General features: G+C 34.7%; 6 protein-coding genes across 11 annotated transcripts; 4 read left to right on the plus strand and 2 right to left on the minus strand.

Annotated features, from left to right (window-relative positions):
* Positions 1-4197: 4197 nt before the first annotated feature.
* Positions 4198-9145, minus strand: LOC122316575 (WD repeat-containing protein GTS1). Its single transcript, XM_043133201.1, has 9 exons — positions 8974-9145; positions 8437-8644; positions 8191-8286; positions 7842-7916; positions 7239-7349; positions 6306-6397; positions 5783-5867; positions 4791-5181; positions 4198-4495 (listed from the first exon to the last, which is right to left on the minus strand). Exons 1-8 carry the CDS (start codon positions 9105-9107, stop codon positions 4816-4818), a joined length of 1167 nt encoding a protein of 388 aa, XP_042989135.1. The 5' UTR covers positions 9108-9145; the 3' UTR covers positions 4198-4495; positions 4791-4815.
* A 9609-nt stretch (positions 9146-18754) lies between these two features.
* LOC122314889 (ABC transporter C family member 14-like) lies at positions 18755-28737 on the plus strand. Of its 5 annotated transcripts, none has more exons than XM_043130524.1 (13): positions 18755-18913; positions 19418-19650; positions 19938-22116; positions 22476-22796; positions 23149-23235; positions 23363-23992; positions 24096-24260; positions 24633-24927; positions 25484-25698; positions 26410-26715; positions 27039-27102; positions 27191-27430; positions 28354-28737. In XM_043130524.1, exons 3-13 carry the CDS (start codon positions 20014-20016, stop codon positions 28452-28454), a joined length of 4527 nt encoding a protein of 1508 aa, XP_042986458.1. In that variant the 5' UTR covers positions 18755-18913; positions 19418-19650; positions 19938-20013; the 3' UTR covers positions 28455-28737. The 5 variants fall into 5 exon arrangements, with proteins under 5 accessions (XP_042986458.1, XP_042986461.1, XP_042986460.1 ...); XM_043130527.1 differs by having other exon boundaries at positions 19418-19628; XM_043130526.1 differs by having other exon boundaries at positions 18769-18913; positions 19412-19650.
* A 9112-nt stretch (positions 28738-37849) lies between these two features.
* On the plus strand, positions 37850-40883 carry LOC122316509 (nucleolar protein 16-like). The gene is made up of 3 exons (XM_043133088.1): positions 37850-38246; positions 39913-40034; positions 40216-40883. The coding sequence occupies exons 1-3, from the start codon at positions 37910-37912 to the stop codon at positions 40330-40332; spliced, it is 576 nt and encodes a 191-aa protein (XP_042989022.1). The 5' UTR covers positions 37850-37909; the 3' UTR covers positions 40333-40883.
* A 422-nt stretch (positions 40884-41305) lies between these two features.
* LOC122316508 (probable E3 ubiquitin-protein ligase BAH1-like 1) lies at positions 41306-44478 on the minus strand. 2 transcript variants are annotated; one of them, XM_043133086.1, is made up of 6 exons: positions 44059-44478; positions 43003-43247; positions 42647-42901; positions 42026-42163; positions 41708-41766; positions 41306-41602 (listed from the first exon to the last, which is right to left on the minus strand). In XM_043133086.1, exons 1-6 carry the CDS (start codon positions 44228-44230, stop codon positions 41497-41499), a joined length of 975 nt encoding a protein of 324 aa, XP_042989020.1. In that variant the 5' UTR covers positions 44231-44478; the 3' UTR covers positions 41306-41496. The 2 variants fall into 2 exon arrangements, with proteins under 2 accessions (XP_042989020.1, XP_042989021.1); XM_043133087.1 differs by lacking the exon at positions 44059-44478 and adding an exon at positions 43490-43981.
* Positions 44479-54623: 10145 nt separating this feature from the next.
* Positions 54624-56651, plus strand: LOC122317385 (universal stress protein PHOS34-like). The gene is made up of 4 exons (XM_043134453.1): positions 54624-54901; positions 55034-55128; positions 55927-56048; positions 56356-56651. The coding sequence occupies exons 1-4, from the start codon at positions 54721-54723 to the stop codon at positions 56441-56443; spliced, it is 486 nt and encodes a 161-aa protein (XP_042990387.1). The 5' UTR covers positions 54624-54720; the 3' UTR covers positions 56444-56651.
* Positions 56652-65233: 8582 nt separating this feature from the next.
* Positions 65234-67252, plus strand: LOC122317509 (universal stress protein PHOS34-like). Its single transcript, XM_043134634.1, has 4 exons — positions 65234-65520; positions 65653-65747; positions 66528-66649; positions 66957-67252. The coding sequence occupies exons 1-4, from the start codon at positions 65340-65342 to the stop codon at positions 67042-67044; spliced, it is 486 nt and encodes a 161-aa protein (XP_042990568.1). The 5' UTR covers positions 65234-65339; the 3' UTR covers positions 67045-67252.
* The last annotated feature ends 4837 nt before the right edge of the window (positions 67253-72089 follow it).

Raw genomic sequence — 72089 nt, forward strand, 5'->3', positions numbered from 1 at the left:
TGAGAAATATTAATAATGCCCATCTCCGGAGTTCCAATCTTAAAGCCCTCAATGAAGCCATTCGTAACCAAGGCCGTGATCATCCTGCTTAAAGCTTCCATGACTATAACAAACAACAAAGGTGACAACGGATCCCCTTGTCTCAACCCACGTGAACTATTAAAAAAGCCCACTGCTCCGCCATTTACCAACGCTGAAAACTTCGCCGTCGATATGCACCAATGGATCCATTTCCCCCATCTCTCCCCAAAACCGCATCTCCTTAGCAAATTGAGAAGAAATTCCCAATTGACATGATCATATGCCTTTTCCATGTCTAATTTACACAAGAACCCAGAATTTTCAGTCTTCAATCTACTATCAAGGCATTCATTTGCAATAAGCGCAGCATCTAGAATCTGTCTTCCTTTTACAAAAGCATTCTGCGGATTTGAAACAATCTTCCCCACCACCTCACTCAGTCTGTTCGCAAGAACTTTTGAGATTATCTTATATACCCCATTCACTAGACTAATAGGTCGATATTCCATGATTTCCAAAGCCCCTACCTTCTTCGGTATCAGTGCAAGGAAAGTAGTGTTTAGACTTTTTTCAAATTTTCCAACCATATAAAACTCTTGGAACACCTTCATCAGGTCCTCCTTTATTACTTCCCAACAATCCTGAAAGAATCCCATTGAGAACCCATCCGGTCCTGGAGCTTTGTCCCTATTCATTTTCTTCACTACCTCAAGAACCTCTAACTCCTGGAACTCCCTCTCCAATCTCAACACATCACTTTGCTCAAGAGTATCAAAAACCATCCCATTCAAAGGAGGCCGCCATCCCGCTTGCTCTGTAAGTAAGTTCTCATAAAAGTCAACTATATGATTGTGAATCGTCTGTTCATCTCTACACTCCACCCCTTCAATTTTCAACATCTCAATATTATTGTTTCTTCTATGTGAGTTTGCAATCCTGTGGAAAAACCTTGTGCTTCTATCTCCTTCCCGCAACCATAATGCCCTAGACTTTTGACGCCATGACACTTCTTCTAGAAGTATCAACCTCTCAACATCTGCAATCAGCTCAGCCTTCCGACCTAATTCTTCCTGTGAAAGTGGATGCATCCCTTGAAGCCTCTCGATCTCTTGAATTTCCAGCAACTTTATTTTTCTGTTTTCTCCTACATTTCCGAAAGACTCCGTGTTCCATACTCTTAAATCTCTTTTGAGTGCTTTCAACTTGCCAGCAAAAATGAAACTGGGCGTACCTTGGAACTGGTAGGAAGACCAACACTGTTTAACCCTCTCCACAAAACCTTCAGATTTAAGCCACATATTTTCGAATTTGAAAGGCCGCTGGCCACTACTTAACCCTCCGCAATCCAACAAAACGGGCCAATGGTCTGAACCTATCCGGGGCAGTCGCTTTTGCCATACATCCGAAAAATGGCTTTCCCATTCTGGGGAGATTAGGAAACGATCCAGTCGAGACCATGACTGATTGTTAGACCAAGTTGCGGTACCTCCGGCTAGTGGCAAATCTACCAAATTCAGATCAGAAATACATTCCGAGAACTCCTCCATGGCTGGCCTCATTCTTCTACTTCCATCCACTTCACTACAGAATCTTGCAACGTTAAAATCTCCTCCAATGCACCATGGAATATCCCACCAAGTATACACCCCGGCTAATTCTTCCCACAGTAACCTTCTATCCATGTCTACATTGGGGCCATAAACACCCGCAAAAGCCCATAAAAAGTCATCGGACACACCCTTAAACGAACAAGCTATCATGTATTGTCCAATAAACTCATCTATCTTTTCCACCACCCTCCTATCCCACAACACCAACACCCCACCCGACGCCCCGTTAGATGCCAAGTATGCCCAATCCACATGTACTCCACTCCATAAACTCCTCACAATCCTCCTATCGATCGTCTTCAATTTTGTCTCTTGCAAACATACTATATCCACTTTCCACTCCCGAAGCATATTCCTAATCCGTAGGCGCTTATTAATCTCATTAAACCCACGGACATTCCAAGAAACAATTTTAGGCTTCATTGGGGACCAGCCAGCCCCTTACCTTTCACTCTACCCCTTCTAGAGCTGCCTTCCATATTCATAGACCATGTCAATCTTCTCAGTTCCCGCTGTTTCTTCGATTGGCCTTTGTTTTTTTGATTATGCCCCTCCTCGATCGCTGTGAGCAATGCCATAAATTGCTCCTCGTATCCATCACATTCTATCCCCACAAATTTTTGGATCTCTTTCACCTTATGAAAGACCCATTCAGACACTTTCGATTGATCTGAAAAATAAAAATTCAAAGGAACAGGATCCTCCCTCCTACAGTTCTGGAAACCGTGTATATCATCTTCAAAAGAGATATTTTCCAACCCCAACTGACCACTGACATCAGGAAACAACAAATCCCCATCCACCGACAGCCTCAAATCCTCAGATCCATCTCCCTCTTCCTCGCCTGAATCCGATTCCCTCACGACTCTACCCTGATCTTCCATCAACACTAAACCCATCTCTTTCATGCATACCGTCGGGACCCCATCAGAATGCTCCATCGCCGTCATCGGCGTCATCTGTGAGCTCGCCTCCCTTCTCTCCACCGTCGGCGAGCTTTGCGGCATCATCTCTATTACACTCAGCCTCGGAGCTGCCGGAATCTCGTCGACGGTCTCCAGTACCACTGTCGGCGAGTTCTGTGGTGTCTCAACCTCTTTAGAGGATACGCCTATAACTGGGTCTTCCGAATTGGACCTGGGCTGAGGAGGCCCAGGCCCGACACGAGGCCCTCCACTCGTGGAAGCCTTAGTCCCGTACACAATAAGAGGGGGACTTACCATGGTATTTGGGCTACAGGCCCCCAGCTCCAGGCCCACCGTTCCAGACCTCCCCTTTTCATCCTCCATTTTCCTTCCTGTTTCCTGAATCAGCCCGACACATTTTCTGACTTCTTCCATGTCCTTCTGCAACTTCCTCAACTGGCCCTGTAGCTCCAACAGACGTTTGCTGGATACCCACATCTCCTATCCAACTACCCTGCCCGACTCTGCATTTTGAAGATGGCGTGGGGCTCGATCCCCCCCAGCTACATGGCTTGCACCTCCGGCCTGCACGTACACCGATCCCGACGTGAGGACCTCCTTAAAGGATCTGGGCATCTTGTTTGAGGACTTTACCACTTTATTGCTCTGCCCCCCTCCACCCTTTACATACCCATTTCCTCTGGTCTGAAGCAACTCTAGAGCCATATTCTTCACTCTCCTCCATCCCCATCCACCTTCACCTTCTGGAAAACAGAGCAAGCGGATTCTACCTTCTTTTCCATATTCGGCAATCGACAAATAGCGCCCACGCCTATTCCAGCATCGTTGAGCAACAAAACTACGATATCCTTCTCTTATTACCGAATACACATCCTTCTTTCCCCCCTTCAGGCAATCCTCCAATACCTTTACCAACCACAAAGATGTGTTTCTGCCCACCAAAAGTTCATACCTCTCCTTCCACCCGTGTTCTGAAAAACGTATATTATTTCCTTCCTTTGTGAGGCTAATCAGCTTAGACTCAACAACTACTTCCCTTGAAACAGCCATAACACACCGATCACACCGACGGAGAGTCCTCCTCCTTCCACAGATCTGGATTGCAGCCACAAATTGTGAATGCAAAAACCCAGATCTGGACTCTCTTTTTTTTTTTTTTTTTTTTTTTTTTTTTTTTTTTTTCACGCCGGCGACCTCCGTCGGCCCGTCAGTATGTCGCCGGAGACCTCTGGCACAGTCGCCGGTGTCCGTATAGTCACCGGGGATCCAGAAGCCGTGCGGTGGGACTCCAGGAGAGAGTTCTGTTGCGGTCGCCGGTGGAAGATGAGTCGCACTGTCGCACACTTAGTGCTGAGACGCCGATGACATCGCCGGTGGAAGATGGGTCGCCGATGAAGCCATTTCTCCTATTCACGGTGATCTGGCTACGACGACGCGAGAGAGAAGACGCCGTCCTCACCGTCGAGTGATGGGAAAACCCAGATCTTTCCAATTTTGCTATAAGTGAAGATGCTTTTTCTCGAGCTGTGATGATTCCGTGATTGGGGATTCAAAAACTTGTTCCTAATTGGGATTTTTTTAGGTTTGAGTTGGAGTTCGAAATCGAAGGTTCGTACTTAGCAAGATAATTGAGAACTAAATAAGAGGGAAGGGGATGAGAATACCTGAAAAACGATTCAACGCAGTAGACACAGCATAAGAAATTAATTACATAGTTGGCAAAAGATCTGAAGAAGTGGTTTCGACAAAAAATTGACAGCAAAACTCATGAAATGAGAAAGGAAAGTTTAAAAGAGAGAGAAGTGGATCTGATCAGGCTGAGCGGCAGGAAAAGGGGCTGCAGGGAGCTCCTCCCTCCACCATGGTGCTGAGGGGAGGAAAATGTAGTCTCGTAAGTTGTTACATCTTTTCCTGGTCTCCTTATATTGTACACAAAATCTGCAAAAGGAAAAATCGTCTGAATTGTCAAACTCAAAAAAAAAACAAAAAAACAAAAACAAAAAACCAAAGGGTCTATCGAAAGGTTTTACTTTCTTCATAAACGCATCTTGTTTTCCTATGCTCTGTATTCTGATTAGATAATGAATATATACTAATGGTTCATAAGTTGACACGGTAATGAATATAACATGGTTCTATTGACCTCACAAGAAAAAAGGAAAAGAACTAAAACAAAATGGATAGAATCTGTCTTAACAAACAGAAAGAAAGATACAGGACGATACAAACTTACAAAGTCCACTAAATAATGGCATTGCTTAGTAGGGATGGTGCCTGCTTTTCTTGCGAGTCCTCGGGGACCTCATTATCAGTGCACTTGAAATCCATGATCGGTTTATCTGAGGAGAATCATCAGGCAACCAGCAACATAACCGGCCATCTTCACCACCTGTCCATCCAAAAATGCCTTGGTTTTGGGCTAAGCCACCCTGCAAACTTGACATAGGCATCACACTTCTGACAACACCTGTATGCCCACCCCCAAGAACTGCTTCCGGGGATCCTATCGCTACCACTCCATTATAATTTACTGGAAAGTAGCCTAAAGTGCCGGCATTATTGCCACCAATCACCCATAACTGTTCAGCTTCTTCTGAGTAGTGACAATCAACAAAATACTCTACCTGCCAAAACAAAAGTGTACTAGGTATGTGGCTCGATGCAGCAAATTCTGGAAGGGAATTGGTATGGAATTAACACATGTCAAAAGTTTATTTCTTTGAGTCTACATGGATATCATGCAAATCTCAACTGTTAAAATTGCAACCAATTGCTGCATGGTAGCAACTAAAGAATTTTAACTTTTCTTGCCAATAATTACATGCCTAGAGGTGATTGCCCAACAAAAGTTCCAAGTGAGGTTACTAATTTACTTGGGTAGAACATAAGAATTTCAGTGATCATTTTGTCTAAAAGAGCCTTTAACTTGACTACAGCAAAAGCATGGTTGATATGCACAAAATAGGTGATTCGGTTGGTAATGCTGCAGAATCATGGTTCACATTTAACTGCTTGACTTTGTGATCTTTCTGGCCCTCTTGTATCTTTATTTACTACAAGTAATCAAACTAACTCATGGACTTGGCTGCTTCTTTCCAAGGGTAGCGTTATTGCTACATTTTTTAATAAGTAATGGGTAAGTTTCGCACATGTAAGTAAACATGAATCATAGTACTTCTACCGATTGATTAAAATGAGAAGATTCTATTAACATGAAACACTTACATGATCTAACGCCCAACTATTGGAGGCCAACAAACGAGCATCTTGAAAGCTTGCTTCATTTTTTGCACCTTTCCAGTCCCAAACACTACAATGAGCAGATATTCAGTAAGCTATCAGCATTTAACATATAATTGGACGGCCAATCAGAGTAAAAATAAGTTTCAAGCAAAAATAACACGAGATGAATTGAAGAGGTGGGCCAAGAAATATGATGCACAGCATAGATTGCAACTTCAGATGGATGTAGCATGTATAAAGAACGTCTTTTGTGAGTTTGCACGTGACTGTTTTTGTGTGTGTGTGTGTGTGTGTGAGAGAGAGAGAGAGAGAGAGAGAGAGAGAGAGAGAGAACGTCTTTCGAGTCACCCCATACGTAAGGTCACAGGGGTACACATGTCACATTACACCCAACAAAATATGACTCATGATTCCCACAAGAGAAGAAGGTAAAAGGGTAGCATTTTATCTAAAGATTATTCTAATGATGAAGTTGTCTATACCAGTAACGAGAAATTATTAATACCTTAAGGTCTCAATGTGGGTCAAGCACCAGAGCTTTTGCTGCCTCCCTCCAAGAAACCCCACTTTCCCAACTGAAGTTCCCACATTTATTACCTACATGGTTGTAAAACTTATCAAATAAGAACCACGCGTTGTGCCAGACTCTAGCTGAAGCGCTTAATGTGTCATATAATGTGATTACGTATGTCAAATACTAAGTTTTTGACACGTGCTCTTTTTTTTTTTTGTCAGTATTTTAGTACGAAATCTTGCAGTAAAAAAAATAAAAAATAAAAATAAAATAAAATCCTTTTTCCAAGTAAAAAAAACATATGCCCTTAAATACTGGAAAGCAATTAATTGACAAAGAACCACAAAAAGAAATGCCTATGAGAAGTAAGATGTGAACTGAAACTAAACAAGTTTTGACTAACAAAGCAATTTAATAGTTCAATACCATTGAGATGAATCCTAAATATAATAAAAATAGTTGTTCCCTTCTGTTCTTGATGACAAAAAGTCAAATTATAAATTAGAATATATATGGGTGCAAATTAGAATATATAAAAGACATTACCCAGAAACCCTTTTAACCTGAGGACCTAAAAATAAAAGCTTTCACAAGAATGCCTACACGGCACATGATACCATGTAGGCCTACAACGCATAAAGTTATATTGATTCTTCCAAGACAGTGTCCCATATTGGAAGGGAATATACAAGATCTCTATTCAAGTTGTTTATCAAATAAGATGATAACCTCAGTCATATTCTGAAAGTGAGAAATTACTGCTACCAAATTTCCTGATTACCAAAAGCCCACTTGCATTTTTCAGCAATTGTCACGTAAATGACCAATAATTTGTTTACAATTCCTAATAACTGACCATTGACCCATCACTCCTAATCAACTCACTTGGACATAAATTTCAACAAATTACAGGCTTGTGCTTACTGATTCCAGATGTTCATCATCATTGATATCTCCTTCAGTATCAAATATACATATCAAGCCGTCCACGGAGGCAGAAACAAGCTTGCTCCGATGGTCAGGAACAAAGTGAACCTACCAACAACCACAAAGGTACGGAAAAGTCAGAATAAACACGTGTTCCAAAAATGATCTATATAATCAAGCAATTAGATCCCTTCACCACCCTATCATGACAATAGATCACATAAGCACACCAGACAATTTTTTTCTGAAACTTTTCAAAGAAGTCAGTGGAAAAACCAGGTTGTGACATTTCCAAGACAAGTATTACAAAATAATTTTTTTTTGACAAGTACAGGTATCACAAATTAAGTACAATGCAAGCTTGGCCTACATAACATACCATTCCATATGGGCATCTAGGTCTCTTAATACATGCTCCATCCTAAATCAACTAATACACCTGACTGTAGAAGTTGCATTCTAACACATTTCAAGTACTTGATAAGGGCAAATTAAAAACTAATTTATATCACTATTTGCCTATGCATAAACTGGTAAATAAGTGAGCATGGCTCAATCTGTTATAAGGACACATTTCACAGGCATAGGCATCAGACAAACCTGTGTAACATCATCCACGTGAGAGTCCTCCAAACAAGCAACTTGTTTTTTGTTCCTCCAGTCCCAGAAGTGTATCTTCATAAAAATGATGCAAGAGAAGATAATCGTAAGAAACTAGTAATTTCTGCACTTCGCTAACCTTTTTGTCTAACAAACAAATGAAAAAGAAAAAAAAAAAGAAAGAAGAAAAGCATATTATCCTCTGGAAACATCATCTCTAGACATAGCTATCCTATATGTGTGGAAATAATAAATGCATAAAATTTCACAAAAACTAGAAATATCTAAATCAGAAAACTAACATTTCATAACACTCAATATCATTAATCTCCTGCTACAGACATCAAACCTGGGATTGACATCCTGCAGCAAGAAGGTTTTCATTTGATCCTCCAAACGAGAAGCTGAAGACCTCTTGCGAATTGCCAGCACTTATACATGAAACCTACATTATCAAGAATGAAACAAAATAAACAAAAAACAGAATCAGTCGTTCTAAAATGAATTTACTCACAAAACACACAAAAATATTAAGATACCACATAACCATATACATATAAATCTGAATGCAAAGAGAGAGAGACTAAGTGACTACCTCCTGGAATGACCTCGTATCCCAAGCTCTAATGGTTCCATCAGAAGAGCAAGAGTGCAATACATGTGGGGTCGATGCACCCGAGAATGAGATGTGATTTATAGTCGTAGAGTGAGCCCTACACTCTCCGTAGTACTGACCAGTTACTGGTGAGTACAGCTTCACCGCATTTGTAGACAATGACACAGCCATTGCCGTCCAATCCTCCCTTACATCCAAAACCAGACAAAAAAATCAACTCCCAAAATACAACTGAACACAATTCCTAAAATCCCAGATAAAATTTTTTTTTAATAAAAGTAATAAGTTATCTCATTGATAAAAATTACTCGTTTGTTTCCCGAGAAAGGTTTGGAAAAGCACACGACCGAAAATGCATGGTGAAGGCCCACTAACCTAATTTAAAGCTTTGAGTATGTCAATTAGGGGGTGATTTATAGGACTCAAATCCAATTTGTCCTCTCTTCCTAAGTTTTCGTCCAAAAAATTAGAAATTCGAAGGAAAATTATGTTAGTAGGGAGGTAAAAAAATCGTACTTGGGGACGATTTGGAAAACGTAGTCATCGCCGAAATTGGTCTGAAATGAATTTTTAAGTCCAAACCGCTTGTAAGAGTTTGGACTGGGATCTGAATGCGGCTGTTCTTCGACATCCATGTCCGCGGTCTCCATCGAAAGCAGAGAATTCGACCCTTTCGAGGAAGTGAAATGAAAGAAAGACCTCCTTGTAACGAGGGTTTTAGGGGTCCGGATCCCCTCAGGTGAAGACCAGTAGAGTGGTTTTCTAAGACCAATGAATCTTTGCCATGTCATATCTCACTTTTTGCTTCTTCTTTTTTTGATAAACTTTTTGCTTCTTTTTTAATTCCTCGTTTATATTCCTCTTTTTTGTATGATATACTATTATTATTAATTTTTTAAAATTTTTAAATAAAATATAAAAAACTATTCAATTTTTTAAAATTTTAAAATAAAAAATAATATTAAAAAAATCTATTCTAATAAGATTTTATTTAACTTTTAATTTATATCTCATCTAACCTCATTTGTGTAACCAAACGAGAACGATTTAATTTTTTTCGTTTAAGCTTCGAATTAATACTTACAAAATAATTTTTATAATTTGAATGTGTGCAAGTTTGATATGCTTTCTTTGAAAAAAATAAAATAAATGTACTTAAGAAAAACTTATAAAAAACTTATTTATCTGTATGTCAGTTATTGATATGCTGAAAATCATAATATATTTGAATTTCAAAAGAAAACTAACAAAATGGGTATTGCAAGTAAAATAGTAAATAAATTTTTATTTTAATTCAATAGTAAGTAAAATTATAAGTAGATGTAACACTATTCTTGAAAAAAATAGATAAATTTAGAACCCATAAAAAAAAATCCTATTTTCTAATTATATGCTCCACTTTTGAAAATGTATAAAACTTACACGTCTTATGACTGTATCGAATATTACTTTTAATATTCAAACCATTAAAATTACTGTTGTTGCCCATATGGAAAACCTTTTAAATTAAGAGGAGTGTCCATAGAATATTGTAGATTAACATGTTTTTTTATTCTATTTTATGAAAGGCGGCCTTGCAGGCATTTAATTATCCACCAAGCCACCTTCCGTTTTCATCACCGCATCCTTGATTTGAATGAAAATTTTTCCATTTTTAAGGGATAAAAACATTATTACTATCTTTGTCATGTGATCTTGATTAGATGATGTTGTGTTGGATGCAAACTTGCCTTTTCCTTCACTATATATGCACATCTAGGCCAACTGCATTGTTTCCACAGTACAGGATCTCAACTAGTTGAGCAATATCACAAACTTCTTCTTTTTTATGACGTGGATCTTCACCAAGGGCAAGGCCGTAAGAGTTTTATGAACCTGAAAATAACTTGACCAGTACTGCTTTGCATGGAAGGATCAACTGTCCTCAAAGTCATCACCCATGCCACCAAATTTCTGCAAAATACAACACTAAATCTTACACAAGTAAGAACTATAAGTCTATATGTTGACGTGATTTAATGTAATTTATTAGATTATAAATTTTTTTTTTATTGTAATATAAATATAACGTATCATATTAAGTCACATCAGTACGTAAATCTCTTTATATAAGAATTGTGTGTACTCCGAGTACTATTTCTATTTTATTTTTTGATAATGATATGTTGGTATGGTAATAATTATACAGGGCTATACATATTAATTTTTCTGATTTAATTGAAATGATAATATTAAGAGGACATGATAAATAGGATATTTTAAAATATATATATATATATATTTTATTTGTTGACTTCCTTTAACCTCATTTAACCCAGCATATTAAGAGGCAAAGTGTAAGCTTTAAACCCCCAGCATGGGCCAGCAAAACGAAAATCCCCAAACATGGGCTGGGCTTAAAATGGCCGTGACAATGGCCTATTCCCGTGGCAAAGTTACTATTCCAAATGGCAAAATCCAGTTGTTTTGGTGAGTGCTTAAAATAGGCAAAAGGATTTTCGAATCTCTTTCAAAACTTTACGTGAAAATGGACCATTTGGTTTTGGGAACTAATTAACAAAGTTCATCATCTCCTTTCTTGTATCAAACCCATGTTGATTGTGTGCTGCGCTTGATAATGTTGACGATGTATACCAATTGAGGTCTTGTTTATTTTCAGATATGAGATGAGATAAGTTGAATAAAATATTATTAGAATATATTATTTTTGTATTAAGATTTGAAAAAATTGAATTATTTATTTTATTTTGTATAAAGATTTGAAAAAATTATAATAATTAGAATGAGACGAGAGTTTTGTAAAAGTGAACAAGGAAAATGTTTTCATTACCCCCAATAGGATTATATCAACAACCAAAATGATAAAGATCCAACCATTACACAACTACTTATTAAAATATGAATTTCTTTTAATATCTCTTTGATTTCTATTTTGATTTTGATGTGTTTGAATTAAAAAAAAATATTTTATTACAAAGTTGTTAAATAATTGTGAATTAGTAGCATTCGTCTAGTGTTCACAACAATATTTCATAAAAGATGGTGCTAGCAGGCCGTCCACCACTTACCGATGGGTGTACCGCTACTACAAATTAGAGATTGTTTTTATTATCAATTTTTTAACATCCTTAATCATTAAAAATTTTTTTAAAAAATATACAACTTTATTAATAATCAATTTTTTAATCATTAAGTTAAAAAAATAAAATACATAAACATAAGCAATAAATTTGAGGGCTCGACTAGCATTTTCCTTTCATAAATGATTTCCGCCCCTGCCTGCTCTTTTTTCTTTTCTAAAAGCCAATAAGTTAATAATTTCTTATTTTGTTGAGTTTTTAAATTTCTCATAATAATTTCATACATTTGTATTTTTTAAAAAAACATAATTTTATAATTCTTCAATTTGTATGAAATATTTTTTAATGTTTCTTTTGAATTTTTATTTTTCTAATAATTTTCTTAAAAAATAATCATTTTAAGAAAATAATTTTATAATTCTTTATAGTTTGATTTTTTCCAAAATTTTAGATTATTTAATTTTTATTTTTAAAATTTCATAATATTTGTTGCTAACAGAGGAGGCTAACTGCATATCTATTTGATGCACGTCGACTTTATAATTGTTTATAGAAAAAATCTACACAACACCCCAACATCCTATCCTTTTTTTAATTTTTATTATTTTATCTTTTATCAAATATTTAATATATAAATAATAAATAAAATAATTAAATTAATTTAAAAAGAATAAATTCAAAAAAAAATATTAAAAATTTGAAAAAATGTGAAGTATTGGAGTGTTAGGAGGTTGTGTAGCAAAACCCTTGTTTATAACGCGTCATCACGTGCCAAATTTGAGACTGATTTGAAACGGCTCTGCCACGGCAGAGATATTGAAAACTTTTAAGAGCCGTTTTTCATATTTTTAAATATTTTTTTAAAAAATTATAATTTTAATAAAAAATATTTACTTAACCATTAAATAAAATAAAAAATTGTCGTAATGAAATGGTAGATTCATTGTCTGCTCCCAAGCATTTTTCAACTTTTAAATCCATATCTATCAATTTATAAAAAAGTAATATTAGATACAGTGAACTATGTAAGTATTATATAGTTATTTTAAAAAAAAGTAAAATTTATTATTAAAAAATTAATTTATAAATCCTATATTTATCTATTTTTTAACAATAATTATATGACATTTACACACTCTCAATAATTATAAATATCATTTTATTTTGTAAAAGGTCAAAATTATGGATTTAAGAGCATTCTCAATGGATTGGCTAAAAACTAAATCCATTGAGTATTTAGCTATTGGATAACAAAAATCAAGTGCAATGGATTAGATTTAGCTACAGTAATTTTTAAAATTATTTCCAAGTTTGAAAACTACTGTAGAGACGAATATTTTGAATACCGTACCGGATGTTGTACCGGTTAAGGTACTGGAACGAAATATTTCGATACCGGTACCGTTTCGTGTACTGTTTCGAAATAGTCGATATATAAATAAATTATATATATAAACATATATATAAATTAAATTTTAAAATAATAGTCTATATATGAATAAATTATACATGAATATATATGTATATATAAATTATAATTAGTCTGGTATGAATTTAGGTTAAAAAAATGAGATTATAGCTTAAAAAAATGAAAAAAATATCGAAATACTGGTCGATATAAGCCGAAATATGTACGGGCCGATAGGAAACAGGTACCATACCTGTACCGGCCTAATGACCGATACGATAAGGTACCAAAAACACTTATAGATACATCAAATTTATATTTTATTATTCTTTCTCTTTATTCTTTTTCTTATTCTCATTCTTCTATATACTCGATGATAGTTCTCTTGCTATAAAATTATTTTGCATGAACAAATTCATTTTGCTACGTCCGTTATTGAGATATACTGGATATTATTGAGATAAATTTATTTTGCATGAATAAATTCATTTAAATTCATTATGTTACTGTATATAAATGAATTTATTTTGCTACGAATAATCATTAATTTCTTTTTTTAAATATATAATATGATATGATAAAATTAAATAAATAAATTAATATTATTTTATTACTATGTAATGAGTAAATAGATAATACAATGTTAGGATTCGATGTGAATGGAATAATTCAAGTTAAATTTATTTTATATTATTTTATTGTTATATAATAAAAAAATAAATATTCTAATGTGAAGATTGGAATAGTTAAAGTTAAATTCATCACATTAGTTAAAAGTGTCTTTTAATTTTAACTATTTCATTAAGAGTGATTTAACTAGGTCTTATTTGTTTTTAGAAATGAGTTGAGATTAAAGTTAAAAGTTAAATAAAATATTATTAAAATATATTATTTTTGTATCAAAATTTAAAAAAGAGAAATCATTTATTTTATTTTATATAAAAATTATAATAATTAAATGAAATAAAATAAAATAAAAATAATAAAAATGAAATAGGCGCAAAAAGTAGGATGATTTATTTTTTTGTTTTTCTTTTTAAATGAAACCCACCTTTCATAGCGTCAGAATTTTAACTCTACATGCACGTGCTTGGGATTTTGATCTTCGACGTTCTAACCATAAAATATTTGGCAGTTTGTGACAGTTGACACTTGACAGCGGATAGCATGATAGCTCAGTGTGTGATTCCAACGCATGAGAACCATCGGGTGGAGGGTCTGGACTCTGAATTATTGGCCATCGGGTTTGGTGCCTGCCGTTGGTTTTGTTTTGCATGGGAATTGAACAACCAGTTTCCTTCCAACTTTGACCTCAACGCTTCAATCAGGAGCAATGTCATAATTTTGTCGCTATTTTTGGGTATTTATCTTTATCATCTGATGTCACCAATGACGAATTGAGTTTCAATCTAGTTTCTGTCACGTTCAATTCTATCTGGAATAATGAGATAAATGTTTTTAACCTATTCATCAATTTTTTAAATTCATAAACTTTTTAACATTTATTTTTAAAATCTCTTTTATAAATATTTTATTAGATTCGGATACAAGATACAATCATACCAGTTTAATCAAATAATCATTCAAATATATAGCATTAATGCAATTTTAAGGTGGATGTACAAAGCCATAGACTCGAGCGTAAACCACCATAATATGCCAGAATAAAATCAGCAACTCTTGGGGTGGGTGTCCTACCTTACACACAAAGTTAAATATGTTAGTCAATCAGTTAATTTAGAAAGATCATTCATTTATAGCATAAGTATAAATATGATCAATATGATTTTATTCTCTCAACATGGAAATTTTTATGTTTGTTATGTTTATATTATGATGAGTTTTTCACTGAGTATTATATTCATATTATTTTATTTCGTATTTTTAACTATTCAGGTAAGAATAATAAACACAAGCAAGTGAGCTAGACTTAAATGGAAAAATTGGATATATTTACAAACTTTAATTATTTATTTAATTAGATTTATTAAATTATGAAATCTCTTACATGACTATACGTACGTAATCACGTAACTTCTCTAACCCTAGAGAATGGAGTGTGACACCTATACATATTATTTTACTTGAAACTTTTTATTTACACAAGACATTCGTTCGTTCGTTCGTTCGCCAAGAGTGAAAAGCTATAAATAAGATTTTGTATATCATCTTCTTATATAGAAAGAAAAGAACATATTCCATTATAAGCAAAAGTATTCTAAATTCAAGTAAACCCAAACCTTATTAATTTAGAAGGAATGCCCAAGAAAATGACCTGGTAAGCCTTAATAAGACAATTGGGAATATAAATGATATCATATTGATAGCATTATTTTCTTTTGATTTCCCTTTTTTCATGAGATTGGTATATAATATGGGCTATTATAAGGAAAATAACAATGGTGGGCACATGGTAAGCGTACGTAGAGACAACGAGGGGACTTTAAAAAGGTGGGCAGTTGGTAAAAAGAATGGTGGCGACGTTGTTCACTGATAGTATATCTCCTTGATTTGGAGCCTCTGGACGCTAGATTTTGGTACAAAGAGCAAATCTGTGAACCTTATCAGTTTGGGGCCGGAAAGGTTCAGACTCCAGCACTTGTCACTGTTAATACGACATTGACACACTAATTGGTAAGTGAAATGATATTTATAATTTTAAAATATGTAAATTTTATATATATATATATATATATTTTTAAAATAAAATAAATAAATATAACATTTATATAAAAAATTAATTTTTCAAGATGAATCGATTTCTCTATTTTTTTTTTAAATAAATGTTCGAAACTTGTACATTTTATAACAATATCTAATATTAATTAATTGGCATAATAAAAATAGAATACATTCCTTGTATAATAGAATATAATAAATCTTATTTCTAGTAAATGAGTTAAAATATAATATAAATTTAGGCAGATAAAAATGGTGAAGAAGAATGAGATAGACTTTGAATGAGAGAGAATGAGAAAAAGTATATATTATATTTATTATGAAAATTAAATTAAGGTAATAATTAAATTAAATTATTGATTTTATATTATCTCCGGGCGACCGTTATATTCTCATATTCTGTAATGAATGAATTTGAATTAACCATTACAGTAATAAATAAACTTAAAAAATGAGATGCAATTCTAGTTTATTTTCAAATTTTATATATTTATTTTATTCTAATTCTATACTGTTTATACTATTTTACGCTGAGTATGCAATTTTAAACCTATCATAATATTAATTATATATTTATTAATATTACATGTGTCATTCTACAACTAGTCATGACATGACATATATTTTATCACTTTAATAATTTTTGTTATTGATTTAATAAAATTTTGATAAAAAAATAGACAATGATAAGCTTATCACTCATTTATCACATATTTACTACTCTCATTTATTTCTGAGATAAGTTAAGCTCATGAATTTTTTTATAGTATCAGAACCTGTCACATGATGAATGAGGCCCGCACTATTTATTCCGTGATAAGGACCAAGAAAAATACTAACATGAACGTAAGGGAGGATATTGAGGAATAAATCACATATTACCTATAGACAAAATCTTAGGCATATTCATAAGTAATGAATAAATCTTTCTTGTTGAACTGGTTTTATGAAATGAGTTAGGCCATAAATTTCTTCATAATTCTTAGTTTAAGTAGCATTTAAAATGCTTATCCTACCGAGAGAAGCGGCTGATTTTATTTTTAAAAAAAATTAGAAAATGTTTGGATAGTGAGTTGGGTTAAGATGAGATGAATTAAAATGAAAATTGAATATAATATTGTTAGAATATTATTTTTATTTTAGGATTTAAAAAAATTGAATTGTTTATTATATTTTATTTAAGAATTTGATAAAATTATAATAATTAAAAAAAATATATAAAATAAGATGAATTGAGATATTTTTTATATCTAAATAATGCCTTAATGGTTAAGAAAATGTTTTATTAATAAATTTGTAATTCTTATTTTTTCTCAAAAATCTTAAAATAGTTTAAAAAATGTTAAAAAAAAAATACATTTACACCATCATACAAGTTACAATAAATTACAATGCATGACCCTAACATTTTCATTTTAAAAACAAAAATTTTATGTGCAGTTTTTTTTATGCACTCTTTTATGCACTTCAGTGATATGATTAGTTGGATATTAAAAAAAATTAATTCAGTCAATTATATCAATAAAATATATAAAAAATATATAAAAATAACTGTCTATAACATTACACTTTTAAAAATAGAAAGTTATTGGTACATTTTACTCTTAGGAAAAGTATTTAGTAGGCAGAGGAATCACGACGGATTGAGAATTTGACTCAAAAGTATTTGAGAGGGTACTCTGACAGTTGGTCCGTGACGGAATGAAAAATGAGGACTGGTCTGGAGCTCTGAATATTACAGTTGTCGGGAAAGATTCCTTTGTTCGTAATCATTAATATTTTAAGGATCCTAGAGCAACCGTGAGAGCTGCCGCTAGGTTTATATATATATATTTTAATTTTTTTCACATTATTTTTTAATATTTTTAAATATAAAAAAATTTATAATAATATTAAATAAAATTTTCTTAATCATTTTAAAAACAAAATTGAAAACGGTAGCTGCCAGCTAGGTGATTCCTCCCCCTTTTGTTAATACACAGTTTTTCGCGTATTTCTTTAAAATATTAAATTTAAAATTGATATAAAAATTTATTTTATTAACAGTGAGAATCACCTTCTTTTTTAAAGAAATACACGAAAACTATACATTCTAAAACATATAACATAAATTCTATATTGAGCTAGAAGATATCTTTTTAAAGAGACGAAAGATATCATGGAAAGACTACGTGGATCCTCTTGTATTAAGAGTAATTATTTTATATTTTAAGAGTAATGATAACGATACTTTCATCTTATTATAAGATGATATATATATTAAAATTGATTTCTTTTTGAATTAGAGAAAAAGTTTAGAGGTATTTTTATAAAATTAATAATAGCATTTCATATAAATATTTTAATTTAAAATATAATTATATAAAAACTTATAAATAAATTGTACGTTTACTATTTTCATATATTTTTAATTATCAAATTAAGTATGAATAATGATACTATCCAATGAAATTGATAAATATTTTTAAAATAGAAATGATATTTACAATTGTAAAGCATGTAAGTACTGTGTGATTTTTTTTTAAAAATAAGTAAATATTAGATACATATAAAAAAAATTAATTTTTTAATAATAAAATTTATTATTTTTTAAAATAATTATACATTACTCAGGTATTATATGATTATACATCACATTAGTCGTATTGAAATATAAGAACGTTGAGTTTTTTATTTTTTTTAATGAAAACAACTTAAGCACATTTGTTGGCACTATATAAAGAGGGCCCACAGTTTTTACCATTTTATCACTAAATGCATGGCCGGAGTTCCTTCATGTGTAAAACGACAACTGTTTACTCCAAAGAAAACAATAACATTGAAAAAAAAAACAAAAGTGCAACAGTACAAATGACAAATTGTCTTCCCACAAAGCTAAGAACTGCAAGTGCCACGCGCTCTTGGATTTTCCCGCTTCTGTTTGGTTGACTGGACCGCTCAGCTGTTGCCACGTCGTTCCTAACTATCCCCTGACCCTTCCCAATTCCCACCCTGCCTTGTTATTGAACAGTATACGCACGCGCTACGGCGGGAATTGATCATCGAACCCTTCCAAATTGGTAACCAGACAAGTGTAAATTGCAATGAACGACTAGGAATCCGTTTTATCTGGGAAAAAAAAACCATTTCTCCACGACTCTTACGCAGAGCCAGCTGCGCTTTGTCCAGGACTTTTCGCCTCCTGCCTTGTCATATATATACACTCTGCCATAAAGAGAGACCACAGATATTGTTCTGCATCCCAAGGCATCTCTTGCCAAGATTTGGAGGAGCTACAGCTGATTCCCAGGTATTCATTTTTGGTCATTTCTGGTGCAGCAGTAGTCAGATGATACTGTCGTATATCATTTTGCTTGGATGAAACTCTGGGAATAGGAATACTTTGAAGCTTGAGATTGATAGCTCAGAGAAAACCTGCTTCTCTTTGAGTATTGAATCTTCACATACCGGAAGGGAGTCTGCTTCTCAGTTTATTGCCATTTTCAACCATTCTTTTAATTATATGATCATCGGGATTTTTGTTTTCATTCGTTATAGTATCTTTTGTTTGTCCTGATAACGTTTGTAGTGTTTGGTGAGAACGTGATATGATGGGTCTTATTAATTACCAGTGGATGACCGAAGAAACTATTTTGATTTGCGAAGATAACGTGTTTATGGCAACAGCTTTTATTCTACTATTTATGATGGTGCCATTTAGATCTTACTATATTTTACTACATTTGTTTCCTTTTTGTTTTCATTTTTTTGGAATCTTTGTTTCTTATAATTGGTATGTTTTGGCAAGGATCAGATTTGAGCACCCTTTTGTTCAGTGAAGTTCGTGATGGGAGGGATGCGCTTGTCACTCCTTCATTTCTCGGTTTTTGTTAGATGAAGTTCATTTGCCAAGAAATAGTGAAAAGAAAAGAACACCCATTTGGTCTGGAAAATTGTCTGCGACTTGGTTCCAGTAGACGTTAAGGAGTACCTCTGAACTCTCACAGACTCAGAGGGTAAACCGGGTGAGAAGTTCCCAGAGAGTTGGTATGTTTTAGAACGTTACCCTTGCTTCTATAGCTATGGTTTTTGGCCTCGTAGATTTCAAGTTTATAAGATTAAGCCAATGGAAAAAGATGAATTTAATAATTTTATTTATTTCTACCATGTCCGTTTCACACTTGTAATCTTACATTGCATCTTTGCCATCTGGTTTGTGAATTTGAATTTTGTTCGTTTTGGGGGGTGATTTTTGTTTTAGTTTCGAAAGATCATGTTACAAGGTTTTGTCAATGTTCTCTAAGATCCTGATCCGTTTTCTCTGTTCTTTTCAGGTAGTGAGAGGACGGAGATTGACGGAAATCCTGCGTGGAAGAGTGATTCTGTACTCCTGCACTTGAAGTTTGGAACATGTCTTCTGAGGCTTGGATCACTTCGATCTCATGCTCAAGCCCTGTGATGCAATCCTCTGAAGACGACTCTATTTCAATCACACTCGATTGGCTAAAATTCATTTTCCTTTCCCCATGTCCTCAAAGAACTCTATTATCTTCTGTTGACCTCGTCTTCTTGCTCACCCTCTTGGTATTTGCAGTTCAAAAGCTCTATTCAAAGTTCACCTCCAACAGCCAAACCAGCTCTGACCTCCTCAAGCCCCTCGTTAGAAACAACAGAGCTGCTCTAAGGACTACACTCTGGTTTAAGCTGTGTCTGATTGTTAGCGTTCTGTTAGCATTTTCTTACACAGTTATAAGCATTTTAACATTTAGTAGAAGCACCCAATTTCCTTGGAAACTAATTGATGGACTATTTTGGCTAGTCCAAGCCAAAACTCATGCAGTAATCACAATCTTAATCATCCATGAAAAAAGATTTCAATCTGTTACTCATCCTCTATCGCTTCGATTTTTTTGGGTTGCAAATTTCACTGTTGCTGCCTTGTTTATAGCCTCTGGGTTTATGCGTTTAGTCTTTGTAGGAGAGCCACAGGACATCGATTTGACATTGGATGATGTAGTTTCTATAGTTTCTTTTCCATTGTCCGTAGTTCTTCTTTTTGCTGCTATTATTGGATCTACTGGGGTGACAGTGACGAGAGAAAATGAAACAGTTATGGATGTAGAAACTAAATCCCATGAACCGCTTTTGAGCCAATCAAATGTGACTGGATTTGCCTCAGCTTCTATAGTTTCCAGGGCCTTTTGGCTTTGGATGAACCCCCTACTGAGTAAAGGCTACAAATCTCCTCTCAAGATTGAAGAAATCCCATCCCTTTCACCTGAACATAGAGCTGAAAGATTGGCAGTGGTCTTTGAATCAAATTGGCCTAAATCACATGAAAAATCAAATTACCCGGTCCGAACGACATTGCTTCGGTGCTTTTGGAAGGAAATTGCCTTCACTGCCTCCCTTGCAATTGTGCGGCTCTGTGTCATGTATGTAGGGCCTATTCTTATACAAAGTTTTGTGGATTTCACCTCTGGGAAGAGAAGCTCCCCTTACGAAGGATACTACCTTGTATTGATCCTCCTCGCCGCAAAATTTGTTGAAGTTCTCTCGACTCACCAATTTAATTTCAACTCTCAGAAGCTTGGAATGCTCATTCGATCCACTCTTATCACTTCTTTGTACAAAAAGGGTTTGAGGTTGACAGGTTCTGCTCGGCAGGCTCATGGAGTCGGACAGATAGTGAATTACATGGCCGTTGATGCTCAGCAGCTGTCTGATATGATGCTACAACTGCATTCCATATGGTTAGTGCCTTTGCAAGTTGCTGTGGCCTTGGTACTCCTGTACAACTACCTTGGCGCTTCAGTAATTACAGCAGTTTTTGGAATTCTTGGTGTTATGGTATTTATTATATTCGGTACTCGAAGGAATAACCGGTTCCAATTTAATGTGATGAGAAATCGCGATTCCAGAATGAAGGCAACAAATGAGATGCTTAATTACATGCGAGTAATAAAGTTTCAGGCATGGGAGGAACACTTCAATAAGAGAATTCAAGCTTTCCGTGAATCGGAGTTTGGATGGCTTTCCAAGTTCATGTACTCGATCTCTGGAAATATTGTTGTCATGTGGAGTACCCCATTATTGATATCGACACTCACATTTGCTACTGCAATTTTCTTAGGAGTTACACTTGATGCAGGGACAATGTTCACAACAACTACAATCTTCAAAATCTTGCAGGAACCAATTAGGACATTCCCACAATCGATGATCTCTCTTTCACAAGCAATGATATCACTTGGGAGGTTGGATAAATACATGATGAGCAGGGAATTGATGAGCGATTCAGTGGAGAGAGAGGAGGGATGTGATGGTAGAATTGCTGTGGAAGTTAAGGATGGGGTGTTTAGCTGGGATGATGAAAATGGAGAGGAAGCTTTGAAAAATATAAATTTGGAGGTCAATAAAGGGGAGCTTACAGCTATTGTCGGGACTGTGGGATCTGGGAAGTCTTCTCTCCTAGCATCAATTCTCGGTGAGATGCAAAAAATATCAGGACAGGTATGGACTCTAATGGAGGGCGTATGAGATTTTTCTTTTTTCCTTTGTCATGAGTTTAGGTGCTATGCATCCACTTTTTAATAAAGATTTCTTATAAAAAATAATTTAATTAGGTGCTGTGCACATGTTTCTTTGAGAAGGCCTTTCTGCTATTATATCTGCCCATCTATGTTATGTTTATGCATTGTATGCTGTAAACATGATTTGAATTCTATGTTGGTTGGGATTAATCCAGTTTTTACTTGTTTGTAGATACTTACATGGTATAAGCATAATCAGACACAGCTAGTGAAACCTTTAAATTGGTAAATTGTTTTGATCTATGAATCTCTGATCGACCTTTATCTTTGGTTAAATAGATCAGGGTTTGTGGGACGACTGCCTATGTAGCTCAAACTTCATGGATTCAAAATGGCACCATTCAAGAGAACATCCTATTCGGTTTGCCACTAGATAGAGAGAGATACAAGGAAGCCATCAGGGTTTGTTGCTTGGAAAAAGACATGGAAATGATGGAGTATGGAGATCAAACTGAGATTGGAGAGCGTGGAATCAATTTAAGTGGTGGCCAAAAGCAACGAATACAACTTGCTCGGGCTGTATATCAAGATTGTGATATCTATCTTCTTGATGATGTCTTTAGCGCTGTTGATGCACATACTGGAACAGAAATATTCAAGGTCACATTGAATTTTACTTTCTTTCTAGTTTGGAGTTTCTGTGTAAGCTTAATTATTATTGTTTTTTCCATAAACAACTGGACACAATAGTTTGTCATTTGAGGCACAAAGTTAATGCAATATAACTTTTGAGGTAGTATTATATTATGATAGATCTATGTTTAGTGTATATACTGCTGCCGCATGTTACTTTCTATAAACCAGATCACTTGTTTTAAATGGTGTTTTCTGTAACATGTTACTTCTACTTCAGAAGCTACTGACTTGACTTACATTTAGATGGCTCTTTTGATCTCCTTAAGACATGGTATCAGAATCTTTCTGACTGTTTTGTATTTATGCATTTTCAAAGGAATGTGTGAGAGGAGCTCTCAAAGGCAAGACTATTCTACTTGTAACCCACCAAGTTGATTTCTTGCATAACGTGGATCTTATCTTAGTAAGTATAATTTTTTATCTGTTAGCGTAATTATGATTTCTTTTTTACTGGTAGTTCAATTATTACTCACACAGTAACATACATTTGTTTCGTGAGTTTATTTCTCACTTTTGCTTTCTGATACTAGGTTATGAGAGATGGCATGGTGGTCCAATCGGGAAAGTACAATGATTTACTAGATTCTGGTATGGATTTCACAGCGCTTGTTGTTGCCCATGACACGTCCATGGAACTTGTTGAAGTGGGCACCACAATGCCTGGTGAAAATTCTCCCAAATTACCAAAATCAACTCAAACCTCTTCTAACCAAGGGGAGGCCAATGGCGAAAGCAAGTCTGTTGACCAGCCAAACTCTGATAAGGGGACATCCAAGCTCATCAAAGAGGAGGAGAGAGAAACTGGCAAAGTGAGCTTGCATGTTTATAAACTTTACTGCACTGAGGCTTTTGGGTGGGGGGGTGTGGCTGCGGTGCTAGTGATTTCTCTACTCTGGCAAGTATCTCTAATGGCGGGTGATTATTGGTTGGCATTCCAGACTTCAGAAGAGCGTGCTATGTCATTCAACCCTTCTTTGTTCATTTCTGTCTATGCAATTATTGCTGTTGTCTCATTTGTGTTGATACTGATAAGGGCCTTTTCTGTTACATTTGTGGGGCTTAAGACAGCCCAAATTTTCTTTGCACAAATCTTGCATAGTCTCTTGCATGCTCCCATGTCATTTTTTGACACTACACCTTCAGGAAGAATTTTAAGCCGGGTAAGAATTCAGAATAAGATGGTTTTTATAGCATTTGAGGTTTCACTTTTCATGTGAAGTTGTGTAGATTGATGAAGTTTTAATTTTTTTTTCCTTCCCGCAGGCATCAACTGATCAGACGAACATTGACCTCTTCCTCCCATTTTTTATAAGCTTAACAATTTCCATGTACATCACAGTGATTAGCATCTTCATCATCACATGCCAGTATTCTTGGCCCACGGTATTCTTATTGATTCCGCTTGCATGGTTGAATGTCTGGTATCGGGTATGGGCCCTCCTTGTATTGTGTTATTACGATTCATTGTTGTTGCTATTATAATCTCACATTAAAGAGAGAAATTATACTTCATATGTCATATGCCTCCATAGGTGGTCACCTACTAGAATTGCATTAGCCAGAAGGTTTAATCTGAGTGGATGCACCAAAGCCCAAGACATACATACTATTATTTTTTTCTAAACAACTTTGAACCTTGGCATAACGATGCTTAATAGGATCCCTTTATTTATACAAAGAAAAAGCAACTACATATTTGGTTTTTTTACAGCTAAAGTTTCAATAATAATCAGAACCCATCTTTGAAAGAAATGAGATTATGTAAAGTGATGTTGATGACTTCCCTATCTTGTGGTTCAGGGGTACTATCTTGCATCATCACGTGAATTAACCCGCCTTGACTCTATCACAAAAGCACCTGTTATCCATCATTTCTCAGAAAGTATCTCTGGTGTTGTAACTATCCGCTCATTTAGGAAGCAGGAGGGGTTTTGTGAGGAGAATGTCAAGCGTGTTAATGCCAACTTACGTATGGATTTCCATAACAATGGATCCAATGAGTGGCTGGGTTTCCGTTTAGAACTGCTTGGGAGCTTCATCCTCTGCATTTCTACTATGTTCATGATCCTGCTACCTAGCAGTGTCATAAGACCAGGTATGAGCATTGATAATAATTAATGGTAATTTAATTATATCAGATGCCAGACATTTATACAAAGGATCATTCGCAAATAATTTGCCACTGCCTCTTCTTGGTTTTTGGGTTTTTGTTTATGGTGAACAAGAATTTCCATATTCAATATCAAATGTATAAGATAATCTATGGCTTCTTAACATTATTTTGGGTTTTCCTTTTGGGTTTTGGTAAACTCAAGTTGCAAAATTGTGGCTTTACAAAAGATTTGTCACCCTCTCTTGTTATTGGTAAATGAGAATTCTTGAATTCAATATCTTGGAATCTCTCGTATAACCTATGGACTCTTAATATTCTTTTGGGTTTTGTTTATGGGTTTTTGGTAAAATCAAGATTCAATATATGTTTAATGTTTTTAATGTATGAGCTCTTCCAATATATGTATGATATTGCGGTGTACCATAAAATCTATTTATTTTTCCATTCTTCATTATAAGACCATCAAATTTTACACATTTACTGTACTGACAAGTCATTACAGAAAAGTTGACTAATTCATTTCCTCTAAATTATGCAGAAAATGTTGGTTTATCTCTTTCCTATGGATTGTCCCTAAACGCAGTATTGTTTTGGGCCATATATATGAGTTGCTTTGTGGAAAACAGAATGGTATCTGTTGAACGAATAAAGCAATTCACTAATATTCCATCAGAAGCATCATGGGAAATCAAAGACCGTCTTCCTCCTACAAATTGGCCCACCCATGGAAATATTGACCTCAAAGACTTGCAGGTAACTGGCCTTCAAATATTTTTCTTCTAGGGAAAATTATATTTTGCATCTTCAAACTGCTACCATTTTTTCAATTTCCATACTAAACTATCAAACTAGTATTTTGCACCCTAAATTACAAATTTAACAATTTTGACCGTTGGTTAAAATCTGACCATTAGAATAGATGAAAAATGGCCTTGTGAAAAATCTTAATGGTTTGATCTCATTTGAGGATGAAAATTGCCAAAATTTGATTTGGTAGTTTACCATAAAAATTGCGAATTTTGGTGGTTTATGGTGCATCTTGCAAAAGCGGTGGTAGTTTAGGTGTGTAAGGAAGTATAATTTTCCCTTAGGTTTTTATGTTTTGATAATTAAATTGAACTTCATGTGGTATTTATTAGAGTTTCCTCCTACGCTATTATATTATCCCTAAGTTGATATAACTTTTGTCTTGCTCATAAAAAAAATTGAACTTCATGTCTTCAAATTCCTAAATTATCAAAATCAGTATTATGTTGTGGTTAGAATTTGATGGAAAGGCAGATAAAGATGGCCTGATGCTAACATGTAAATCAACAAGTATTTAACTAGATTTTTTTACCTTTGGTAAAATAAAAGGTAAAAGATCTAGGGGAATCTTATGCTTTCAAACATAAAACCAGTTAATATTAGTTAATAATAACATTAATATCCATGCTAATAATACCTTGAATCTTTGGCATGCAGGTTAGATATCGTCCAAACACTCCTCTAGTTCTAAAAGGCATTACTCTAAGCATTCATTGGGGAGAAAAGATTGGGGTCGTTGGTCGAACTGGAAGTGGGAAGTCAACTTTGATCCAGGTTTTCTTTAGGCTGGTTGAACCTTCAGGAGGGAGAATCATTATAGATGGCCTTGACATTTGCATGCTTGGGCTTCATGATCTTCGGTCTCGGTTTGGTATCATTCCCCAAGAACCTGTTCTTTTTGAAGGGACAGTGAGAAGTAACATGGATCCAATTGGACAATATTCAGATGAAGAGATATGGAAGGTAAACTGACATCTGTTATTTTTAGATTATTGTCAAGAGTTTTGTGTTGGCAGGAGAGAGGCTTATCCTACCAAACATATGTTTTTAAACTAGTTAAAATACCACTTTTGTATCAATTATTGCTCTAATGGGCTTGATTACGTTTTTGGACCCATGTCGTGGTTTTTTTTTTTTTTTTTCGCATGTGATTTTTCATTACCATTGATGGAGTAATATATTTAGCACACTATAGCATTGCTGGCATGGCATACTTTAAGAATCATATGTACAAAAATTTGCATATATTATCTGTTTGCAGAGCTGAGAGCTTATTGCTTTTGCAGTGCCTAGAGCGTTGCCAACTTAAAGATGTGGTGGTTGCAAAACCTGATAAGCTCGATTCTTTGGGTAAGTGACTTGTCACTTTTTGCAATATGCTCTTCCAAAATCAGTATTAATCTGCAACTGACCGTTTCCATAATATTGGAATCCTTAGTGGCTGATAATGGGGACAATTGGAGTGTGGGACAAAGGCAGCTTCTCTGTTTGGGCAGGGTTATGCTAAAGCATAGCAAGGTCTTGTTCATGGATGAAGCCACTGCTTCTGTTGATTCCCAGACTGATGCTGTAATTCAGAAGATCATGCGGGAGGACTTTGCATCCTGTACAATTATCAGCATTGCGCATCGAATACCCACAGTCATGGACTGTGATAGGGTTTTAGTAATAGATGCAGGTCTGTGTTTCTCTCTTTTCTTTGTTTCATGAACAAATTATGCATTTGCATAGGTTAGAGGTTATTGTGATCTACATTTTCCTTTCAGTGTATTAGAGTTCACATCTTTGTAGCTAGGTCATGAAAAAAGTTCTGGGCAAAAGAATATAATATTATTCCAAAAGGAAGTTTTATTGTAGTGGCAACATCAACTCACTTAGCATATGACCAGTTTAGAGAAATTTACATCCAGAATGGTCCAAAAGATCTCACATTGTGGTATACACCTAGCAGTATTAGAGGATTGATGACTTGTAATTTTCATACATGATGAAAATCATAATTGATAAATTTTGCTTGACAGTTTTTATTCAACATGCATTGGGCTCTTACATAGAGAAACCCTTTTACAATAGACAGCTTGATATGATTAAAATCTCTTTATGAAAATTATTTTTCTTTCAACCACACAAGAATGTGTAAATAATGCAATGAATTGGTTACATGAAGCTATTTGAAATATGCCACCAATAATATCTCATTATAGATATTATTGATTTTGTACCTTAGTTGGGTTCATAACACATTGTAGGTTTGTTGGAACAGGAAGATTGATATACATTGGAACCAAATGTTGTTCTTCCAATGTAAATAAAGTCATTCATTCTCTCTACCACTGTGATTTTGAATGCTGAATACCAAGAATAGGCTGATTGTGCACGTTTTATCAAATATTCTTTATGCACATGCCTAGTGATCTAGCTCACCAACAAGAGTGGGCCCAAATCTTTTTCCTTGGAAACAAGAAAGTTTTTGTTCCTTCCATATGGCTTAAGTTGCATGTTGACTTCATAATTTATAGGATTTGCTTGATATTGCTTGGCATTGCGTACCAAATAAAGTTTGAAGCTTATGCTATGCCCCTTCTCTTTCTACTTTGACAGGATGGGCAAAGGAATTTGATAAACCATCTCGTCTGCTTGAAAGACGATCGTTCTTTGGGGCATTGGTTCAAGAGTATGCCAACCGCTCATCTGGGTTGTAAGACAACCCTAGTTAGTCTCCTTTCCTATCCAACTGCTGCTAGTCTTGTCTGACTGTCCAAGGACGACTATCAGATCCTATTACGGAATTCCCTTACTAGGTAGCTGATTAGACTCTTCCCATTGTCTTTCTTTTTTCTTTAATGCATAGGTCTTTGTATTAACACCCCACTATTTGCAATCTCTCTAAATGCACTTGGAATTGAATTGTATAAAGCATATTTGTACCTGGCTTACGTCTTTCTTTACATCAATAAAATTTAATATTACTTATAAAAAAAATCATATGAATTTGTTAAATTAAATTGACTGATGAAAATTATTGATGGCCCATAGTTTTTGCTCTATTTGACACAATTAATGTTGCATGGTAGATGGGGACTCTTGCTTCCCAAACGAGATATGAACCATTTAAATGAAAGATAAAAGTTGAAATAAAATATTATTATTATTATTTTAAAATTTGAATTGTTTAATATATGTTGTATGAAAATTTGAAAAAGTTGTAATGATGAGGTGAGATAAGATGAGATTAAACATCTTCCCAATCCAAATTGCATTCGCCTTTGCATGCTGATCATTTTGCACAACTCGAGTGGGGCATCGCATAAGGCAGCCACAAGTTGTCATTGAAGGGCATTCGACCTACACCAGGCCTCCTTGGTTGAAGTTGGAGCAAGTCAGAGAGTAGATTGGCCGAAAACCGCCTTGGGACACCGCCTCATGAGGATGATGCATATGTTGATGGATTGGAAACCAGTGTGACTGAGTCAATGCATGCAGCCCCAAAGTTGGATTGGAGACATGGTAGCCGTGTAAAGAACCGCCTAGGGTATTATGAGAGGTGGATTTCAAATGAAACTTTCAAGAAAGAGGACCCAATAGCTAGCTATCGGGCTACTAGCCCAGTAGCCCTAGCATTCATCATGAGCACTAGGAGTTTAAGTACGAGCAAGGTTTTGAGGAGCCCTACCAGTGTGAATAGCCAAGGGCATGGAGAAGACAACTAGGTCATGGCTACATGGGCCACATTTTGAGAGAGAAGACTATGAAGACCAAAGGGAAAACCGAAATCAAGATCGGGGATCCAAGTGGCCTAAGGTTGACTTTTCAAAGTATAGCGGCGGTGACCCCTATGAGTGGTTGGACAAGGCTCACCACTATTTTCATACATATGATATCCCATGCCATGAGAGGGTGTCGATAGCCTGCTTTTACCTTGAAGGTAAGGTTGAAAAATGGTGGCATTGGATAAGGGACTAGTATGATAGGGATCGCATGAAGCTGGGGTGGACATCCTTTAAGAAGGAGCACCTCAGTTAGTCTGGGCCATCACCAGTTGTCAATCACCATGAGCAGCTGACCAAGCTAAGACAAGAGGGTAAGGTCCAGCACTACATAGAGGAGTTCAGGCAATTGCAGATTATGGTTAGGGGCTGGTCCGAAGAAGTTTTGATTGGCACCTTCATTGATAGTTTGAAACCTTGGCTTGCTAAGGAAATCAAATTTAGACAGCCCACAAGGCTTTCTGAGGTGATGAAGATGGCTAAAATTCTTAAGGAGAGCCATGCTAGTGAGCAGCGCCCAACCAAAGACATGGAGAGCAAATCTTTCAAGACTGTGCAAACCAAAGTCTCTTGGAAGGGAATGGACACATTAGCCACCACCTTTAAACTGAAACCTGAGATCAAGAAGTTGTCCAATGAAGAAGTGCAAGAGCACATCAAAAAGAGTTTATACTTTAAGTGTGGAGACAAATGGGGCTCGAGTCATAAGCACAAGGCAGCTTAAGCCTTGTTTATGTTTGAGGACGAGCTAAGTGATGATGAGTTGGAAGTCAGCAAGGAAGCATCTAGCCAACAGGAGGAAACTGAGGAAATCGAATCTGGTGGCACACTAGAGGAGGCTAAGCTATCATTGAATGTCATGACTGGCATTTCTAAACCTACGTTCATGAGGTTGATGGTATGGGTGGGCAAGCATGAAGTGACCTTACTAGTAGATAGCGGATCCACCTACAACTTTATTAATTCCAACATTGTTAGCAAGGTTGGTCTTAAGCCGAGCCCTATTCCACCATTTGAAGTGAAGGTTGCAAGTGGTAATAAGCTGCAGTGTGAGGTCCTCATTCAAGAAGTTAAGATGAATGTTCAGGGGGTCCGAATTATGGCAGACTTGCATGTGCTGCCCTTGGTCGGCCTTGACATAGTCTTGGGGAATGCTTGGCTAAAGAGCCTTGGCAAGGTCGTCCGTGATTATCATAACATGACAATTGAGTTTAAGCTTGACTTCAAGAAGCAACTTTGGACATCCATTGCTAGTAAGGAGATCAAGTCTTGTGAAACTATAATATTTGAGAAGCTATGCAAAGGTGGAGCATATTGCTTCGCCATAGTAATAGCCAAAGATGATGTATTAAGGCAAGCTGAGAACAAGGGTTAAGAGGGCACTCACGATGAATTAGAGCTGCTGCCCGAGAAGGTCAAGCCGGTTTTGGAAGCACACAGGGGGTATTTGCCTTGCCCACCACACTCCCACCTCCTAGGGAGTTTGATCACCGCATTCGGCTAGTAGATGAAGCAAAGCTGATCAATGTGCCACCTTATAGATATGCCCACTTTCAGAAGGGAGAGATTGAATGGAAAGTAGATGAGATGCTGAAGAGTGGCCTTATCTGCCCTAGCACCAATCCCTTCTTTTCACTGGTGCTGTTGGTGAGGAAGAAGGATGGCACATGGAGGTTCTGTATCAACTATATGGCCCCGAATGAAGCTACTATCAAAGATAGATTTTCAATTCCCACAGTTGATGTGACGCCCCCAAATTCCGTTTGGGATCGGACGGACATTTGAAGCGTCGAGACATACAACACAAGGATACCTGCCCCCGTTCATGACATATAAGATGCAATATTCCTAACATGCATCTAACATTATGCAATATTCGCAGTGGATAATTTTTTTTAGCAATACTATGCACCAAACTGAAAATATTCCAAATACTTAAAACATACTTCATATATAAAGATCCATTGAATAACTAAGATCACAGCATTAGTCTAAAATAGTTATGATCCAAAAGTACTGGAGATGCAACTCTATCGTACAAGTAGTAATTTAACTACTATATTAACATTAACGACGCACCGTCGTTTAGTCGACTGTGTCTAGTTGGTCAGCTCCTGATCCTCCTTCAGGTCCTGTAACAAGATCTACCATTCGGGGGTAATGGTAGTTGAGACTACCACAGTGAGATTTGTAATCAGCAAGTTAACAAAAAACTTCCACACAGGCTAATGATGCATGGATGACAGTAAAAGCATAAATGCATAATCAAATTCATAAGTACTTAAAGCATAACTTAGCGTACAACATAGCATAATTAACATAACTTAAATTGAAACATGAACTGAACTTGACTTGACATGAACTTGATCTGAAACTTGACTTAACATGAACTTGCTCTGAAACTTGAATTAACATGAAAAATACATACTCCACAGTTGTTGTGGCCCCATGTATTCTACGTGTAAATACATACTCCACAGTTGTTGTGGCCCCATGTATTCTACGCAAACTTGACTTAACATAAAAAGGGTTTTGCTATATACAAGCATAGTTGCGCACTGATTTGTGTACCAATACTGATTTATTCATACTTAAAATTTAAATTAACATTGTTTTCAATAAAATCTACTTTTTGACCAATCACATCACATTGGTGCACAGATTAGTGCACAATTATGCTTACAACTATATTTTTCCACATAAAAATACATACTCCACAGTTGTTGTGGCCCCATGTATTCTACGTGTAAATACATACTCCATAATTGTTGTGGCCCTATGTATTCTACACATCACAATGCAGTTAAATACATACTCCACAGTTGTTGTGGCCCCATGTATTCTACACAAACTGAATGTACTTAAGATGAAACGTGACTGGAATACGAAAGGACTGAAACCCTAACGTAACATAAATATTTGAACATAATTTGAAATACATGACCAACTTGAGATAGAAACATTTCGTAACATAACATAACATATAATAGACAACATATTTAACATGATATACTTGTAATGTACAGTAATATATGACAGAATATATTATGTAACAGATAAAAATTGATGACAGAATAAATTCTGTATAATAGACAATTACGTGATAACTTGACATGACGTGACATATATGATAACATACATACATACACTGTAGTTCCTTTACTTAGCACACATACACAGTAGACTGCTAGTAAGTTAAAAGCTAACTTACGTCGATCTCCGCGTTTCTTACAAAACCTTAAGCGCGATCACGAGGAACTGTAATTAGTGAATTTAAAAGTTAGCATTAAATCACTAATAAATTAAAATATGAAAAATACTAACTTAAAGAGTAAAATTTTCATTTTACTCTCTGCATGTAGGAAAATGACCGTTTTACCCATAACTTAGGGATTTTGCATACTAACTCCAGATGTGACCAAAATTTACATACCTCATGTAAATTTTATCCTCAATTCAAATATCAATTTAGAAAAATTTAAAACTAATCACAACTATTAAAACTCTAAACTATAACATATTCTCCAGTTTATCTCCCAGAATGACCTTTCTATAGTTTACATAATATTTGACTGATCAAATGATTTTCAAATGAGACAAATAAGATATCCATGTAAACTAGACTAAAAAAGGAACAACTTATATGAAGGAGATTTTATGATAAAATACTTACAAAAGCTTCAAAATGGGCGTGCAAAAGAACTCTTAAAACCTGTCCGAAAGAAAGTGTTTGATATTCTTTTAAAGGGACGTGTAAATGAAAATAAGTTCATGGGTGATGGCTGGAGATACTTATGGACGAGATAAGGAAGATGATAAGGCTGGAGTTGAGAGTTGAGTGTAGTTTTCTCCTACCAAAAATATCTATAAAAGATTATCTCATAATATTCTATCCAATAATATCTACAAAAATCAGTTTAAGATATTTTCTAAATGTGGAGTAGACTTGGAAGAGTAAGGTGGCTAAAATATTTCCATGTGTCCAAATAAAACTTTCTAACTATCTCTAATAATCAAAAACACACTCCTGATACCACAGTGAGTAATAACATTAACTATACGATTGATAGATTCATGAAAACTTATAGGGTCTTCACGAGATTCTTAAAAACAATAGAAATTTCACCGTTAAATTTCTAGCAGGCTGTTACAGTTGATGAGATGTTAGATGAGCTGCATGGGGCCACGATGTTTTCCAAGTTGGATTTGAGGGCAGGCTACCATCAGATTTCGGATGAATGAGGAAGACATCTATAAGACAACCTTTATGACTCACTTAGGTCATTATAAATACCTAGTGATGCCTTTCGGCTTGTGCAATGCGCCTTCAACTTTTCAAGCTGCAATGAATAGCATTTTCAAGCGACTACTTCGGAAGTTTGTGGTTGTTTTCTTCGATAACATCTTGGTCTACTTTAAGACCATCGAAGAACATAAGCAATACTTGGAGAAGGTGCTAACAATTTTGGAGGAGCACCATTTATTCATTAAGGTCACCAAGTGTGCTTTCATGGAGAAGGAATTGGAGTACTTAGGCCACTTCATTTCAGGAGATGATGTCAAAATTGATCACTGAAAGATAGAGGCCAAGGTGGATTGGCCTCTATCTAAGGACATCTCAACCTTGAGAGGATTCTTGGGGCTCATGGGTTATTACAGGTGGTTTTCAAAGGGTATGGACTCATAGCCAAGCCACTCACAGCAATTCTCAAGAATGATAGTTTTGAGTAGACAATCGAGGCTAAGAAAACCTTTGAAGAATTGAAGTAAGGCATGACCAAGATACCTGTGTTGGCGCTGACCAACTTTGAAAAACCGTTTGAAGTTTTTACAGATGTAAGCAATGAGGGCATCAAGGCTATGTGGGGCAAAATGACGAGTATGGGAACAAGATTAGAGAGGCTACCTGATTGAATGCAAGGTCACTCGAGATCATTGAGCTCTTGGATGCCCAAGGGTAAGGGGTTGTAGGCTACAAAGTAAGAGATGGTCTCATCTTCTACAAAAACAATGTCTATGTGTCGAACGTTCCCAATCTCAGAAAAGAGATTCTAGATCACTTTCATAACAGTAAGGAAGGTGGCCACTCTAGATGGTCAAGAACATACATTCGGTTGAAACATTTCTTCCATTGGGAGTGAATCAAGGGTGATGGTCAAGAGACTTGTGGCCGGATGTAATATATGTTAAAAGGCCAAGTACGACACAAGGCCAGAAGCGAGACTTCTCCAACCATTGCGAATTCCAAACAGAATTTGGGAGGACTTGGCAATGGACTTTATAGAGGGCCTACCCATTAACAGAGGACATGAAGTGATCCTGGTGGTAGTAGACCGACTAAGCAAGTACGCCCACTTCATCCCTTTGAATCACCCTTATACAGCCAAGTCGGTGGCTAAGGCCTTTGTCAACAACATTGCCAAGCTGCAGGGTTTCTAAGGATAATAATGTTAGATCTGGACAAGGCCTTTATGATTTCATTTTGGAGGCAGTTATTTGAATTGCAAGACAGCCAGCTCAAGACAAGTTCCTCCTATCACCCACAAACGGATGGCTAATCTGAAGTGGTCAATAGGACATTAGAACAATATTTGAGATGCTTTTGTCATGAGGAGCAAAGGAGATGGGCAGATTATCTTCCATGAGCAAAATTATGGTACAACATCTCTTATCAGTCTGCCATTGACAAAAGCCCATTTGAAGTGGTATATGGTAGGCCACCACCACTCTTGGTCAGCTATGAAAAGGGCTCAACCAATAACAATGAAGTGGAGCAGGAGTTGATCAATAGGGACGAAGTACTGGCCAAAGTTAAAAGAGAGCTTAAGAAGGCCCAAAGTCGAATGAAGAAGTATTGTGATCAGGGACGGCGTGCCGTGACCTTCAAAGTAGGCAACTATGTCTATTTGAAACTTAGGCAATTCGGCCAGAAGACCATGAGAAAAGCTGCGAGAGCAAAACTGAACCAGAAATTCTATGGGCCTTATAGAGTGTTGGAGAAACTTGGCAATGTGGCATACAAGCTTTAGCTTCCACCAACTTCACAGTTGCACCCAGTATTCCATGTTTTCTTACTCAAGAAGAAGGTAGGTGATCTAAGTCTCATTGGGGAGGAGTTACCCACAGTGGATCAAGAAGGAAGGATTCTCATGAAGCCCAAAGAAGTGCTCGGGTATAGGCTACATTGAAGGGACAGAGGCAGACCCAGGGTGTGGCAAGCATTGATCTTATGGGAATGATTATCAAGGGACGAGGCAACTTAGAAGGACTATGATGGACTTGAGAAGAAGTATCCCCACTTGATCATTGATGACAATGATGTGCTAAAAGGGAGGGGAAATGTCAAAACCTCAAGGCAGGAAGCCATGAGCCATGCTTTGACAAGCATCGTGCCATGCCCAGACATCACATCGGGAGCATTGTTGGCATCGCTTGATTGCCCACAGGCCGAGCTCTTGGAGAATACCAGGCCACGGCCACCCTCAAGCAAGCAGGGCACAGTCAGCGCTCGCACACAAGCAAGGTTGTCACACCATGCTTAGCGTGCGGCTAGACTGCAAGCATGCCTAGTGTGCGGGTGCAGAGTGCACGCATGGGCTATGCGCATACCCAGTGAGCATGCATGGCCTTACACCAGTATATCACCCATGCATGGCCTAGACGCCAACGCAGCGCACGCATGCACACCCAAGTTGGAATTGACGGTGCGGCTGCCCAGCAGACTCACACATGCTGGAATGCTAACCAACGCCCAGGCTGGGGCCTAGGCCAAGTTATTCAATGCCCATGCCCCATTGGCCTCGGCCATGCATACCAACGCTCAGGCCCCACTAGTCTGGGCCATGCAGCAGCCTGCCATGCTCAAACCTACCACGGTCCAATTCAGTGACCCACTAATAGCGCCCAACTCACACAACCTGGGCCACACATGCAGGGACCAAGGACCAGCGAGCAGCCCATGCCGTGGGCTCATCCAGGCCACCCATGGCCCACTGACGGCATGAGGTCTTAACCAAGAGGCGTGGATCTAGCAACTATTTTCCCTTTGTAAACATGTTATTTGCATTGTAGTATAACTAAGGCACTAGGACATTAGTATCTTTTTATCTTTGAACATTTGGACAAATTTGGCTCGTAAGCCCTTGTAAGCATACTGGTGCTTTGTCACTTAGGCTCCATAGGGTGCAATCCGTGAATCCCAAAGGAGAAGACTCACCCTGTGCAATTAGTGAATTAGGGTAACCGCCTTATCCCACTCAACAGTTTTAGCCCACTCAATCACTGCACATGGATGCACGCACAACCACTAGAATTGCACCCACCATCATCCTTTGAACACTCATACGAGTTCAGCCAACACCATCCATAACCATCACAGTCAAATAAGTGGCAAATCACATCGGTCATCAAGACACAAGGAGGGGCGTGACAGTTTTGTGTCTATGATCTTGACCGAGGACCCTATCACACGCTTCATATGATAGATCTGCCATCAGCATGTCGGAGAAGGTAGATTCATCCCATTGACGAGGTGGGGAGAACCCTTGGGATGTATTTTTTTTTTATAATTTTTATTTCTTTATGAATTGTCAAACTTTTATTGGAGGTAATGTACACCGCATCCTATTCGTTGGCACTCTAATTCATTAGATGCGATTTGGATAATAAAATGGTTTTAGATGAAAGTTGAATATAATATTATTTTTAATATTATTTATGTCTTGAGATTTAAAAAAATTGAATTGTTTATTATATTTTGTATAAAAATTTTAAAAAATTGTAATAATGAGTTGAGATGAGATTAAATATTTTTACTATTCAAACGAGACAGAAGAGATTCTCCTTCCACTTAACCAACACCCTTAATATATTAGCTATGTGGTCTACCATTCCATTATTTTCAAGCGACAATACATTTTATGTCATATTTGTTTTTTAATTATTACAGAAAATATTGAAATATTATTTTTGATATGCAAAAACATTTATTTATCATGTAAGATGCTGTACTCGTTAAACTTGCACATAAATATTAAGAAAAAATCTACACAACCTCCCAACACCTCAACATCCCACCCTTTTTCAAATTTTTAATATTTTTTTTAATATTTTTTTTTGAATTTATTCTTTTTAAATTAATTTAATTATTTTATTCATTATTTATATATTAAATATTTAATAAAAAATAAAATAATAAAAATTAAAAAAAAAAGGTGGGGTGTTGGGTGGTTGTGTAGCAAAACCCAAATATTAAACGCACCGTCTGGTTTGTCTGTCAACTGAAACGCACCGTTTCGGATTTGTTTTCTTACCATAAGTTCTGAAACCCTTAAACCCTACTCTTCTCCTTCGTCTCCTGGCCAGAGAAACCACAGAGACAGAGAGAGAGGATGGGGGGGTCGCGTAGAAAGTACAAGAAGTTGAAGCCGAAGGTGCGGGTGGGCCTTCCGAAAAGAAAACCTAACGTGTTCAAGCCGGCATTCTCTCTTCCTCCGAAGCTCAGCTCCTTGCTTCCGCAAGACCCCAAGTGGGACGACAAGGCCAGCGTCATCCATAACTACAAGTCTTTCGGTGTCCTTTCCAACCCTAACTTGCTCGGCGTCCGATCCCGCACCTCTCACATCATCGAAAGCGACTCTCTCCAGGTCCCTCAGACGTCCGATGGACCTGAAGCTGCCCCCACGGAGCTCGATCCGATCGATTCCGGTAGCGACCTCGAGGAGGACGGTATGTTCTTTATCCCTTTTGATTTTCATTTTTTTTTTCATATGGAGATGATTCCTGGCTTCTATTTGAATCTGTGATAAATTTCCAAATTTGAGGGATTGTTTATTTAATTTTCTAACTGTGCTGATCATTATGCTTCATTTCCCTTTACTGGGAAGTCTGACCAGTGAATATTAGGCACTAATTGAAATATATAACCTTTCAATTGGACTGGACTGTAGTTAAAATGTCTTCTTTTCTTTTCTAGGTCCATCGATCTCTCGGTAGACTGTTAGTTTAATTTTCGTGTAGGATGTTGGATTCTGGGTTCTGAATATATATACTGGGTGCTGTATTTTACATTTTTTCCTTCATAAATTTTCTGTTTAAATACTAAATTTGTCCTGATTCAGAACAGGAAATTTTGTATTAATTGCCTCCTGACTTACCTTTTGTCATGCAATATAACCTTTTCTTTTATATGGAGCTTTTTTTTGTAAGAATACAGACCTTTTTTTTATAAGAAATATAGACCTTTTTAGAAATAAAAAAGGTCAGTGTGATGGGAAAATGGTCATATATGACCTGTGAATATGAGAGTATGAGTTGCAAAGGCTAATGTTTCTTTAAAGAAATACTACGTTCTACACATATGCTAATGCGTTAACATGACATTGTCCATAAACCCTTATATTTTATTTTTGGGAAACAATAGTTTGTCCAAGGGTCAATGGACTGCGCCACTTTAATACAGTTTGATGGAAGCGAAGCATATATAGTATAACTCATTTTCTTGATCGCATTTGCCATATTGGAGGAATGTTACTTTCATTGTGTTCCTCCCAGACCTACATAAGGCTCTGTCCCTATTTAACATTTCCTTGCAAATTTGTTATTGTTACAAGCCGTAGGACTTTTTAATCATGTCGTTCCTACCATGCATACATGTTGGGGCAATTAAAAAAAATCCTTTTTATGAATCAAGGTGTCTTAAAATTCGAGATAGAAGTATAAAATAGCAAAGAATATGGATCCAGGCATCCATAAATCCCAAAAGCTAACATCCTTCTAAAGAAGTGATAAAACCTTAGGATGTACCCATAAAATTTCTAAAATTTACAGCCTAACAAGAAACTGATAAATCCCTACGTCCATTAAATATAAGATGCTCAAGTTTTAGCTTTTAAAGAAACTGTTTGAATTCAGCATCCACTCTCCATCTAGTTGATGGGAAAGAATATAAAGAATCGCACTTGTTGGAAGCCTAAATGGTTTAGATGAAGGAAAACTTTCCGTGTATCTGCCTAAAGTGAATGCAATCCTCAGACAAGTGTGCAAGTGAAGTCTTAATACCAAAAAGCTTAAGACTAGACCCATTTTATTAGTCTCTTCTAGAGGTCAGTTTGTACTTGGGCTATGCCTATTTTCCTATTTTCTAATGAATAAAACTTCTTGATTACCTATAAAAAGGAAGGTCTGTCGGTCAAAGAGATCCATCAATTTGATCTTTCAGGAAGTTTCCAGTTTAGATTGTTAGCTATATTTATATTGTACATGTAAATGCACATATCTATTTTCATGGAAGTTCTGTTATAGATGTTCAAGTTTATCCGTACTGAAAGGACATGATCCATCTGAGCAGTCTTTGATAATGGCTGATTCCATGACTTCTCTTTTGGCCACAAAGATTTGAAATCAGCGCTGGGAAAGCAGCGAAGGGATGGGGAATCCGCACCTCCGCAACCATTGACATCAATGCAGCGTTTTCATATAGGTCGTCTGATTGAGAAATATGGAGACGATTACGAGGTAGAATAAAAATTTAGATCTTTTTTTATAAGGGGGGTTTGGGGTTATGGGGACTCGAGCCTTGGATATACCTCTTGAGAGAGGATGGCAAATGCTGTTACCTTGCAAGACCATTGGCAAATTTTTTTGTCTCAAGTTCGTGAAATTGGTGCTAATCGTTTTTTTTTTTAATGTGCTGTAGAGGATGTTCATGGATACAAAACTAAATGCCATGCAGCATTCAATTGCAACTCTGGAGAAACTTTGCAAAAGGTATCACATGCATAAAGATAGGAATCCCTTGATAGTTTCCAGTTGAGAATGGCTTTGTTTGGTGCCGGGATGCCTTTCGATCCGGTGGAACTACAGTACTTTGTTTGGAATCTCAATTTGTTGTATGCTAATTTATGCAAGTCCTATTGTTACTTAAAAATTAAAGGAACTTAGCTCAAGGGTAAATGATTATCAGCCTCTCTGTTCACACCCTTGTGTGTGTGGATGATGATGGGCCTTTCGGATCCATCCTCCGGTAGACTGTGTCTTAACTGCGAGGAAGTCCACTGGTCTTTGAACATTTTGATATGATAAAGTGGAATAGCGGTATCGCCTTTTGGATGAGTGAAATTATATCAGTCCATGGGGGGGTTTGGAATTCTCAGTGTATCCTCTATTTTGTAATGCAAACAGTAGTGGGTTTGATAAGGCTAGGAGCTGGTAATATCGCCTTTTTTTTTTTTAATTATATTATTATTATATTTTTGTAATAAAGGAGGTAGGGGGTTTTCGAATTCAGGTGTTCCACCTAAAATCTTTATTCGCTCTGTAATCCACCATATCAATGAATCATCATCACTGTTTTCTTTTGCGTGATATATTTTCTCAAAAATAATTTTTTGCATTATTTGGAGTTTTATTTGGACAAAAAGAAATGTTACTTAAATCATCAAAATAGCTCTCTAGATCTCTCTTTGTATCCCAAATAAAAAATAATAATTCTACTCATTATCCTTTTAACTATGGAGACTGCTAAGGCCACTGTTGGAAGTTCCCGCTAGACTAAAAAGTTTTTTTTTTTCACATCATTTTTTAATACTTTTAAATATTTAAAAAAATATAAAAAATTCATAATAATATTAAAAAAAAAAATTTCTTAATCATAAAAAAAAAAGAAGAAAAAAAAGTGGGAGCTATCGATCCCCGCTGGGGATCTAGCATTATTCTTTAACTATCATTCTTTCAACATTCATTGAAATGGCATCAAATGATTGTAACAAGTAAAACATAGCAACATCTATTCAAACCGTTGCAATCAATCAAATCACTGCTATATATACTGTGTTGAAACAAAAGGACTATACAAAAATAAAAAGAAGAAGAAGAAGAAGAAACTTAACACAAACAGGTCACTGGCATCTACATTTATTATTTTCGGATGCATCGTTGATGCTGATTCTATAGTTAGCACAGGAATGGCATTGCCTAATTAGACCCCCATAAACGCCCGACATTGGTTCTCCCAGTGCTCTTTCGACTGCCGAAGCCTCTCTACTCTTTCTGTCTGAAGCCGCTCCTCCCAGTATTCCCTGCAGCTGTTCAACATATGCGTGCTCAGTTTTATTCATTTTATTCTTTCTATTCATTCTGATTCAAATGTCTTTCTTAAACATAAGGTTTAAATTCCAAAAGGCCTATACCTTCTGCTCAATAGAATATTAAGCTCGTCCAGGTGTACAGCACCTTCATAAACTCTGGCCTGAAAATCAACAGAAAGGAATTACCATGTATTGCCAAAAGGTCAAGAGTTTATGTTTTTATAGCACTTGAGGCAGAGAAGCCAAAAAGATGAAGATTGTGTAAATTCTATATGTTCAGTTCTGTTTTATTTTTTTATTTTTTCTCCTGGTGAAACGAAAGAACTACTCGATACATGTCTGCATCATGTCACCCTGCGACATTATCATCAACAAAGAGAGCTGTCCCACAATCCAAGAGATTAAAATATGGTAACTTACCTCTCGGCAAAGAGGGCATTTGGCTTTAGACTCTGCTGCCTTTAGTCCATCCACTATAGTCACTCCTGCGGCTGAGCAAGCACACATGTAGCAGAATATATGGCCACATGTGAGGGAAACCGCATCAAAGACTGTGTCCTGTTACCAAAAAAAAAAAGAAGATTAACAATCGAATAATGGTCAATGGAGATGAACTCAATAAAGTACCATCAAGACAGAATAATAATTACGCTTGTTATTGAGATTGGCAAACAGATAACATCTCTGGTTCTAGAATATGAAGTGCTCTATGTTTTATACTGATAAAATATGATTCTTGAATACTATTGGAGAGAGCAGATCCAGACAATGGAAGCCTGACTTCTGAAAACCAACCATATGCAAGGTCTAGTGAAATTAGAAACTAGATTGTGGTTAAGCAATTTTATGTTCCTTTTAGTAATTTCTAGACCAATCTCAATAGATCTTTTAGTTCTGCAAGTGGATGTTTTATGTTATTAGATGTCCTATTTGCACAAGAACATGTACCATGCACATCCACAAAGCCCAGAGATTCCATCGATGTCCTTAATGTAGTTTAGTTTGCACAAGTCCTCAGCAGAATGAAAGCTAGAAACTTACCAAGCATATAGAACAAGTCAAATCGATATCAACTTTGACTGAATCAAAGAGCTCACAAGTAAGTGATGGTTTGCCATCATTAAATGTGAGGTTGCAGCCCTCAAACAATGTTGGTGCCTTCCTAGATTTGATCTTGCTTTCCCTTAGATTGATGTGGAAAGCCATGAGCTCACAGAGCCAGGGACTCTGAAGAATTTCAATATGCATGCTTTGTGCTTGGGACTTGAAGGCCTGACCTTGCTTAGAGTAATGAATCTGAGGTCAAAATGAACAAAATTCAAGCAAATTCATAAAAGGAAAACCAAATATTATCAAATCGTGTGGTTAACGTTCATTTCAAAAAGTGGGATAGATACCTTATCATATTTCTTCAGAATTTTTCTTATCGCAATGGCGTTGATCAGTGCATAAGTAACAAGGTCCTTTCCTTCTTGGATTAAGGTGCCATGATTCTTTTGTAGCTTGCCTTTGAACCAAATAACGTACTTCCGAAAGCCAGAAGCAAGATGCAGCTCAAGCAATTTCTGCGCACGCTCATTGAAACAACCTACTACTGCAGACATTTCCTTGAGAAGAGAAGGAAAGAAGGTTCCATCGCACACTACACACATCGGATAGAACAATAGAAACGTTTAAAGTTCTTGTCCAGTATATTGTATTTTTTTTTTTATTATTATCTCGAAATCTAGATCAGTGGTAAGCTACCAAAACGATACAAAACAGAAGCTATTGGCATATCATGGCACTTAGCTCAATCCTCAGTTAAAAAAAAAAAAAAAAAAAACCAAGTTTCATTTCAAATGCATTGAGAATGAATATGATAATTGCAGAATTATAACATACAAAGTACCGCTGCTTTCATTACGACAAAAAACTCCCCCCTACGGACGAAGGTAAAAGAACTACAGAATCGATTCTTGTTCTGAAACACGGCTCCAGATATCTGTTACCTTTAAAATAGCTTTGAAATAGAAAAATAAAGCTACTTTTCATGATTGATTTTGGTAGTATGAGTTATAAAGGATCTAAAAAAAAGAAAAAAGAAAATTGAGCCAGAGAAAGAGATCGTGAAGAAAACGTTGAAGATGCATCAAATGGAACAAAGGAATCATTCAATCATAAATCATTTGGGTTTTATCTTAAAAAACAGGAAAACAAGTGTTACTGGAATTATTTCAGACAAAACATTTGCAACAAATAACTTCGGTAAAATTCCTTCAACGAGGAAAAAAATAAAAGAGATAGCGAGTAAAAACTTGGTAACCTTTATTAAAAATCCAACAGATTTACCAAAAAAGCCAATATAGATTAGGGAATTGCGCAAGAACCCAAAGTAAGTCTGGTTGCGTTTTCCAAACAAACTAGAAAATATGAGAAAAATATTTAAAACTGTTCGTTGTTTTTTAAATTACCTGGGCAATGGTCAGGACATGTTTGGCTGTCATGGACCCCGTCAATGCCATTGCCAGACTGAAGATCGCTCCGGCAATTCTTCAACATCTTCTTGAGCTTCTTGAAGCCAAGCCCCGGTAGTTTTTTGTCCTGGCCTTGCATGTACTCCCGGTATTTTTTGCAAAACTTCATCTTTCACCAAACACTGTAATTCGTTCTCTTGCTTTCTTCAAGAATGTTTCACATAATTCAAAAAACGACAAATAAAAGGTGGTAAATCAAGATTGAGCTTGGTAAGATGAACCTAACCCAACAAAGTATGAAAGTGAATCCTTCAGTTTTTGTCTGACGCTCTCTGCCCCTTCAGGTGATTCTCGCTATCTCTCTCTAACGGTTTGAGTCCGGGCTAAGTGACAAAGCATTTAAAGGACAACGAGCAAATCACAGAGAAAAAGTCAATTTACGAAACTTTCTCCTTAACTTAATCCACATTTCACCGTGAGTTGTTATTGGAAAAGAAAAATGCTACTCTTCCTACTTTGACTTTATTTATTATTATTATTATTACTTAATTATTAAATAAATATCTTTTAATAATACTATAAATTTTATTTTATTTTTTAATAATATTATAAATTTTATTTTTAAAAATATTTTAAAATATTAAAAAAATACATATAAAAAATAAAAAAATACACAAAAACAATTAACAGGATTGGAGTGGTGACTGTAGAACCACCCATAAATAAATTTGATAAAATTCATATAATATTTCTATTTTTTAATTTTAACATTTTATACTCAAAATCTCCATATATTTGTTACATTAAAATAAGCAATGATAGGGTTTCTTAAAAGAGAAATGATATTTACAGTCGTGGTTGTGCAAGGAGCGTGCAGTCACTTTGAAAAAAATAAATTAATATGAAATCCACATGAAAAAAAATTAACTTTTTAATCATAAACTCTACTCTTTTTCAAAATAATTGCGCGACGTTTACAATTCTATTACTATATATAACATTACCGTTCTTAAAAATAACATACATCCATATACCACTGTAAATCTCTAGGAGACCGGTTTCTATACACCTTTTTGTATATATAAATTATACACACTGATGTGTCATTCATTTTTGTTGTGATTTGAATTTATTAATTAGTTTTTTGCTAAGTCAAGATTAACATTATCATTACCAAAGATAATATTATTATATCTTGCCTTTTTATTAGTGTAGATGTAGTAGTAGTTTATAAGTAATGTTACAAACAATACCACCATTCTATTTTTATCTATTATATAAAGTGTGACGCTTTTATTATTATTAGATTATTTTTTATTTTTTATTATAAAAGATTTAAAGGTTAATGGACAATATCTATTCATTATTGTGTGATGAGTTTTGCTAGATACAAATATATTTTGTGTACCAATTCGCATACCGATTATTTTTTTATTTAAAAAAATATAAAAAAATTTTAAAAAAAAAAGAAGAAAATTTTATATCTCATGAAAAATATTTTTATATTCAATTCATATCGTTTCGTTAAACATATGTTGGACAGTTATAAGGAGATCAATAGATCTACTGATAGAACATATATATGGATAATTATTAAAAGTTTTATTTCTTTATATATTAAAAAAATATTTATTAACAGTTAAAAAAATAATTTAATACATTCCTTAACAGTTAAGGAATTCAAAAAACAAAAAAAAAAAAGCACCTATCACCATCGGAGTACCTAGCATTTTTCAATCATGTTAATAATATTCACGGGATGGAAGAGATAAAAGCAAAAGTACGTATGCTATTGGGCCAACCCTCACCCGCAAAAGTCATGCCCACGGCACCGTGACACGTGAGTATGACGGCGATGTCCAACCATCATTTTCTAGCTGCTTTCTCTTATGGCTCACAGCTAATCAACCAGATAAGCTTAAAACTTTAAAAACACTGCCATATCCTCATCTTCGCATTCTCAAAAGCGGATGTATCTGTTCATTCTACAGTTCAACGAACGCTATATTCAACAGTAACCCATCATTGTTATTTTATTTAGAAAGGTTAGGATTTTTAGATTAATGATTGAATTTTTAATAATTAGTATGATCAGAGTAAAGCAAAGGTCGAGTTACAAGTGTAAATTATGGTGGGTATGACTATAGGTTATTTTGAAATGTCTTAAAATTCTATATAGGTACGATCGATATTAAGTTATTGAGAATTGATGGACGAGTGAAGTAGTATTCATTGACGTCCAATTTAGAAACGTGATAGAGTATTATGATCCTGAAAATTAAAGATTTAATTAAAATTAATATTCAATAATTTTAAAAGCTTTAAATCTTAACGTTTGGGTTTTGACATTCAAATACGAGCATTTTTTCTGTACTTTCATGTAAATTCGTCCGTTTTCTATCATTTTAAATTTGGAAACAATGAAGACCTATACCGTTTGGTTTGGTTTCAATTTTATCCAAAATGAACACCTATATTTGAAACGAGAGAAGTGTGGATCAACGACGCAACATGGGATAAATTGCCACGCGTTGAGTAGGAGGAAATTCTCCACGTACATTTTGGGTAGTTGGTGAGACTTTTCTTTCTAACTTAATTACTTGTCGGATGGGTCACAGCAAAGCGCAGAGGGTTACGATAAGCAAGAAGCCATTATGACTATGAGCATCTGACGAATCAGATGCCACCTATATGGATTTAGCGCCGTCATCTGTCAGGTATTGAGTTGAATTAAAAATTAAAAATTAAATAAAATATTATATTTTAATATTATTATTATTTTAAAATTTAAAATGATTAAATTTTTTATTATTTTTATATTTAAAAATTAAAAAATTATAATAATTAGACAAGATAAACTAAGAAGAATTAAAGAATCAAATGCAACCCGATTTTCCTAAATGAAATTTTTAACCATTTGATTAAAATAATTAAATAGAAAACAATGCACCTCAGTGTCCTCAAATTAGGATCATCATCTAATTATCTTTGCTCTACAATTGGGAGATTAATAATGACAAATTCTTTTCTTATTATTTAATCTTAAAAAAATAAGAAAAAAATCTCTTCTCAAGACTTTTTTTCAACATTATGATAAATATAATTGATTAAATTTATTTTTATTAGTTTAAACTTATAGGATAAATAGTAATTTCATATAGACTAATCCGACATCGAGTTTTGACACAATTTAAACGCAAAAAGATTACCATAAATGTTGTCTATAAAAAAGTGCAGTACGTTTAAGTATAAGAATAACACTAAATATAATTATAGAGTATGTAAATTTGATACACTCATTTTGAAAAAAAGTAGAGTTAATTATTAAAAAATTAGATTTTTTTCATATAGGGTTAATATTTATTTATTTAAATTACGTGATGCTTGCATACTCACGACTGTAAATATCATTTATTTAAATATAATAACATATTCTAACATAAATTATAGTCCATATATATATGTATGTATGTATTATATAGTGCATATATGGTGCCTCGATCGGATTGTTGTTAATATTATATGGGAGATTGAATTAATTATGACGATCGATGGAGCACAACCGACAATATTAATATTCATTACCACGACTTAATTGTACGTGTTTTTGCATGCTCAAAAGGAAAGATTGTAATTGAAGATCATAACAAACGGCTGGCCTGCCTAGTCCTTTTCCTTCTCTCTTTTTTTTTTTTTTTTTTTCCCTTATAAAAAAGGTTGTATAAATTGATGAAACAAATGATTCATGTGAGATCGATCATGTATGATCGATTGATAGCACTAGTTGTTTTTTTTTTTTTTTTTTATCCTTATCGTGCTATTCGCCAACCCCACCTGGATTTCCTGTTTCCCTAACTACAGTACTCATGACGTTGAAAGGAGATAGAAATGCATATATGCAATAGTTTTGCTTTTGCACTCTGGCCGGCCGATACAGAGAGTGATCAGGTCAACATGCACTTGTGAAATGAAGGATAAGGTGGCATGGATAGTGGTGGTGAATATACATCGGTCATGGGCATGCATGCATGACCATTAATTACTTGGTATTTTTTTCCATGGAATATATGATCATCATCATGTGAAGGCAGGTCATGATAGTGGGAGCTGTCACAAGTCACGTTCATATATATATATATATATATAAAGTTCTTTTTCTGTTTCTTTGTATGATGAAGATCATTCATATTAATTTCAAAAGTTGCGTGTGGTTACAAATTCTTCCAAACTAGTCCACCACCACCAGGAGCTTGGCTTTAAAATCTCATTATTAATGAGAGATCAGAAAATAAAAATTAAAGGACACCATGCATGCATGGTTGCAATATATATAAATATATATATATATATATATATATATTTTAATATCTTTAATATTTGTGATGAGATTCGTATTCCAAATGTATGATTGGTCGTTGTAGTTAATATATAAATTCCTTCAAGGAAACCTGGTTGGCCTACTCTTCAACTTGGATGATCAGTGAGAGACCATAGAACAAAAGTAGGATTCTATTAACTATTTAAAAAGCATAAAAAGGGTAGCATTCATTATAAATAGAGAGTGCTAAGACCACTATGCTTTGTCGAGCTACCACTCAACTACATTATTACTCCTCCATTAATTCAAAACTACTATTGGAATATTAATAATTATTATTATTTCTATATCATTCATATATATAATGTCATGGAATCTAAAAAGCAACAACATTTCCTTTACTTTTTTTAGAAAATTAGAACTAGTCTATTGGCCATAAATACTTATAAATGCTAAGCTCTCTGTTCTTTTTCTTTTGCTGATGAAGCACGATCATGATAACAACCTATTTTAGAGAAATTATATTTGCAGTCGTAGAGTGTGCAAGCTCTGTATAATTCCTTTAAAAAAATGCATAAATACGATATTTATAAGAAAAAAAATTTAATAGTGAATTATATTTTTTTTTAAATAATTGTGCAACGCTTACGCAGTACTCCATAATTATATGTAGTATTACTCTCTATTTTAATAACTTATAGGTAAATCCAAAAGGAAACGATAGTTGGAATGACAAATTTTGTTTTAATTTGTTGGTGTTTTCTATTATTTGTTCAGTTCTCAAATTTTAATTGAATAAAAAACTATTCTTCAACTGATTTTTCCTTTAAAAGAATTCGAAAAAAAAAGGGAGGGGGGAAGATATTCGGTCATTTGTCATGTGCCATGGTCCAAATCTTAAAGTAATTAATATCAAGCTAGAAACTAGTGCTACCTTATGACGTTGCTCCCAGATCAGGGATTAGTGGCACCCCATAGTCATGCATACCGACTCTCAGTTTTTTTACTGTTTGAGAGGCTGAGAAGCAGAAGCAAGATTCGATTTTTGTACATCACATTTCACTGCAATATCTGATGATCTTCCACTTTCAGTAATCAGTGGCCCATTTGAATTTGACTGAAACCATGCACTCAAATTCCAATAGGGTGAGACAATCCACTCGAAAGCAGCCTCCAATATTAGCTCTTCCACTTGTAGTAATTGGGTTTTCCCCTGTATATTCATTGTTAATTTATGATTTGTTTTGAGAAAATGGTCTATTTTAAGACTAATTTACTGCACAAGCACGGTATTGCCTTGCTTATAAATGATATTTATAGTTATAAAATCTACAAGTGTCGTGCATATTTTTTTAAAATAAATAAATAAATATGAAGCTTGAAAGGAAACAAAAATAATTTTTTAATGATGAACTCCACTTTTTTTAAAAAAGAATACAAACTACTTATACAACCCATTATTATATCTAACATACCCTAAAATTAATACAGATTTTGGCCATTTTCAACATACCCATTTCTTTCTTAAAACAAAAAAGAAAAAATCCGGCCCATTTCCATCAAAATAGCCTGTATTATTCACTCATTCGCAGCACAAGATAAATACCAATTCAATGGCATCTATTGCTTTAAGCTAGCTAGCCTTTAATTAAGAGTATAAATAACAACTCACTTCCCACTTTGGCCATCATTACGTCCAAACTTTTGCTTTGAAAATGGGTCTTCTTCTTTGCTCGCAGCCATTGTTTAGTTGCATTTTTCACACATAATTTTAGCTCTTTCGAAATTATATATAAAAAGTATGTTTTATGCGTTGGAAACATGCAGATTCTAATTTTATATATGGTTTTAAATGAACTTTGAATTAAGTTCCGCTTGTCAAAAAAAAGGGAGAGAGAAAGAATAGTCATTTATCTTAATCTGGTACACATCGATTAAAGAACGAGAGAACGTCAATTGAAGTAGATCGAGGAGTCATGGAGATGTAATGAAAAACATAAAAAAGATGAGACGGCTTAGGTGTGATATTGTGAGTAGCCAGACCCAACCCAACCAAATTAGATGCAGGTTTAATACTTTATTACTATTTATTATTTTATTATTAATTTTCACATATTTTTTTATTATTTTATACATTTATTTGTTATTATTTAATATTTTTTTATTACTATTCACAAAATATACGAGATAACCTCACTACATAAACACAAATTAGACTCTTATCTTTGACAACCATGACATGAGATTTGTTACTCATCATTCATACACGCTATACACTATATTTTATTTTATTATTTTATTCTTTTTAAACTAATTGAATTGTCCTACTCATCATCCATATATCATATATTTGATAAGAAAAAAAATATAATATGTTGGGATGATGAATATGATTTTTATTTTCTCTAATGCTCGCTTTTGTCAACATGCATGTATTGTAGCTATATATATATGAGTAATGTTACATACAGTCACTTTTACGTATTCTTTGCACACTCCATTAGTGTGACAGAATTCAACATTTATTTTAGATTAAGAAAAATGAAACAGTCAATCACATCAACGGAATGTATAAAAAATATATAAAAGTGACTGCACTTAAAATTTTTGTATATATATCTCAATAAGGAAATAAGATGAAAAGTCTCTCCATGATAGCACTATGGACTATGTAGAAATTTCGGCATACAAATTAAATTTTACTATATTAGAGATATAAATATTGTATTCTCTACACCGAATTCTAAATATTATTATGAGTTAATTGTAAATTTAGTACCTCGGTATTTTTCGCTGATTTACAAAAGGCCGAGTCGATTATTCAAACCCTAACATTTATATGAGAATTTAAATTTCAACAATTAACCACATCTGTCACTTACCACCTATTCTATTAATGGATCTGATACATGTGAATCAAAAGCTGACATATGTCTCCTAAATGACACGTCAGCAATAGTTTTATAAGATAATAGAAATTATAGCTTGGACTCTGGAGGTAAATCTAAAAGCAATGTCTAGCTAGCAACTAATGCTGCATCTCATGCTCTTGTATTTGTAATTGGTTTTATCCCTTTATTGCCATTATTAATATATTATGTGTCTAAAAAAGAAAATTAAGTTACGAACGAGCTCATCAGTATTGCTTAGCCTAAAATGTTAAATTTTAATATTTTAAGATAAAATATTACAGTCATAAAAAAATTTTATTAAAATAAATCTATAAATTAACATGATTTTATATGATTATGTTACGTTAGATCTATTTTATAAAAAAAATAATTTTACAATCTAACGTATCACATCAAATCATATCAATTTGTGAATTTATTTTTATTGTTCACTCGTAAGCAGTTCGATTCTTCAACTTAAATCATCTTATTATTTTAAATCACACTTATTAATGTTATACATTTTAAATAATTTCATGTGTCAACTACTTAATTAAATCTCGCTTAAATTATTTCATACATGTGTGATTAAGGATGAAAAAACTCATTTATAGCACAAGATGGTTGTTTTGAAACATACCCATATTTCATTGGTTAGTGTACGAATACCAAGTCACCAACCCATTTCCCACTTTGGCCATCATTTCGTCCAAACTTTTGCTATAAAAAAAGGTATTCTCTGCCCACACTCCACACCCATTGTTCTGTTGCACTTTTTCTTAATGGATTAATATGGTAGTAGTGATCAAGGATTCCACGCATTGTATATTAACTATGACGTTGAAAAGGCATAGGATAACGTTTTCTTATCTTATTTAAGAAAAAAAACGAAGTGTAAAGCGTTGGAGGTGGGGGTCCAATTAATCAAACTGCCGACCCTTTAAAATATTTTTTAAATAGTGAATTCATCTTTCTTTTATATAAGAGTTACGTAAGACTCGCAAATTTTAAAACCATATCCAACATGATAATCCCCGGTAAGGAAAGAGAAATTATATATAGATCCGATAAGAAGCTTAAAGATGACACGGCTTGGTATAGTGTGACCAGCAAGTGATTGATGACACATCGTCCATATAAATCTTTTTTAGCGAGAAAAATAATAAGATTAAATAAAAAAGTAATACAAACTTAAAAACAGAGGTAATACAAAACAAGAACTATGAAACAATAACATGTTTAAAATGGCCTGTCTCATATTTCTGGACAACGAGCGAATAAGATGTCACCATTCAGGTGATTTATAGTGCAACTCAATGTAGGATTATCGTTGAACATCAGAATGAGACAGATGCTGTTAAACATCAAATTCAGGTTGTCGGGAAGAGAAGCTTAAGAATTCTGGAAAATCAGGACGCAGAAAGGCCATTGTACTTGTAGTATAAGGAGTTGAGGGTACTGCATGTTCCAGACCAGTCAAAATGGGTGTCTGATAAGGGTGACCAGTGGAGCAGGACATTGGCAATTTCCCCAAGTTGGGAGAGCAGACTATCTCACTGAGTTGCATTACCAATGTAATAAATATTTATGTGACAAATTTTGTTACAAACAGTTATTTTTGTATACTTTTTAAGTATTCTATTAATGTGATTAGTTAAAATAATTATTTTATATTAAAAAATATGAAGTAATCAATCACATTATTAGAATACGTAAAAGAATATATAAAAGAAACTGCATATAAAATTTTTATTTTTTTATATTTTGACTTATATCTACTCTAGCATTATATTTGGGTCTTGTAGCCAATGGATCCGATATACACCCAATGGACCGAAAAGAAATGGGACGAAATGCCTTCCCGAATCCCAACTACTTGTTTCAGAAGTATCAATGTCTACGTGGTTCATCCTCTTGCAGCAGATGGCATGAGATTCTAAAACGCTCAAATCTGTTTGTTTGCCACGAAAAAATGAGTGTTAGAAAAAGAAGAGGGGGGAGATAAAGTTGAACACAAAGAAGCAACTGAAATATGAGTTGAAGTACTATGTTTCCCACACTCTTTTCAGTGGCACTGGCTTAGTTTGGATAATGAAAGGATTCCATCTCATATTATTTTATCTAATCTCAATATTTAAAAATTATAAATATAAATATTTTTTAATTTTTAATTTTTAATTTTTTTATTTAATTATTAATTAATCATTATAACTTTCTTAAATTTCTAACTAAAACATAAAAAATAATTTAACTTTTTCAAGTCTTAAAATAAAAATTATATTAAAAAAATATCATAACAATATTTTAATTTTATAATATTTTAATTTAATTTTTTTATATCTTATTTTTCAAAATTTTATAAAACATCTTAATTTAAATAATTGCTAATCTATCTCATCTTAATTCAAATATTTCATTATTATTTACGGACCACCTTAACTCAACTTATTGTTAAAACCAGCTTATTATCAAAACGAAGTGTTGGGCTTAGTTTTAGATTTGTTCATCTGAGAGGAAATGAACTGAGGAATCAGCTTTAGGCCATCGGTATTTGCAGCGGAAAATGATAAATTTACATCTTATTAAAAACTTGTGTACAACTATAAATAAAATAATATTATTTTAAATTTTATTTTGACTTTTTTTATGATTTGATGTGTTTAAATGTAATAAAAAATATTATTATATTTAAAATTATATATAAATTATAAATAATTATTGGTGTATCAATATCCATTTGCAGCTGGTTATGGAGAGTATATGCCAATGAGCTCCACGACAAAGAGCATTGATCGACAACACAATTATCAAATAGCGATGTAGTCTGCCATTTGAATAGTATCTTTCTATTTGACTATTAATTAGCATATTTTAAGATTTTTATTTTTTATTTTTTTATATTTTATGATATTTTTTAAAAATAAAAAAATATATCAATATATTAAAATTTATTTTCTTAATTAATAAGTAAATTTTTTTTTTTTTTAATGAGTGGTTAAATGGAACGCTGACATTAAAACGGTACGGTGATTTTATTCATTATCAAAACAAAAGTTAATCTTGTCGTATTAGGTCAAAGTTATTTTCTTTATAATATTATATTTTTTCTGTCATTGTGCTATTAATAATTAAGAAAGGATGCTGATTCGAAGCTGAGTTGGCAGAAAGCTTTTGGCACACACTCGAATAATCAATCGGAAACGAAGCTGAGGTGGCAGAAAGCTGTCCGAACGCACGAGAATCATCGAACCAAGTACTTTAATACGCGAATCTGGTAACGGCGTAACGCCCACAGCTTTGAATACTTCCGTAAATGCAATCGTCATCCTCCACATCTCTTCTATAAAATCAAATCAAAGCTGCCCATTTTCGTGGACTCGTAGTTCTAGCACCACGCTTCGTTCAATAACGACAACAAAAGCAAGCTCGATCAGGGACCGATTCCCTGCAATGGCGAGCGCCGAGAAGCAACCAATGGTGGTCGGGATAGACGACAGCGAGCACAGTACGTACGCTCTGGAGTGGACTCTGGATCACTTATTCGTCCCCTGTTCCGCAAACCCTCCTTTCAAGCTCATCCTCGTCCACTCCAAACCCACTCCTTCTTCTGCCGTCGGCTTCGTCGGTCCTGGTACGCACTCTCACCCACCACGAATCTTTTTACGTGTTTACGAATTACCTCGTTACGTGTTCCTAGTTGGAATTTTACATATGTGACTTATTGACTGAGAGGCGGATTTCTTACTATTTCGGGAAATTGTAGGAGCGGCCGAGGTTTTGCCCCTTGTGGAGGCCGATTTAAGGAAGATCGCTGCCCGGGTCATTGAAAAGGCCAAGGAACTATGCACCAGTAAATCGGTAATCTGTTTTCTTCTTTCGCTAGGATATTCTAATCTGTTATTTGCATTTCAATTGAATGTTGAAGAACAGTGATTAATGAATATCCAACTAGGTATTACATATATATCTGGTTGAGTAGGGATAGAGAGTGGGGACCTACGCCTTGTGTTTGTGTGCATGCTGATGCACAATCATGTGAACTGATGGGAATTTCGCCAGTATTAGGTTCCAATTAACCAACCAAATAGTTTTCTATTTGAATACACATTGGGAACCCACAAAAATTGAGGAAAATAACTCATAAAATGGGTGAATTGAGTCTGGATGTGGTGGCTACAGATTGGGATTGATTGGATGCTTTTGAGTGACTATAAAGCATTTTTTAGACATCAATATAGAGGATTTCGGTGATTGTTCACTCTCTAACTAGATACTGTAAGATTCTTTGCATGTTAGGAAGATCGATATGTTTATATTTTAGACTGGAATTGATCAAATACTAATGATTAAGCTAAATTCCTCCTTATTTGAGGCTTTGAAGATGTGCTTCCACATTGTGAGCTTTTAGTTCACAAGTCGTGGAATACCTTAAAGGATCTGGGGCAGGCGTGCACATTTTAGCTTGTAAATTTCTCTGAAGACCTTAGCTTGGTTAGGAAAGTCAATAATCTACTCTCAAAACAATTAGGAGAATAATTCTTAAATGAGCTTACACTTAGGAAACCTAACATTCTTCAAGACCGAAGCATAGGTACTTCTGATGAATTAAAGATGCCAAAACATCTTCTTTTAACATCTCAGCTGTGTTGTATGTAGGTGCACGATGTGATAGTGGAGGTGGTGGAAGGAGATGCTAGAAATGTTCTTTGTGAGGCTGTGGAGAAACACCATGCATCCATTTTGGTTGTTGGCAGTCATGGCTATGGAGCTATTAAAAGGTACTGATCTCAACCCTTTTATCTCACTCATGCTTTCATGGTTTCCTTTATTATTTTCCTTGGCATGTTTTCATAATTTTCAATCGCTAAATTATAAGGAAGTTAAGAAGTGAACTCTCGGAATTTATTTTATGCCATTAGTATTAGTATGATACCTATTGTTGAAACCATGTCTGTAACAAGCAAGAACTCATCATAAGTTTACCATCTGTAATTCACTGTTTATTCCTTGGAGACTTGCACCGATGGAAATAATACGTTAGTCTTTCGTGTAAATGTTAACAATCCATTTTGATTTCTTATGCAGGGCTGTTTTAGGCAGTGTCAGTGACTATTGTTCTCATCATGCTCACTGTACTGTGATGATTGTGAAGAAGCCCAAAAGCAAACACTGAGCTTACATTACCTACTTCACGTGCTAATGCACGTACATAAATTAAATCAGCCGAGTGGTTGTCTTTGTAATAAATCCTGATCATTGCACATAATAGTGTCGTCATCGTTTTTTATTTTCTGCGTACTCCACGGCTGCTCTCAAATATGGCATGTAAACTCAAATTTGAATAACAAGTTTAAATATGCATGCAGTGTTGCTTTTGCTGTTGTCTGTTTTTTACCAGTTTAGTCACAGTTGATGTGAATGGGGGAAGTTGGGAATTCCGAATACTAATTTATATTCTCGAAATTTTGATCGAGTTCGTCATTGTCCCCAGCCTGCTTTGCGAATTTGCTTTTGTAAAAAAAAAAAAAATCTATAATAATAAAGCAGAAAAAAGCATCAAAATGTGTTGAGAAGTACACAATTGTCAATTGGCGGCTATGCAGCTTTGGTAGCTTCCGCAACTGGGTTTTTTGTTTTTGTTTAAATTTTTTTCGTGTATTTTTTAATACTTTTAAATATTTTTAAAAAAATTTACAACTTCATTAAAAATACTTATTTAAATATTAAGTAAAAAAATAAAAGTTAAAAAAAAAAGCCGGTGGTAACTCCGGGAGCCACCAATGGAAAGAGTAGCATTTTCCATTGATAATTACTCCAACTGATTGATAGTAATAGTTTGGACACTCCCTAGTGAATAGGGGAGAAATTTAGCGCATTTATGGACGCGACCCGACCCGAACAATTCAATCTGGTCCAAATTATATAGGATTGAATTCATTTGATCCGATCCATTGTCTAAGGGTTTTTCACCCAGGATCCAATCGAATGAAAATTTTAAAATATATATTTTTTATTATCTATATAAATAATTGTATATAATTAATTATTAATATATCACAATATTACATAAGTATTATATTTTTTATTATATAACTTTAATATTTAGTATTACTATATATTAATATATTAACATAGGAGTTATAGTATAAATTATAGTATATGTATAAATTTATAATTGTATTAGTATAGTTAACTTAATATGTTAGTATTAAATCACTGTAACTATATAAGGTATTATTTAATATAGTATTACCAATTTAACATATAGTATATTAGTAATACTACTAGTATAGTTATTAGTTATAGTATTGGTACTAAGTCTATAACTCTATATATATATATTTAGATCAATGTATTATTATATTCTTTAATGTATAACTATATTATATAATACTAATATATATTAATAATTGTACAATTTATTATGAAATTTTCACTTTATTTTAATTTAGTATTTTAAATAATTATTTTTATTAATCGATTTTTTATTTTTTATTTAAAAAGAGAAGGTAGGACCGGGCCAAACCGACTGGACTGGACCGGCCTAGTACTTAGACTTTTCAGTCTGGTTTAGGGTAGGAAAATCCTGGATCGAATCGATTCAGTCCGATCCACAAAACCTCCTGAGATCGGACTGAACTCCCTTTACAAGTGAACTCTCCAAAATTATAGTCATTCCTGCTGCCGCTTTAACTGTTATAAATGTCCATCGCAAAGTGCCCGATCTTGCCCCACTTGCAACAGCTTCCACGAACACTGTGCCCACTAGGGGTGTCAAATCGTGTTAACGGGTCGTGTTCGTGTCGTGCTAAAGCATGTATATTATACTATATAGCTCAACCCTAACCCAATTCGTTAAGCTTATCGTGTCAAAATCTCAAATCTTAATACAACCCATTAACATAACGGGTCATGTCGTGTCAACCCGTTTTGACTCATTAGTTAATATTATGAAATAAGTTAATATGATACAATACGATCCATTTCAAACTATTTATGTAAATGGATTGAATAGACATTAAATTAATCAGTTTGACTTGATTAAATTTAGTATAATTTTTTATAAATGTTAAAATCACAATATTTATAAAAATTATAAAACTAACTACAAGTTTAAAATTACAATCCAACAATAAAAATATCGAAATTGAAATTCTAACAATTTTTAAATATAAGGGTATAATTGTAATTTTAACTTTCTTATCGTATCATAACGGGTTATAACGTGTCATAACAGGTTAACCTGTTATCAACCCATTAAGCAATCATGTCTTAATGGGTCAACCCGTTTTGACCTGAACTCATTAAAACTAAACTCTAACTTGCTATTATCGTGTTGTGTTCGTGTTGGGTTAACAGGTCGTGTAACATATTGCCACCCCTAGTGTCCACTACCTCCTCTCGCACTAGATCTCCCACTACCGTACCCACCACCCTCACCATAACCTCCACCACCAAACCCCCACCTCTTTGTAATGGCTGTCAACTAAAACAAATAAAATTAGGTACTTTGAGGAGCCAAATCCTCTAAACTTGCAATGGACTTAAATTCAACACTTTCTTAATTTGAAAAATGGTACTTACTTATAATTGAAAATGACTAAAAAACTCGATAACATGTCTAAATATTAGCAAAAATACTAGACTCATTACTACTGACCCAAATATGGTCCACGAAACAAAAGACCCATTCATAAAAGTAAATACATAACTGCTGCAAGACTCTTAGAAAACATGTGATGCTTTTAGAATAAAAATACCTCATATCAAGGCCATAACCACACGATCACTAGGAGTGCTACCCGCACTGTTGAACTCAAGGTTTCAAGTTTCATGTGATTATAAATCTACACATGGATTTTGATGATAACAAATGAATTCAAAGAATAAAGAAGTCTCAAGCTCAAGTTGTCTACACAATGGAGTCAAGCACATCAAGGAAACAAGCATGAGCAAGAATGGAACAAGTTCACATTAAAATTATAGAGTAATGTTGTAAATCTCTTCAAAATTCGAAATTAGGATTAATGCTCAAAATTAATATTTTATCATAAAGCATTAAAATACATTTTCCACATGTGCATGAATATTTTTGAAAATTAAATTTGAAAATTTTGAAAGATGATTGATTGTCATCTTTTGCATGTGCATGCCTTGATTAAAGGGTTGAACTTTGAAAATATTAAAGATGATTGATTGTCATCTTTCACATGTGCATGTTTTATTTGAATATTTTCAAAAGTGATTGATGCTTTTTTAGACTTATACAAAAAGTAAAAGATTAGGTTTGAATTTTTTGAAAATGAAAGTGTGCTCATTTTGTCATATGCCAAAAGTAAAAGATTAGGTTTGATTTTTTTGAAAAAGTGAATGATGTTGTCTTTGACAATTGAGAAAGAAGAACCTTTTATTTGAATTCTTTGAAAAAATGAATGATGTTGTCTTTGACAATTGAAAAAGAAGAACCTTTTATTTGAATTTTTTGAAAAAGTGAATGATGTTGTCTTTGACATGTGAATCTTTTTAAATTTGAATATGAAATCTCATATGCCTATAAATAGATCATTTGAGAGCTTCACATTCACAACACCAAGAGCATACAACATTCATTCAAAGCTTTCATTCTCTCTTCTCTAAACATTGAGCCTTAATCCTTGTTCATTTTGAGAGATATAGCTTGCGCTGTATTGTTTTTATTTCACTCGTTGAGGAGTGTTTTCTGATAACCTACCCACTATCAGCTTTTGTATCAGAAAAAGGGTGTGTATAACCCTTGTGTGTGTAGAAAGTATTCTACACAGGGAATAGTTGAATCACCACGTGTAAGGTGATTGCAAGTGTAGAGGGTGTTCTACACGGATCCTTTGTAGCGGTGTTGTTCAAAGGTGTAATAGGTTTCTATCTCCACCTGAAGGAGGTTGAATAGTGAATTTGGGAATCCTCAAGGGGTAGCTTGAGGCGAGGACGTAGGCAGTGGGGCCGAACCTCGTTAACATACTGAGTTTGCTTCTCTCTTACCCTTACTCCTTATATTTATTGTTATTTCATATTTTGTTTATATTTTATATTATATATTTGATTTATAATTGTTAATTTTTTTTTAATACAACTCAATTCACCCCCCCTCTTGTGTTAGTCATCTGGGCAACACGCACCCTACGGGAGTATTACTATCACTTTGGCACCCCTACCTCATCTCATTGTAATGATATTGCCATTGTCATTCTTAAATATGGCTTTCGGTTGAAAAACTATAATATGTTGGGGGTAAATTATTTCATGGGCATTGTTGTACCTATGTAACAAATCTTTGGTGAAAGACAGGCTTGATCAAATTGGAAAACATTATTGATTGTGCCAAAGAATGATTCAAGTATTTAGTAGCATCTGATGGAAGATTGAGATAATTCAGTGAAATTACAAAACAATTGCAAATATCTTGTAAAAAATTGATATTGCATGTTTCCACTCACACTTACTTGATGTTGGTGACAGCAATGAAATTCAAGGAAGCATTCCTTAGGTTTTAAGATAGGGATCAAAATTTTTAATGGCTGGCTACTACTAAAGTTTGGGTGAAAGTTTAAAATGTATACGATATTCTAGAGGTTTTCAATGAAGTGACCAACATTGTATTTGAAAGTGTCTATTCAACTTCTGATTTAATTTTTCCTAAAATATAGAGGATGAAAGAAGTACAACGATGAAAAGTGTGGATAGAAATGAATATATTCAAGCCATGGCAAAAAAGATGAATGAGAGACTTCAGAAATTTTGGGGCGAATGTAATTTGTTAAAGGCGATAGCTGGGTATTGGATCCAAGATACAATATGGTGTTGATAAAGTTTTGTTCTCTATTATTTCATCCCAGACTTTGAAGCCTCTCAAAATATGAAAGTTGTTTTTAAAGTTTTGCATGAATTATATGATGAGTATGTCCAAATTCATAATTTAATAATTATGGGCCAAATTGTGCAGAAAAATATTAATATAGATTTTTTGAACAACTTTACTAGTGTTGTTGTATGAACTATGCCAAGTGGGCAGTCAATGTTTCAATGTTTTGTTGGAAGTGTTGATACTTTTCAATCTATTAAGCTAACAAATTTTTTTAGTCTATGTATTTAGGATTCTTTCATATTTCAAAGTTTGATGTAGTTTAGAGTTTCTTTACATATATTTTGTTTATATGAAATAATTTTCAGATTTTGTTATCTTACATGTAATTTATTTTCTCTAATATTTTATTTATTAAGTTATATTAATAAAAATAGAAAATAAACAACTCAAGTTGAGCCGACTCGGCTCGAGCTCGAGTTTGAATAGAAAAATTATAAAAATTTCAAGCTTGAACTCGAGTTTGAATAGAAAAATTATAAAAATCTTAAGTTTGAGCTCGAGTTTGAATAGAAAAATTATAAAAATCTCAAATTCGAGTTCGAGTTTGAATAGAAAAATTATAAAAATCTTAATCTCGAGCCCGAGTTTTATAGCCAAGCCAAAATCGGCAATTAAAAAATTGGCTCAACTCGACTTCATTACAGCTTTAATTGTCATATATTTGTTGTAGGACTAGTTGATAAAAAGATCACAATAATTTTTTTATATCTTATTTTTTAAAATTTCATAAAACATATTAACTCAAATAATTACTAATCTATTTTATCTTAATTCAAATATCTCACTATTATTTACCTACCTTCTTAAGTCAACTTATTCTTAAAACCAGCTTATTATCAAAACGAGGCGTAGGACTTAGTTTTAGGTTTGTTCATCTGAGAGGAAATGAACGTTATTTTCTTTATAATTATTATATTTTTTTCTGTCATTGTAGTATTAATAATTAAGAAAGGATGCTGATTCGAAGCTGAGTTGGCAGAAAGCTTTTGGCACACACTCGAATAATCAATCGGAAACGAAGCTGAGGTGGCCGAAAGCTGTCCGAACGCACGCGAATCATCGAACCAAGAATTTGAATTCGCGAATCTGGTAACGGCGTAACGCCCACAGTTTTGAATACGAGAAATGAGTTTTACAGTCGGCAAATATAGTTAGCGTGTAGTCGATTTAAAAAAAATAAATTAATATGAAATCTATATAAAAAAAAATTATTTTTATAACTTTTTTTTATTCATTCCGTACAACTATGATAAAAAATATTTTTATAATTTTTTATTCATTCCGTACAGCCGACTGCATGTCGACTGTATTTACCGACTATATCTAACAAAACCCTTTGAATACTCCCCTAAATGCAATCATCATCCACCACTCACGTAGGAATATATTATACGACTCGTTAATTTAATATGAACATAATACGATAATAATATATTAAAATTTAATCTTAAATTGATCCATTAAAACACGATTACTTAACGGGTTGATAATATTTTTATAACAGTAACCGGTGGAACTGGTTTCTTCTTCTTGCTCATATTTTCTGCAAGAATTTATTGGTAAGGAAATCAGTGATCGAATTATCAGAACCTTTGATAAATTCAATATCATAATAAAAAACACTTAAAATAGCTTGCCACCTTGTAAAAATCTGTTTTGATGCAATGTTTTTAACATCTTGTTCTAAAACAGGTCTGGTTGACGAAGTTGTTTCAGTCACTATGAGTGGAATGTCATGCCATTTGGGCTGAAGAACGCTCCTAGTGAATTCTAAAATATTATGAATGATATCTTCCTATCATTCACTGATTTCACCATCGTCTACATAGATGATGTTCTTGTTTTCTCCAAATCTATTGATGAGCACTGGAAACATCTTAAAACGTTTCTTGAGATTATCAAAAGAAATGGACTTGTTGTTTCCGCAAAAAAGATTAAACTATTTCAAACCAATATCAGATTCCTTGGTTATGACATCTTTGAAGGCAAAATCAGGCCCATCCAAAGAGCCATTGAATTTACTGACAAATTTTCTGATGTTATCCTTGACAAAAATCAACTTCAAAGATTTCTTGGTTCTTTGAATTATATTTCAGATTTCTACAAGGATATGAGAAAACAATATCGCCCTCTTTTTGCGAGATTGCGTTCCAATCCTTCGCCGTGGACTGATGTTCACACCAAAATTGTTAAACAAATCAAGACACATGTCAAAACTCTTCCGTGTCTTGGAATTCCTACTTCAAATAGCTTCAAGATTGTCGAGACTGACGCCTCTGAAGCAGGCTATGGCGGTATCCTGAAACAAATTGTTTCACCAGGCTCCTCTGAACAAATTGTTCGCTTCCATTCCGGAACCTGGAATCATACACAGCATAATTATAGTATTATTAAAAAAGAAATTTTGTCTGTAGTACTATGTATTTCTAAATTTCAAAGCGATTTGCTTAATCAGCATTTTCTTTTACGCATTGATTGCAAAACTACAAATTAAAATATTATCAATCCGTTAAGAAAATTAAAATTAAAATTATACCTTTATTCTTAAAAGTAAAATTATTAAAATTTTAATTTCGATATTTTTATTATTTAAATTATAATTTTAAATTTTTAATTAGTTTAATTTTTTATAAATATTATAATTTTAATATTTATATAAAATTATATTAAATTTAATCAAGTCAAATAAATTAATTTTAAACATATTCAATTTATTAATATACATAATTTGAAATGGATCATATTATATTATATTAACTTATTTTATAATATTTATTAATAAATTAAAATAAATTGATATAATACGACATATTATATTAATAAATCGTATTAAAATTTAAAATTTTGACATAACGATACGAACGGATAGAACTGATTAACACGATTTAAATCCCTCGACATCTCTTCTGTACAACCAAATCACAGCTGCCCATGATCTCTCTGAACCTCCGCCTTCTCTCTAGAAACACAGCTTTCTGAACCCGTTCGGGGGGAGAGGGGGAATCGAGTCTTCGGCTCCATCCTCCCTTCTCTCCCCCCTCCGTTTCTCTGTTTTCCGGTTCATGTCCTTAGTGGATGTTTTTTTAGTTTGTTTTCAGTTTTTGCTTATTTTGTTGGGTCGGGTTGTTGGTGTTTGGAAGCTCCCGGTGGAGGGTGCTGTATTCGCCGTGGCTCTTGCGCCAAGGCTTGCCCTCGGCTAACCCCAGTGCTTCCTCCTTCCGGTCGGTCTTTGTTGTGAAGCGGTGCGGAAACGTGAGCTGACCTGGTGGGGAGGATCCGGTTTGTGGTTTGGCCTCGGTTTCTGGGGTGAGTGGCCGACCATGGCTCTTGCGGCGGTTTGCCCTGTTTTTCGTTTTGGCAGGGACGATACGAGCTGTTGGTGGGGTGCAGGGGCCGCTGGGGAGGCTGTTTAGCTGCGGGGACGTGGGGGAGGCTTCGTGGGCTATCCTCAGGTGCGGGGACGTCGGGAGTTTTCTTCAGGTGCGGCGTGGAGGATGCGGCGTGGGCAGCCCTCAGAACCGTCTGTTGATGGGAGCTCTGGGATGCTGGGCGAGAAATGGACAGGGACGATGAGGTCGAGGGGCGGCGGCAACAGAGTGAAACCCTAACGGGTCGGGCCCCTTGTGCCTACAAGCCGGGCAGTTGGGCTTGGGCTTTTTAGCTTGCAGCCCAGTTTCGTTTTTATATATTTGGTTTATTAGTCTGTTTTTTAGTTTTTAATAATACATAATGGTTAGAGTCCCACTCCTCCTTTTTGGAGGAATGTGGGTGTTTGTCATACTCCTCTTTTGGGGATGTAGGTGTTGGTGCTCCTCCTCCTAGGGAGGGTGGAGATTGGGTGTACCTCTCTTCTTCGGAAGAGTGGTTGTTTTTAGCTCTGCGTTGTTAGAGCGCTCTCTCTCTTGACTGCTGTCAGGAGAGAGGGTGTAGAAGTTTAGACAAGATCCGTCACAAAGGAATTTGTTGACGGGGAAGCTCCTGAGCAGTTGCGTTAGTTGACTATATGTCACAGCTGTAACTTCATTTTATGAATGAATGCTATGAAGCATATTTCCATCAAAAATCACAGCTGCCCATTTTCGTGGACTCGTAGTTCTAGACTTCTAGCACCACGCTTCGTTCAATAACGACAACAAAAACAAGCTCGATCAGTGACCGATTCGCTGCAATGGCGAGCGCCGAGAAGCAAACAATGGTGGTCGGGATAGACGACAGCGAGCACAGTACGTACGCTCTGGAGTGGACTCTGGATCACTTATTCGTCCCCTGTTCCGCAAACCCTCCTTTCAAGCTCATCCTCGTCCACGCCAAACCCACTCCTTCTTCTGCCGTCGGCTTCGCCGGTCCTGGTACGCACTCTCACCCACCACGAATCTTTTTACGTGTTTACGAATTACCTCGTTACGTGTTCCTAGTTGGGATTTTACAAATGTGATTTATTGACCGAGAGGCGGATTTCTTATTATTTCGGGAAATTGTAGGAGCGGCCGAGGTTTTGCCCTTTGTGGAGGCCGATTTGAGGAAGATCGCTGCCCGGGTCATTGAAAAGGCCAAGGAACTCTGCACCAGTAAATCGGTAATCTGTTTTCTTCTTTCGCTATAATCTGTTATTTGCGTTTCAATTGAATGTTGAACAACAGTGATTAATGATTATCCAACTAGGTATTACATATCTGCTGTAGAGATCGAGAGTGGGGACCTACTCCTTGTGTTTGTGTGCATGCTGATGCGCAATCATGTGAACTGATGGGAATTTCGCCAGTATTAGGTTCCAATTAACCAATCAAAGAGTTTTCTATTTGAATACACATTGGGAACCCACAAAAATTGAGGGAAATAACTCAGAAAATGGTTGAATTGAGACTGGATGTGGTGGCTACAGATTGGGGATTGATTGAATGCTTTTGAGTGACTATAAAGCATTTTTTAGACATCAAGATAGAGGATTTCGGTGATTGTTCACTCTCTAACTGGATACTGTAAGATTCTTTGCATGTTTGGAAGATCGATATGTTTATATTTTAGACTGGAATTGATCAAACACTAATGATTAAGCTAAATTCCTCATTATTTGAGGCTTTCAAGATGTGCTCCCACATTGTGAGCTTTAGTTCACAAGTCGTGGAATCCCTTAAGTCCAGGTTTGGGGCAGGCGTGTACATTTTAGCTTGTAAATTTCTCTAAAGACCTTAGCTTGGTTAGGAAATTCAATAATCTACTCTCAAAACAATTAGGAGAATAATTCTTAAATGAGCTTAAACTTAGGAAACCTAACATTCTTCAAGACCGAAGCATGGGTACTTCTGATGAATTAAAGATGCATCTTCTTTTAACATATCGGCTGGGTTGTATGTAGGTGCACGATGTGATAGTGGAGGTGGTGGAAGGAGATGCTAGAAATGTTCTTTGTGAGGCTGTGGAGAAACACCATGCATCCATTTTGGTTGTTGGCAGTCATGGCTATGGAGCTATTAAAAGGTACTGATCTCAACCCTTTTATCTCACTCATGCTTTCATGGTTTCGTTTATTATATTCCTTGGCGTGTTTTCATACTTTCCAATCGCTAAATTATAAGGAAGTTAAGAAGTGAACTCTCCGAATTTATTTTATGCCATTAGTATTAGTATGATACCTATTGTTGAAACCATGCCTGTAACAAGCAAGAACTCATCATAAGTTTACCATCTGTAATTCACTGTTTATTCCTTGGAGACGTGCACCGATGGAAATAATATGTTGGTCTTTCGTGCAAATGTTAACAATCCATTTTGATTTCTTATGCAGGGCTGTTTTAGGCAGTGTCAGTGACTATTGTTCTCATCATGCTCACTGTACTGTGATGATTGTGAAGAAGCCCAAAAGCAAACAGTGAGCTTACATCACCTACTTCACGTGCTAATGCACGTACAGAAGTTAAATCAGCCGAGTGGTTGTCTGTGTAATAAATCTTGATCATTGCACATAATGGTGTCGTCATCGTTTTTTATTTTCTGCGTACTCCACGGCCGCTCTCAAATATGGCATGTAAACTCAACTTTGGATAACAAGTTTATATATGCACGCAGTGTTGCTTTTGCTGTTGTCTGTTTCTTATCAGTTTAGTCACAGTTGATGTGAATGGGGGAAGTTGGGAATTCCGAATACTAATTTATATTCTCGAAATTTTGATCGAGTTCGTCATTGTCCCCAGCCTGCTTTGCGAATCTGCTTTTGGAAAGCTAGCATCCAATGCTTATTAGGTGCCAAACGGCATCCTTCCACGGCCACCAAAGCAAAAGTGGGTCACAAAAAAAATTCTATAATAATGAAGCAGAAAAAAGCATCAAAATGTGTTGAGAAGTACACAATTGTCAATGGGTGGCTATGCAGCTTTGGAAGCTTGTATATAATTAATTATTAATATATCACAATATTACATAAATATTTTTTTAATGTATAATTATAATATATAATATTAGTATATATTAATATATTAACATAAGAGTTATAGTATAAATTATAGTATATGTATAAATTTATAATAGTATTAATATACTTAACTTAATATGTTAGTATTAAATCACTATAACTACATAAGGTATTATTTAATATAGTATTATCAATTTATCACTAACATATAATATATTAGAAATACTACTAGTATAGTTATTAGTTATAATATTTGTACTAAGTCTATAACTATATATATATTTAGATCAATATATTATTATATTCTTTAATGTATAACTATATTATATAATACTAGTATATATTAATAATTGTACAATTTATTAGGAAATTTTCATTTAATAAATCACTTTATTTTAATTTAGTATTTTAAATAATTAATTTTATCAATCAATTTTTTTATTGTTTATTTTTCAAAAAAAGATAAGGTAGAATCGGGCCAGACCGACTGGACTAGACTGGCCCGGTCCTTAGACTGTTCGGTCTAGTTCAGGGTGGGGAAATCTTGGATCTAATTGGTCCAGTCCGGTCCACAAAACCTCCTGAGACCGGACCGAACTCTCCTTACTAGTGAACTCCCCAAAATTATAGCCATTCATGCTGCCGCTTTAACTGTTATAAATGTCCATCGCAAAGTGCCCGATTTTTCCGTACTTGCAACAGCTCCCATAAACACTATGCCTACTACCTCCTCTCTCACTAGATCGCCCACTACCATACCCACCACCCTCACCATAACCTCCACCATCGAACCCCCGTCTCTTTGTAAAGGCTCTTTACTAAAACAAGCAAAAATTAGGCACTTCGAGGAGCCAAATCCTCTAAACTTGCAATGGGCTTAAATTCAACACTTCCTTAATTTGAAAAATGGTACTTATAATTGAAAATGACTAAAAAACTCGATAACATGCCTAAATATTAGCAACAATACTAGACTCATTACCCTACTGACCCAAACATGGCCCACGAAACTAAAGACCCATTAATAAAAGTAAATACATAACTGCTGCAAGACTCATAGAAAACATGTGATCCTTTTAGAATAAAAATACCTCATATTAAGGCCACGACCACACGATCACTAGGAGTGCTACCCGCACCTTACGGGGGTATTACTATCACTTTGGCACCCCTACCTCATCTCATTGTAATGATGTTGCCATTGTCATCCTCAAAGATGGCTTTCGGTTGAAAAACTCTAATATGTTGGGGGTAAATTATTTCATGGGCGTTGTTGTGCCTATGTAACAAATCTAACACTTACTTGATGTTGGTGATAGTTATGGAATTCAAGGAAGCATTCCTTAGGTTTTAAGATAGGGATCAAAATTTTCATGGCTGCCTACTACTAAAGATTGGGTGAAAGTTTAAAATGTATACGATATTCTAGAAGTTTTCGATGAAGTGATCAACATTGTATTTGGAAGCATCTATCCAACTTCAAATTTAATTCTTCCTAAAGTATGGAGGATGAAAGAAGTACAACTACAAAGAGTGTGGATAGAAATGAATATATTCAAGCCATGACAAAAAGATGAATGAGAGACTTGAGAAATTTTGGGGCGAGTGTAATTTGTTAAAGGCGATAGCTGGGTATTGGATCCAAGATACAATATGGTGTTTTGATAAAGTTTTGTTTTCTATTATTTCATCTTGAGTTTGAAGCCTCTCAAAATATGGAAGTTGTTTTTAAAGTTTTGCATGAGTTATATGATAAGTATGTCTAAATTCATAATTTAATAATTATGGGCCAAATTACGCAGAAAAATATTAATATAGGTTTTTCGAGCAACTCCACTAATGTTGTTGTACGAACTATGCCAAGTGGGCAGACTTGGATGTATGTTTGGAAGATGATGTTTATATATGTGAGGACAGTCTATATGCAAATTTTGATGCTTTAAAATGGTGGAAATGCAATAATTTATAATACAAGATTTTGTCTAAGATGTCAGGGCGTATTAGCAGTTCCTATAAGCACAATTACTTTAGGGTCTACATTTAGTGTTGGTGGTAGATTTATCGATCCATATTGGGAATCCTTATCAACTAAAACGGTTAAAATGCCACTATGTGAGGTAGATTGATTTAGAGCATGCCATGGAATTAAGAAAGAACTAAAATTAAGTATCACTTTCGTGAAAATTTTCACTACTTTCTAAAGTATAAAGATATGTGATTATTATTTTTTAATAGCTTGTAGGAGGAGTTGGAATTGGCAAAAATTGTATTGACATAATTCAAGCTTATGGATGCCATGCAATGATATACTTTTCTAGAACTATGCACAATTCAAGCTTGAGTATACAAAAGAGTAAAAATACTTGATAAATGTTTTTAGAGTATATATGCAGGTTCTTTTATATTATAAACTGTTATTTTGAAACATGATATTATGAACTGATCAAATTTGATTTCTATTTTTTTTTTTTTTTTGTGTGTGTTATTTGTCAAACCTCCCTGGACATATTTACCAAGGTTAAATAATTTTGAGTAAAGAATGCAAGGAAGTAAAAACATCTAATGAATTTTTTTAGTCTATGTATTTAGGAATCTTTCAGATTTCAAAGTTTGATGTAGTTTAGAGTTTCTTTACATATATTTTGTTTATTTGAAATAATTTTCAGATTTTGTTATCTTACATGTAATTTATTTTCTCTAATATTTTATTTCTTAAGTTATATTAATAAAAATAGAAAATAAACAACTCAAGTTGAGCCAACTCGGCTCGAGCTCGAGTTTCAATAGAAAAATGATAAAAATCTCAAGCTCGAGCTCGAGTTTTTTAGCCAAGCCGAAGTCAGCAATTAAAAAATCGGCTCAACTCGACTTGATTACAGCCTTAATTGTCATGCATTTGTTGTAGGGCCAATTGATATAGATCACAATAATTCTCCAAATGGATTCTGCCCTTGCAGAGGACAACCCATTGCCGTAATTGGTGCTTGTTATTTGCGAGAGTACCCCCTTGCAATTGCTACCTTAGTGCCCAAAGTTGTGTATCCTCTGGGTAAGCATTATGAACTCTAGTTAATCAAGGGGTTTCTACTTATATGAGAGTAACTGCATGAACTAACTGATTTGGGATTGGCATCCTTAACAGGGCATCCGTAGCTTTAATCTTGTGTCCAGCCTTGTAAACTCATAACCAATGAGTTTAGCAATCCACTTCTGCTGAGCTCGTGTACCAATCATCTGTTCCATCAAATATTTACAAGCTTGCTGGTTTGTACGAGTGTTGAATTTTGGCCTAGTATATAAGCAAGCCACTTCTTCACTGCCATCACTAGGACAAGATGATCTTCTCATATGTGGAGAGAATGAGGTTTTTGCTCTTAAGCCCTTGGCTTATTGTAGCCAAGGGTCGACATTCTTGCATAAGCACAACCCTAATACTCTCCCTGAGGCATCACATTCAATAACAAAGATTTTTGTGAAATCAGGTAGGTCTAGGACATGTGGGTTAGTGAGGGTTTGCTTAAGGTGAATGAAAGTCATGGTAGCCTTGACATCCTAATGAAAAGATTTATTCCTTAATAAGTTGGTTAATGGTAATGGAGCAAAAATAGTGCCATAACCTTTGATGAACTTGTGGCAGTACCCAATGAGGCTTAAGAAGCTTTTAAGGGCTCAGATAGAAGGGGGAATGGACCAATGTAGCATACACGTACTATTAGAAAGGTTGACCTTTACTCTTTCTACTGAAATAATGTGTCCTAAATATTCAACTTTAAAACATCCAAAATAGCACTTTGATAGCTTTGCATAGAGTTGGTGGTGTTGGAGTAACCTGTGTACTATGTTAAGATGTGACATGTGATCATCCATGCATTTGCTATATATTTGAATGCCATCAAGTAATAATAGTACAAACTTTATGTAAATATGGGTGGAAGATGTCATTCATTAAACCTAGGAAAGTAGAGGGGGCATTGATGAGTCCAAAGGCCATAACCAAAATTCATAATGGCTTTGGTGAGTCTGAAAGGCAATTTTAGAGATGTCCCCAGGAAACACAAATTTGGTAGTACCACGAATGTAGGTTTAATTTAGAAAACATTACAATTCTACATAGTTCATCTAAGAGCTAATCAATAAGGGGAATATGATACTTGTATTTGACAATAATTCGGTTGAGTGCTTGATAATTTATGCACATCAACCAACTTCCATCCACCTTTCAAACTAAGAGTACTAGTGAAGAGTAAGGTCCTTGACTAGGGCAAACAATTTCACTACTTGGCATTTCCTTGACTAGTTTCTCAATTTCACCCTTTTGGTAATATGGGTAGCGGTAGGGTCAAGTACTCACTAGGGAAGTGTAACAGCCCGCTAGAAATTTAACAGTAAAATTTCTATTGACTTTAGGAATCTCGTGATGACCCTATAAGTTTTCATGAATCTATTAATCGTATAGTCAATGTTATTACTCACTGTGGTATCAGGAGTGTGTGGACACATGGAAAGATT

The sequence above is a fragment of the Carya illinoinensis genome, chromosome 7 (genome assembly GCF_018687715.1).
Source record: "Carya illinoinensis cultivar Pawnee chromosome 7, C.illinoinensisPawnee_v1, whole genome shotgun sequence".
Taxonomy (NCBI): Eukaryota; Viridiplantae; Streptophyta; class Magnoliopsida; order Fagales; family Juglandaceae; genus Carya; species Carya illinoinensis.

Coding starts and splice junctions, on each gene's coding strand:
- LOC122316508 (XM_043133086.1), bottom strand. CDS start 44,230: ATGAAGTTTTGCAAAAAATACCGGGAGTACATGCAAGGCCAGGACAAA. Junction 43,248..44,058: donor ATGTCCTGACCATTGCCCAG/GTAATTTAAAAA, acceptor CGATGTGTGTAG/TGTGCGATGGAACCTTCTTT. Junction 42,164..42,646: donor TGACTTGTTCTATATGCTTG/GTAAGTTTCTAG, acceptor TTTTGGTAACAG/GACACAGTCTTTGATGCGGT.
- LOC122317385 (XM_043134453.1), top strand. CDS start 54,721: ATGGCGAGCGCCGAGAAGCAACCAATGGTGGTCGGGATAGACGACAGC. Junction 55,129..55,926: donor AACTATGCACCAGTAAATCG/GTAATCTGTTTT, acceptor TGTTGTATGTAG/GTGCACGATGTGATAGTGGA. Junction 56,049..56,355: donor GGCTATGGAGCTATTAAAAG/GTACTGATCTCA, acceptor TTTCTTATGCAG/GGCTGTTTTAGGCAGTGTCA.
- LOC122316509 (XM_043133088.1), top strand. CDS start 37,910: ATGGGGGGGTCGCGTAGAAAGTACAAGAAGTTGAAGCCGAAGGTGCGG. Junction 38,247..39,912: donor TAGCGACCTCGAGGAGGACG/GTATGTTCTTTA, acceptor TTGGCCACAAAG/ATTTGAAATCAGCGCTGGGA. Junction 40,035..40,215: donor AATATGGAGACGATTACGAG/GTAGAATAAAAA, acceptor AATGTGCTGTAG/AGGATGTTCATGGATACAAA.
- LOC122314889 (XM_043130524.1), top strand. CDS start 20,014: ATGTCTTCTGAGGCTTGGATCACTTCGATCTCATGCTCAAGCCCTGTG. Junction 25,699..26,409: donor TTGACCTCAAAGACTTGCAG/GTAACTGGCCTT, acceptor TTTGGCATGCAG/GTTAGATATCGTCCAAACAC. Junction 27,103..27,190: donor TGATAAGCTCGATTCTTTGG/GTAAGTGACTTG, acceptor TGGAATCCTTAG/TGGCTGATAATGGGGACAAT.
- LOC122316575 (XM_043133201.1), bottom strand. CDS start 9,107: ATGGAGACCGCGGACATGGATGTCGAAGAACAGCCGCATTCAGATCCC. Junction 7,917..8,190: donor CTGCAGGATGTCAATCCCAG/GTTTGATGTCTG, acceptor ATTTTTATGAAG/ATACACTTCTGGGACTGGAG. Junction 6,398..7,238: donor ATGATGAACATCTGGAATCA/GTAAGCACAAGC, acceptor ACAACCATGTAG/GTAATAAATGTGGGAACTTC.
- LOC122317509 (XM_043134634.1), top strand. CDS start 65,340: ATGGCGAGCGCCGAGAAGCAAACAATGGTGGTCGGGATAGACGACAGC. Junction 65,748..66,527: donor AACTCTGCACCAGTAAATCG/GTAATCTGTTTT, acceptor GGTTGTATGTAG/GTGCACGATGTGATAGTGGA. Junction 66,650..66,956: donor GGCTATGGAGCTATTAAAAG/GTACTGATCTCA, acceptor TTTCTTATGCAG/GGCTGTTTTAGGCAGTGTCA.